General features: G+C 36.4%; 4 protein-coding genes and 1 pseudogene across 5 annotated transcripts; 1 reads left to right on the forward strand and 4 right to left on the reverse strand.

Moving 5' to 3' along the window:
• Window positions 1–1,035: 1,035 nt before the first annotated feature.
• On the reverse strand, window positions 1,036–13,063 carry LOC135585952 (uncharacterized; annotated as a pseudogene).
• Window positions 13,064–16,859: 3,796 nt separating this feature from the next.
• LOC135677929 (zinc finger CCCH domain-containing protein 2-like) lies at window positions 16,860–17,789 on the forward strand. Its single transcript, XM_065190335.1, has one exon. The coding sequence runs from the start codon at window positions 16,860–16,862 to the stop codon at window positions 17,787–17,789; it is 930 nt and encodes a 309-aa protein (XP_065046407.1).
• Window positions 17,790–18,870: 1,081 nt separating this feature from the next.
• On the reverse strand, window positions 18,871–38,035 carry LOC108953203 (pre-mRNA-splicing factor ATP-dependent RNA helicase DEAH7-like). Of its 2 annotated transcripts, XM_065185851.1 has the most exons (18): window positions 37,850–38,035; window positions 37,089–37,138; window positions 36,788–36,920; window positions 36,444–36,659; window positions 35,479–35,555; window positions 32,517–32,697; window positions 32,251–32,430; window positions 32,002–32,126; window positions 28,826–28,923; window positions 28,464–28,572; window positions 26,387–26,564; window positions 24,751–24,980; window positions 24,490–24,669; window positions 23,248–23,319; window positions 22,986–23,162; window positions 22,433–22,494; window positions 20,691–20,843; window positions 18,871–20,589 (listed from the first exon to the last, which is right to left on the reverse strand). In XM_065185851.1, exons 2-18 carry the CDS (start codon window positions 37,092–37,094, stop codon window positions 18,999–19,001), a joined length of 3,768 nt encoding a protein of 1,255 aa, XP_065041923.1. In that variant the 5' UTR covers window positions 37,095–37,138; window positions 37,850–38,035; the 3' UTR covers window positions 18,871–18,998. The 2 variants fall into 2 exon arrangements, with proteins under 2 accessions (XP_065041923.1, XP_065041925.1); XM_065185853.1 differs by lacking the exons at window positions 35,479–35,555; window positions 36,444–36,659; window positions 36,788–36,920 and having other exon boundaries at window positions 37,850–38,034.
• On the reverse strand, window positions 37,435–41,437 carry LOC135677930 (uncharacterized). The gene is made up of 2 exons (XM_065190336.1): window positions 41,251–41,437; window positions 37,435–37,787 (listed from the first exon to the last, which is right to left on the reverse strand). The coding sequence occupies exons 1-2, from the start codon at window positions 41,435–41,437 to the stop codon at window positions 37,435–37,437; spliced, it is 540 nt and encodes a 179-aa protein (XP_065046408.1).
• A 718-nt stretch (window positions 41,438–42,155) lies between these two features.
• On the reverse strand, window positions 42,156–59,104 carry LOC135675572 (pre-mRNA-splicing factor ATP-dependent RNA helicase DEAH7-like). Its single transcript, XM_065185854.1, has 15 exons — window positions 58,897–59,104; window positions 58,136–58,185; window positions 56,246–56,426; window positions 55,980–56,159; window positions 55,731–55,855; window positions 52,137–52,234; window positions 51,775–51,883; window positions 50,106–50,283; window positions 48,228–48,457; window positions 47,967–48,146; window positions 46,705–46,776; window positions 46,443–46,619; window positions 45,889–45,950; window positions 44,145–44,297; window positions 42,156–44,043 (listed from the first exon to the last, which is right to left on the reverse strand). Exons 2-15 carry the CDS (start codon window positions 58,139–58,141, stop codon window positions 42,453–42,455), a joined length of 3,342 nt encoding a protein of 1,113 aa, XP_065041926.1. The 5' UTR covers window positions 58,142–58,185; window positions 58,897–59,104; the 3' UTR covers window positions 42,156–42,452.
• Between the last annotated feature and the right edge of the window lie 1,329 nt (window positions 59,105–60,433).

A 60,433-nucleotide genomic window follows, 5' to 3' on the forward strand; every position in this document is an offset into this window, starting at 1 on the left:
ATGTAATTTATTTTTCCCGGTGATACCGACGTAAGCCTGGTATATCGGTACTGCATAATTCAGACCAGTTACGAAAACCCGATTGGCCCAAAAATTCATCCCAAACCAGATTTCTGCCCCTACAGCCCCAGTTAGGGTTTGCATCTGCCACCGTGCCTACCATTTGAATGCTAACTCTTTAATCTGGAAAGCCTAACAAAAAGCTAACATAGCAAAGATAAATCCTTGGTCCAAGAGTTCATCCCAAACCATATTTCTGCCCTGCAACCCCAGTTAGGGTTTGCATCTGCCACCGTGCCTACCAATTTGAACGCTAAGACAGGCCAAGGAGCAGTAATTAAGAAGAAGAAGAAACGAATTCGTAACACACTTAGGAAAAGTATAATATAAACTTTAATAGGAAAGATAACAGATCGGTAAAAGAACAAACCATCTTGGTCTGGTTCAGATAAATAAGCGCTTCCCACCTGCATCGCCGCCTCTTCCTCCTCCCCAAAGTCACCATCGCCTTTCCTCTCTTGGGCATCCCCAACTGCTACAGTGGCGACGACGACGGACGAAACGACGACAATGTTGAGGCGAAGGCAACAAGATGATTTTAACAGGACTTGAACAGCTTGCCCTTTCGTTTGGAGGAGTTTAATTTTTGTTTTTTCGCTTTTAGGTGAAAATTTATGAGAGCGGAAGTCGGACAGCAGAATGTAAAAAGTAATTGTTTTAGAAAATTAGATGAATTAAAATTCGAAGATGTCGCTTAATAATATAAAAAACTGCATCAAGCTGCTGCACCCTCTCATTCATCGCAATAGCAAGCGGAAGGAGTAAATTGTTATCATGTCGATCGAGTGAATTGGATCGATCCACCGTGCGATCCCGAGCTCATCATTTGAACATCTCGTGCAAAATGCGTCCTCGACGATTTGCTCGTACAACTTCAACCAAGACATTAATTGATGAAGAAAGTTGTTGATGGCCCGTCGTTACCTCACAGCTTATCCGCTGCTTAAGGTACGTACGTACCTCGATGCACCAACCTCAGCTCTAATGAAGTTTATAATACAGAAAATATACAAATATAACATGGTTGATGATGCTTAAAGAGGATAATTTAGCATGGTTAGCTCCAAAAGAGAAGGGTTAACCATCAACACAGAGATAAACCATTTACAATAAGTCCAAAAACTGGAGAACAGCAACTTCCATCCAACCTACCGACTGGATCAGCACTACATTACTGGGAACAGCGGAAGATGCAGTCTCTGGCAGATATCTTGACATCGATACTTGTATACTCCGACGAGTGTCACTTACCACAAGGCAGCAGATTTCCATGAGTCAGTATGTACTTGTTTTAGTTAAGATCAAGTACCATGCATGTAAAATAGCCCATCAGGTGATCCCAACCATGTCCCCCAGCTATGGGTAGGAAAATATGAATACTCAGAGCAGCACTCTAATTGCTTACGTGATTTTTGTTTCCCTGCGATAAAAAAAGATTATAGCTGTAAACAAGCACATATCATATATATTAGAAACAAAAATTTTACAAGGTGGTGGGAGAACAACCATCAAACTCATTTCCAGTTTTTGGCCAGCAAACCGTTGTGAGTATCGAGTCCGAGACTTTCTCCCCAAATATAAGCTCACCGTTCTTGATGCACCATATGCGCAAAAAGCAGTCCTCCCCACCTGCCATGAAGTTGTTGGAAGTTGACCTCTACTTGAATGGCTAATAATCCAATACCAACCAAAAGACAATGTACCCGATATAAGAAATGTTTCAGATGGGTTCACTCCAAGTTGCAAACGGGTGTGTGAATTCACATGTCCTGCGTAAGATTGGACTGATCCTCTTTGAAGAAGACGGCAGTCAAAGAGTTTGATCTGCATCAATACCAAGTCAAATGACCTTTTAAAATTAACAGCTTCACTAACAACATTGTTAACACATGGATGAACGGAAAGTAGATGTGCAGTCTGAACACAAAATAAGATAGATTGCTAAGATAAATAGTGTCCAAGAAAAAGCCAATTAAAAGCAACCCAAAGAATCAGTCATGATATAAGCCTTTCAGTGAACATAAAGGTAGAAATGCCAATGGATGTTAGAAAAGTCTGTACTTAATAAAGCTATCTAAAGATGTTCAAGAGCTTCTCTATTCCGTATCTTCCTAAATTAGCCATCCAAAGGGAAAAGGGGGGTTTTCCCTAATAGCAGAAGCCAAAAAAATTTCTCTTTCCCTTTTGGGCAAAGGGAGGCACTGTTGCCCTTTTTCCACACATGACTTTAGGAGGTGCAGGACTTGGGAGTAAGGGACAGATGCAGAACAAGGGGCTGATATGTCGTAACAAATGTAAAATCAGGTGTTTCATTTCTATCTTGAGTCTAAAAAAATGTTTTCTATTGCATAATAGAACTTCATTTAACCTAATATTTCTTAAGAGTAATTTCCTGGGTAGGTGCATACTGCTGCACTGCTCCACCCCCTTTTTTTATTCAACCCCCTTAGGATCTGATTTGGCAGTCACCTCATGGTTCTGGCGATGCTGTCAAGCCTCTATACCCATCCATCCAATATGTACCTATCTTTCTACATATCAAGTTGAACTTGTCAGTACACCCTTAACAATGGTGTTTTGCCATTCCAATCCCCGAGCAGATCAGGATGTGTAACCCAAGGATGAGATTAATATGGAAAGTGGGAGTGTGCAATTACTAATGGGTATACTACGAATGGTGGCTAGGAAAAAGTCAGCATATGCAGTTGCTTCCGCTTTCCAGTAAATCCCATAAAACGAAATCCAAAATGGTGCATTCTAAATTTTATTATTTTGGCAAACAGTTATATGACATGAACAGAACAAAATGATTATTTCAAATTACACAACAAATTACCTAAAGTAACTCAGAATATGGACATCACTAATACATACTTTTTATACAAAGTAGTGAAAAGAACTCACAGATCCATCCATGGAGCTAGCTAAAAAATAGTTATCATCTGATTGAAGTGCTACCAAACTGCAGAACACGATTGGTTTAATTTAGCAAATATCCAACTGAACATGCAAAGAACCTGTACATTAAAGAAAGACAGTACCTGCAAACAGCCGAAGACATGAAGACAGCATCAGATGAATTCAAATTTCTACCAAGCTGTAAGCAAACACTGTTCATTTTAATGGTTTTTTACACAAAAGCAACCTCTGTAAAACAATAGCTAAAAAGGATTCAAGAAACCAATCCCATATCTTTGTCTATATCAGATTAGTAGGAAAAAGTCTTAACACTGAGTACAACAAAAACAAAACTTGGTGGCACTATGTGATGCTTCTAACTCCCAGCTTAGTAATTTTAGGGATAAATACCATGATATTCTTTGTGATCTCTTTAACCCTTATTTATGTTTAAGATACGCTTATCTGAAGTACCTTATGCCTTGATTGTTTTTGCCGAATATCAACTGATATAACTGCTCCATTTCTTTGCCCACATAGAACAACATTTCCCTATATCATGTAAATGAAAGGACATTAAATAATTGTCAATATGGCGTGATACTTGAGAGATGTAAGATAAGGATTAGGCTTAATGGGTGCAAAAATCATATAACTCCATGAACAGAACTCTTGCATACACAATTAATAGAATCCAATTTAAAATACTGGCTTCTGGGTTAGCAATTCAAATTCAAAATAAGAAAATTTTATGCACTTTATAATTTCTAGGGGAGAGAGAGCATAAAGAGGACCACTAGAAACTATATCCAGCTGCTGAACTTGGGTGTTTGAATATGTCAGTTTTATATGAAGCTTTCTTTCACAATGTCAAGCAGTAAAGTATAAGTTTGTTAACAAAGAGTTCGGATAAAGTGTGTTGTCGAACATTAGCTGAAGAAAGAACAATAGTAGCTATAAATAATATATAATTATGCACTTAATACTTGTATGATTTTAGAGCATATCTATATATCTATGTTGTGTGCTTGAGCATATGCTTGCATGTAGGATGCATATGAAGTCTTCAAACAGAACATTTAATTAGAAACTGACTAAAAAACAAGAAGTTGTAGTGGTCTGGGTAATAATGAAACTGAAATGACAATAAATAAGTTATTTTAATCTTTCTGCATCCAATTTAAATGTTTTGATTCTAGATCCAACTTTCAACTAAAATGACTAAATCTGTGCCATTTTATTTATTCAGTCCGTTGTCCAGTATAGTTACAATGGACAAAATGGAGCTACTACCGAACCTTAAGCATCTCTTGCAATAGATCACATGTTCTTTGATGAGTTGACACTACCTCATTACATCACTCAAAATAAATTCTAAACCATTTACCACGATTATGCAGGCACCTATAAGAAAGATCTTAATACAAGCATAACTGTGAAGCAAACCATTGGTAAGAAATTATTATCTCCATAATAAAATCAAAGTTGAAACTATACTTTTTGTGAACTTGTGCAAATTATTTTTTATTTAACAAATGACTCGAGAGGAAAAAGAAAAAGATTCACTAAAGCAACAGATCTTGATACCGAATGAATAAACTGTTGCGAAAAGACATCACTTCTACTACGGTAGAACCATGACACCTCTTCGGTTTCTAAGTTTATCAAAGTAGCTCCAAGATTAGTACCTAGGCAAAGAAACGATAGAAAGATGAGACATAATTTGGGGAAACTATATGTGCATCCAAAGAATCAAGCAATAACAATGCAAATTTATAAGATAAAAGTACATATTATCTCCTACAAAAAAGAATCGAGCAATAGACAATACAAATTTATAGAATAAAAGTACATGTTATCTCCTACAAAAAGGAATGAAGGATACCTCAAATAAATAATGGATGGGCAAAAGGAGTGAACTGTTTCATCATGATTAATAAATCTAGTATTTAGAACTGAGGGAAGATCCTGATGGATTTATTGAATAACAATGTCTAATAGATGAATGGAATCACCAAACCATGAGAGCACTGGTAAAGTAGGATTTCCATTTTATTACAGCATTTGTTTAAATTAACTTACATATGGTGCTTGATTTCACATTGCTAATTTGACTTAGGCATCTATATTCATGGATGTTTCATACACATAATATGACTCCACATAGTCACCATGGACTATACTCTCTCATAACCACCAAGCACACATAAAAGCTTTAATCACTCTCTTGACTAGACTATCATTCCCAAAAATCTCGTACCTTCTTTTTAACCAGTACAACAAAATATGATTCTCCATTCCTTTCTTTGTATTGACAAGGATCAATACCAGGTTACGATGGAATTAACATACCTAGAAAAATCTTAATCAAAAGATTTACAGCTTTATACAGGAATATATGAAAATTACAAACTGTATAATAATAAAGGACAAAAAGATAAATTATATGATTATCTTAATGGTGAATGAATCTAATAAACCCATTTCTGAATCAGAACAGTTCTCAATCTGCAAAAAGTCACCTATAAACAAAAGGAAATTATGATACATAGAACTTTTTGAGAAAGCTGGATAATAATCTGAATGACATGCTAAAAGTTAGTTTCAAGTTTCTATAACATACAGCAAAACCTAGATTGATGATATCAGATGCCACAGAAAACGAGGCAGAAATCTAGATTTGCTTTCTTTTTGTCTCCTTATCTCCCAACCAAGTAGCACCAAATATAGTCATTTTTTCATATTCCTTAATAAGGAGGTTAAATGGATTAGCTTGTAGCTGGAATCTTAAGTAGGTCATGGATTATCGTATGAGCAGGTTGAACTGACTTGTTATGACTTGTTCTCTGGCATAAATTTTAATTGATATATCATCACAATTAGCACTCAAAGGCTTGTCCACTTGCTCTGGCAAGGTATAGAGTAAGAAGGTCACGTTTTATGACCCTTTATATAGAAGACGATAATTAAAAATTACAAATATAAATTCTTTTAGGATACCTATACACCAGTTACCATTTCCATACATAGTACTGCAAGGGTTTTAGTTCCACCCAATCCTGCAATTGACCCCATTTTCTGCACATGTTGTACCAGACTAACCAGAACGTATATATAAAAAAAACTTGCTTCACCAGCAGAATTCTGCAAAATATTTGTTGTGAAATTCTGGAACTTCGATAGATTGGACCTCTGACTTTCACCATTCTTTTTATGCGATGCATTAATCATTCTACAGCCTTATTGGTCATAGTTTAGCAAAACAGAGGCCAATGTACTTTAGATCCACTGTCTTGGACAAAAACTCATGTCTAAAATGTCAAAATAGGGTTTCTATTAGTAAAAACAACACTTCTCCCGCAACTATCATTTACTACTGGTGTCAAAAGCAAGCTATTTGGAGTGTAGCACAAACAAAATTGGGTGCACTGCTAAATTCAAATCATCTTTTGTAATAGGCTTTTGTTATCCCTGGTTTTACCACCATCAAACTGGATCTAATGAAGGGGAAAAAAGATTGTGGATATATTTTATGTTTCAACATACTAATTTGCTAGACAGTATTCTGAAGTCTGGTCTTTCACACACATGCATACATATTCAAATTCATCAAAAGATATTCCTATTAATTTTATCTGACATACCAAAAAGTTAAAGTGTGAAACATGGTTATTATTATGTTTTACATAATGTAGAACCTGTAACTCAATATAACTCAAATATATAATAATGCATAACAATGAGGAGAGACAAACTCACCAATCACTGCTTGTGTCCCATGTGAATTACAATCAGCAGTCCATATTGTGCGATCGAATGATGCAATCTTTGAAATATGGCTAAAAAGGCTGCCAGAACTTAAAATTAAATCTAGAGGTTCATGTAGATTCAGGATATAGACAGAACCACCAGCTGCTCCTGATCCAAAAGTGGTCATCATGTGCAGTGTCAAGGAACACAAATGTGATCATAGTTAACAATTTTGGGTAGGGAAAAAAAGGACACCAGATAAGACAAACAGAATGCGATAAATAGAAAAGTTGGTTTGGATACAAAGCATGGCGAAAGGAAGAACCATCCTGAGTGGTATCAGAAAAATTCCCACTAAACTTCTTTATGCAGGAAATACTGGATGAAAAACCTGGAAGAGACTCTGCCAAGCACCATATACCAGCAATTCCAGAATCATCACATGTTTTGGGATTTCTCATAGACCAAATGGGCTTTGGTATGCACTCAAACCGATAATCAAAATATTGGCTGACTGTTGCAACTTCATACAGACTGTAAAAGGAAAAAAAACAACGATAAAAAGAATCCATTGAGACATACTTAGAAATGGGGACAACTCAAAGTAACAAAAATTGTGATGCTAGTAGCATTTAGGACCAAAATTGTCACATCCCAGATTTATAAAAATTTAAATTATTATTTCAATATTCATAATTTACAGAAGACTTTTTGTTTTAATTTTTAATTCAAATTCTTATCTTTACAACAACAAACATTTTTTTTTACAAAAAAAATGACCACATCTTCTCGATAGGACCACAAGTGATGAAAAAATCTCTTCCACCTAAGCCTCATATCTACTACAAAGTAGCAGGTTACTTTGAAAATAAATATAAGATAAAAACACAACAACAACCAAACATGTTGGTAGGAACCTCCAAAAAATCATAAAAATAATTTTAATATTTGTGAAACATATACAAATATCAATAATTTAATATAAAATGATAACATATCAACTTATGTATCAGAAAAATAATTATAATCTTATGCAGTAAACAAAATCATACATTAGTTGCATGCAATATATCTTGATGACATTCATAACAATTAATTAACAAATGCGTACATCATACCCAATGGTGCGCTCTCCCAACAACAGATGAAAAAACATACTCCACAAGATGAATTCCTCCCAACGACGGTTGGAGATAACCCATATCGCATTCCCAACAGCGGATGGAATGATATCTTTTACCTGCCCAAGTGGAAACACGTTCCTCCTAGCAACAAATGGAGGAATCGTCTAACCGTCACGTCTAATGACTTGCTATTCCCCGAAAGGAATCGCCTTACTTGCCCTCAACAGGGATACATAAACAACCATGATCATTCATTTACATTCATTCATTCACGCATGCATCCAAGAAAATATTATGAGGAATTATACTTGATGTATGATCTGTTAGACCATGTTCATTGATGGCTCCATACTGTGATGGACCCGTAGTTCCTTTCACAAGTTGCACTTCCAATATGGACCACTGGTATAGTCACATATACTACATGGTAACAATGACATCAATATCATAAAATTAAAAAAATAGAAAATCAATAATCATTTTCAAATAATACCTTTAGATGAAACTTTTGAGTTTATCAAATTATAAAGATATGTGGTATCGGTCTTTCAATAGTCATCAATTAACTAGAACCCTAATTGAAATAGTTCAATTGACTTGAACCAAATTTAATTCAATTAGGAACTAACGGAACCTAAAGGGAGAGGAAATTAGACTGTCATATAAGGTACAATAGGCGAGATAGAGATACGACAATATGTCTAACGTCAGTCACATGGCTGGGCGAGCCTAGCATCGCGGGTTGGGTCGTGCATAAACATATAAGTCGGGTCATGCCTGACCACATAGACTGAGTCGTACTTGGCAAAATGGGCTAGATCATGTCTAGCAACATAGGTTGGGCCCTACATTGCCACATGAGTTGACACCTACCTGGCCACATGGGCTAGGTCGTACATGATCACATGGGCTAGGCCATGCCTGGTCATATGGGATGGGTCGTACATTACCACATGGGCTGTATCATACTTGACCACCTAGGTTGGGTTGTACTTAACCACAAGGGTTGGGTCGCCCAACTCTGATAAATCAACTTGACTCGGGTCAGACACTAGTTAGACTCCTCTTATTAAATTAAATTTTAATATTTTAAATTATTAGAAAGTAACTCAAATCAATCAATTAAACAATTTAAATTCATGGTATTAAATTTAAAACTAATTAAATAATAAAAATGTACATATAATTCTTGAAACATAGATAATATCTAATTAAATGAATTAAAACTATTATATTAATATAAAAATAAGAATTTTAATAATTAAATCAATCTTGAAATTCATTTAAGCTTAAGAGACCATTACAAGTCAAATAATCATTGTAACATCACAAATCAATTGTCATTATTTATTAATCATAAAATTTTGAAATTAAAACATTATTGTACATCATTAAATTATAACAATCCTAATATCAAATATCCTAAAACATGAATCAAAACTGATTAAAAAATAATAGAATCATTTCCTTAAAGATCATCTCCTCGAAGAATCCTCTCCTCAATCCTCCCACTGTCAGATTCAATGAAGAATGAGGGAGGAGAAACCCCTTTATATAGGAGAAGATAAGATCTCCCCGAAAAGTAAGCAATAATTTACTTTTTATTTTTAATTTATTTTTATTTTACTTTCATATATAAAGATAGAAATATAATATTTATTTCTTATGGTTCACATACAAAAATGAAATTTGAATTATTTACTATTTATAAATCACATCACTCATTAGGAAATAAAACAATTAATAATTTAATTGATTGGCAAAATTCTTAGCTTGTCCACATAATTAAAGAAATCATAATCATTTCCTTAATCATATTACACAAACAAGAAAGTTAATAATTTAGATAAAGTAATATATTATTTATGGTAATTAATTTATATTAAGGGAAAAATTTATTGGTGATTGCAAAAATAGAAACTGAAAAAAAAGATGTAAAATCCAATTCAACAAATATGTCACAGTATTTTTTCCTAACAAAATATGTCATGATTTAACTTAAGGAGGTTCATATTCAAGTACATTCTAGAGAAGGAATATACTTGATCATACGATTGAGTTGCATGGCATATTAAAAGAAGGAACTTTCCTCTTGAGTGTTGAACATGTCACAACACAATCACAAATTTCATTATTAATGTCATGGACTGGTATTTGCTAGTGACAACATAACATGGAGGAAGTTAATTAATATAGATTGGTCTGACATATTTTTCAATCCAATAATGCTCCTATGGGAACATAAAAAATGTATCTAATCAACTCATCTTGATAAATAAATTGACTGCAATTCCAATATATTGTAATGGGTGAACTAAGTCATAGGTGCTTCAATAGATTTTGTTATTCAGGAAGCCACTAACAGAAGCAATAATAACAATTATAAAAAGTAATAAATTGGTAAGATGGAAAAAGAATCTTTTAATGACAACTAATCGTTTACGGTTTGTTTCCTTAAACCAAAAAAGAATGAGAAAGAAAAAAACACAAGGATTAAGGTCATCAATAGGATGTGTTACATAATGAGTCATGATAAACAATAACAGAAATAATAAACACAACAAAAAGGTCTATGAAGTTGTTCAATATAACACAACATGAATGAATGTTTAGACAACATCTGTACGTAATGAAACCTATGAAGAAAGTTGGCTACAGTCAAAATCTGGTAGAACAGGAAGCTCGTTTTAAGATTACATGGTCCTGCTTCCTATCCTTGCCTTAGCAAGTCAATTTCCAGAATAATTCACTTACCAAACTTCCATAGTAGAATAATTCAATTAACACAAAAAATAAAATAAAATGGAAGCAAGACTCATGCAACATCCCAAAAGCTTAACCGTAAGCGTTTTTCAGCTTCCAAAGTATTCTTACCTGATGTAACCAGTCATACTACCCATTGTCAAAATTTTTTGCAACTGCAAACCTTTGGGTGTTTGAACAATACCATGTAGTTGCTCCAATGCACCATCGGATACACCAACCGTGTTTTGATATTTCCACACCTGTTGTATTTCTCAAAACAAACAAACTAATATCAATAGAGGAAAAAATAAATAAATAGCAACAAGAACAGCAAAAACAAACAAATGCATAAACATATAACAGTTATATTGTGGCAACAAACTAAACAAACTTCATTGCAACCAAATAAAAATCATGCACAAGAATGATGAACAATTTTGCAGTAGCTATAAACTTTATGAATCAAGGATTGACATTGATGTGCACAATGACATGCTGAGACCTCTTGATAGAGTATGGCATTATGTCAATCTTCATGCTCCTATGCTTATCAACAAACCAAAAATTGCTTAGTCTTATGCCAATGCCTATGGAAAGAATTGGCAACATGTTTTTTTTTATTTTTTTTGACATGGTACATCGTGCCCCATGTCCCATGCTAATCGGAACACAACATGGAAAAGTTGAACAGAATATGATGAAATAAAAATTGCCAAACAGCATTCTGAAATGTGCTAGCTTCATTGGCATCTCACATCTTGATGGGAAATTTTGTGCCAGTTTCCATCTAACATTGAGTGTGCTAGCAACAACTGTCCAAAAGATTGTTGACACTCACCATTAACATGGAATAAGACACGATGTAAATTTATCTTGGCCTCTTGGGTGAGTGCTGTGAATTCAAATGATAAGGGGCATGTGATTTAAAGGCATGATTAATTGAACAAAATTCATTCAGGTAGGTTTGCTAACTATACATTATGCTACATAAATTCTTCCATCTTTCATTAAGAAAGATGTAATCACAGAGAAAAGAAAAAATTTTAATAGGTTCACATCCAGAAACATTCTAGATTGTTTGCATCAGGTATTAGACAACAGTAGAATCTATCCAGAAGTGTTTGCAATATCCATATTAAATGCCTAACAACCTATCGAGCTGTCTTTTCTCTAAATGTCAACATGTTCATTAACTGCCTGAACAACATGAATAACAAGTCAAACATGACACAATCAGCATAGTATTGTGCCAGTCGCTTCCCTAAGATGACCCATGAGCTAAAAAATGTTGCTGCTAGCAATGGGTAAAACCTTTCTGTAAAGCACACTCAGCAATTTATTTATCAGCCACCAACCTTAGCCCCATGCACATACAAGACTTCAAACAGTTGCATCCATATCATAAAAATTTTCTTTGATCAGGCAACCTTCACCAATATACCTAGCCATTTCTAGGAGAAAGCAAGCTATGGTTATGTTTTTCATTAGATTTCTGAGGATGATGCCTGTAAATTGAATATTGATTTGAAAAAAATAAATAGAAGTTGCTAAAAAAAAAAGAGGTAAAACAGAATTGCATAAATGGTTGGGAAAAGAAGAAACAGTAAGTGTCCAAATTACCATGGGATAAGAAGCTTGCAGCTTTTGATACTCTTGTTCAAAATTACATCTGTATTTATTTGAAACAATAGATCTACCATGTATCTCCCTAATTTGAAGCAGCTCAGAAGATTTTAACAGCTTTCTTCGGCTCGCTTGGTGCATTTGATGATCCTGGAGATCATTAAAAATTCATTACTTCATTCCATGTCTCACACTATCTTCTAAACAAAACCACATTATTTAAATCTAAAATAAAAAAATCAACAAAACCATGGATGTAACTGTAAAAATATCATAAATATAAATTACAAAACTAGGAGATGTAATTCTTGGATAAATTTATTTACATTTCGTAATCATATCAGCCAAGTAACAAGTATATCCTACTTGTTTCCTTGAACGGAGACGAATACCACACATTTATGTGGTATAAACTACCTCATTTGATCCAAGAAAAAGAAAACGCAATCAACCTGATATGGATTGGAGAACTCCCCATTAGTAGCCCGTTTTGATGAAGAACACGAAACCGAGGAGGAAACCAGCGGACGCTTCGAGCCAGGAATGGGACCTTTGATAGGGAAGTAGCGATTCTTCTCCACGTCGTAATAGAAGCCGGGAAGATCTAAAACCAGCGCCTCATATCAGCGAGTAAAGATGGAGCGAGAAGCATGGTTAGGGATGGAGTAAGGGTTCGTCCTTTTACCTTTCGGGGGCATGGCGCTATCGAGAAGCTGACGACTCCGTGGGAGATTGGTATGCGCAGCCTGCTAGAGGAGGAGAAGGCGGCAGGTCTTTCTCCCACCGCCGTGCCCTTCGACGAACCGTGCGGCGGTCGATTCCGTCTGGACACGGAGGCTCACCCTTTCGGGATTACTGCTTTCGCGTTTCTATCCCCATCTTTTATTTTAATGGCATCTTTGCCCTACAAATTTAAAAGAAAAACTCAAGTTAATGAGTAATGTTAAAATTTATAATAAAAAATTTAAATACTTCGATTTTCCTTTATAGAATGATTTTTTTAATATATATATACCCTTTTAACTTTAAAAATAACATGTTTGTTCCTCCAAATTTTAACAAATATTTTTAGATATAAAAATCTTTTATATATGCCATTGATATTAATACTTGTTCTATAGAATTTAATTAATACTACCAATCATAATTATCATTGATTTTGGAAAAACATTAAATATCTAAATTTTTTTATTACTTTCATCTTGTGCATTGCAATGCTTTTATGGTCATATGAATTTTAAAATAATATTTTTAATATATAAGACATTTTATTACTTTTACTTTCCAACTTAATTTCATTAAATTTTAATATATCTTTTAAATATTCAAAAATTTTATATATGTCACTATCCCTTTCTACCGTGTGAACTATCATTTTTTTAATTAGTAATAATGTTAACTTATGTTTAAATTTACTATGCTAATAATTAAGTATTAATAATGTTAATTTAAGTTTTGACACTATTACCCTAACAATCATGGGCAATTCATCCCAAAAAAACATTTCATAATCATCTTTTGTCATAAAACGACTCTCTATTAAAAAAAAAAAAACTACATGACACTTTTTTGTCCTCCGGATACATGTACTGTAATTATCGATAATTTCTTTTCTCCCTTAACATAAATAAAATTATCTTAAATAATATATCATTTTATTTAAATTATTAAGTTTTTTGTATAGTATGATTAAGTAAATGATTAAAATTAATTTCCTTAATCATGTGGATAGATTAAAAATTTTATCAATCAATTAAATTATTAAATTATTTATTTCCTAATGAGTCATAGGTTTTAGAAAATAATAGTTCAAAGTCTATTTCTTTATATGAGTCATAATAAATAAATATTATAATTGTATCTTTATGTGTGAAAGTAAAATAAAAATAAATTAAAAATAAAAATTATATTATTGTTTATCTTTTGAGGAGAGCTCATCCTCCTGTATAAAAAGGGCTAAGCTCTCTAGTTCTTAACCGAGTCTCCTAATGAGATGATTAAGGAGAAGATTTTTCGAGAAGATGATTCAAAAAGAGGTAGGATGCTTTATTATTTTATTATCTAATTTTTATTTATATATTAAAATATGTGATATTAGAATTATTATAATTTGTGTGATTCATAATAATATTTTATTTTTTTAAATTTTTATGATTAATAAATAATTATTATCAAATTATGATGTTAAAGTGATTAGTTAATTTTATAGTAATTCTAATTCATTTAACTAGACATATTTATATTTCTAAGAATTATGTGTGAATTTTTATTACATAATTATTTTTAAATTTAGAATCATAAATCTAAATTAGTTAATTCATGAAAAGAATGGATTTGAGGTTTTTTATTTTTTTATAATATTTTAAAAAAATTTAAAATATTAAAATCTAATTTAATAAGATACATCAAATTGGGGTTAAAGTTAAGTTGATTGATCGTACTAATTCATATGGCTAGGTACAACCTAGCATATATGGTCAAATAAGTCATGTATAATCCAACTCATATAATTTAGCATGATTCAAACCATGTGGTTAAACATGACTTAGCTCATGTGGTCAAGTACAACTTAGCTCATGTGATCAGATATGACCTAGATCATGTGATTAGATATGATACAACTTATATAGTCAAGATTCAACTCATGTGATTAAGCATGATTCAACACATGTGATTAGACATGACTCAACTTATATGATCAAGCATGACACAACTTATATGACCAAGCACAATCCAACCCGTGAGCCAAGCATAACCCAGTTCAATGATAAGGCTTAGCCTAAATCGATAATAAGGTTCAACCCATCTTATGAAGTTAGACTCATCCAATTATACGACTATAATTAGACATAACAATATCACCAATTTATCCAACCCACTATATCTCAGCCCAACTTGCTACTTAGGACAGGCATGTGTAGCACATAGGACTTGTATAAGGCTTAGGTAGGTCAATCTGGTATAAACTAGCATCATGTGACATTGTCTATTTTTTTCTATCTTTTTTTGTTTAAGCTCATTAGTTGACTCAATCAAAAATGTATAATCAGTTCAAGCCAGTGATTCCAAACCAATGTGATAAATTTAAACTTATTTGACATAATTGAAACTAATCAATTCAAATTAAACCAATCTAAGGATTTGTTCTATAAGGATTTAAGGTTGGTTATGTTAGATCATAATTAAATTGAATTTAATTTAAATGAATTGGGATGTTTGGTTCTAGTTGATTAAAGATTATTGAAAGATTGATGTCTTATGTTTTTATGATTTAATGAACTGAAAAATGTATCATTTACAAATGATTAGTGATTTTCTCTTTTTTTATTAAATTGATAATAATGATCTGACTATTATCATATATAGTATATGTGATTATCTTGATGGTCAATATTAGAAATATAACCTATAAAGGAAATTACAGATCTATCCTTATGCAAAGTCACTAATGGACATAGTCTATCGGATCATATATTTAGCATAATCACTCATAATATTTTGTAATACTATTTGTTGAATGCATAAATGAATCGATTAGTTAATATAAATGAATGATCATAATTGACTATGTATCATTGCTGAGAACAAATAAGATAATTCCCGTTGGAGATTAATGAGGCGTCAAACGTGATGATTAGAACGTAGCACTATTTAGATAAGTAAGAGATACCACTCCTTCCGATATTGGAAGTGAGATATAGGTTTTCTCTATCTATTTTCGGAAGGAATCCATATCATAAAATATGACTCTTCATTCATTATTGGAATAATACAATATCGAGTATGATATATACGTCTTTGTTATTTTGTCATCGAGGTGTATTGCATATAATTGAAACATAATTTGTTTACTGCATAAGGATTATCATTATTTTTCTAATATAAAATCGATATGTTATCATTTTTATATCAAATTATTGATATTTATATATGTTTTACAAATATTAAAAAACATTTTTATCATTTTCACACACACACACATGATTGTTCATCGTGGCTTCGGTGAGGTAAAACCCGACACAGCTGTTTCTTATTTTGGTTTGATTTCGATTGGAATGAATGGAATGTAATGGCTCCAATCGTTGGTAATGTCTGTGGTTAACTCCTTTTCCTAATTTTTCTTAGAGATTAATTAGGCTAATCGATTGATCCAGAAACCGCACGTAATCAGCAGCTAGTTACTGTGGATCACATCCAATCTGCATACTCCGTCAACGCACCGTTAGCCAACCTTCCTGACTTTTCTCAATCCTCCCGATATTTCACCGCCATTTTCTTTTCTCACCTCGTCCCCGTGCATGCATGCGCACATCGACGCATCATTACGTGCGTACGCCCCTGCACACGCCCTTGCACCATGCAACAGTTAGTGATAGCAGCACCAAGCTCTCACGCCAAGTGGTGGCCTCCTCCCCGAACCGCCCGCCATTTGTACGGCCTCCGCACGCAAACTTCGCCGCCCACCTACTCTTCCCTCCTCTCCTCAAATACTGCTGGAAGCCCAAACTCGGAGGCAGAACATATATCATATGTGGTCAGGCTCGCAGGCACTCGCCTTCCACGTTGTCACCTTGCATGGAAGCCGAAACCCTTTCACCTCCGCTACTAGTACCCTCCCCTGCAAAGTAAACCGTCCGATTCGCTGAAGCGACTTTGAGTATGGCCAACATCGTCTGTGCGGAACGGCACCGCCTGTGCTGCGAGAAAAGAGCTCTGTTGAATCTGGACCTGCCTCCCAGGAGGCTGCTGCAGCGCCCAGGCCTCTCTGTCGTCCTGCCAGAGGATGAGGACGAGGAGGAGGACGGCGGCGAGGGGTCGGTGGATGAGGAGGTGGACGTGTACTCGAGCGACGAGTTCCGGATGTACGAGTTCAAGGTCCGGCGGTGCATGCGTGGCCGGAGCCACGACTGGACCGATTGCCCCTTCGCCCACCCGGGTGAGAAGGCGCGACGCCGCGATCCCCGGCGGTACCACTACTCGGGCGTCGTCTGCCCCGACTTCCGCCGCTGCGGCTCGTGCTCCCGGGGGGACGACTGCGAGCTCGCCCATGGTGTCTTCGAGTGCTGGCTCCACCCGGCGAGGTACCGCACCATGCCCTGCAAGGATGGTCGGCGCTGCCGCCGCAAGGTCTGTTTCTTTGCTCACTTTCCCCGGCAGCTTCGTGTCCTCCCCTCCCACAGCAATAATGACGAGAAGCCCTCAGCACCCTGTTATGGTTTCTGGTCTGCAAACGATAACTCCGTCGCCGCCGCTGCCTTCTCTCCGACGTCGACGTTGATGAGTTTTTCTCCGCCAATTTCACCGTCGGTGGGGGAACTGCAACTCTCCGGCAATGATATAAAGCAGAGGAATATGAGAGGTATCAATAGAAATAACAACCCCAGTGGTGCGATGGATTATGACGGTCTGTGTGAAGAGTTGACGAACTCATTGGAAGCCATGGAACTTTCAGCGTCACCAGTGACGAGTTCTGCTGCTGATGCTGCTCCCAAGGAGGTGAGGAGTCTGGGGTTGGAGAGTAACAACAGCGGCGGCAGCAGCAGTATGTGTTGGCCAGATCTGGACTGGGTGAACGAGCTGCTGATGTAGCTGGATGATCTGATACCAGCCGTCGAATCAAGTGGTGTTTAGATGTAGCAGTCCCTAAAGTTTTCTCTCTCTCTCTCTCTCTCTCTCTCTCTCTCTCTCTTTCTCTCTCTTTTTGATTTGTTGTTGCAGCTTTTATTTGTTGTGAAGGATTGAGATTGTTCGATCATGATGTTTCTTTTTATTTCTTGATTTGGATTCTGTAGGCAGAGATGGGAGAATCCCAGTCTGATATGCCGCTGCTCTTTATCCTTGCGCTTAGTGTTCTTGTATCTGTTGAGAGAAACAAGTATGTACCCACTTTGTTCTACCTAACTAACCGATCAAGGTAAGATCGCTAAAGGTTCTTGCGGTAACATTTGATGCATTCTACACGTAGAGCAAGTTAATTGGTGCCTGGCCACTGTTATGAGACATGAGGTGCGCTGAGCTGAGTGCATCATCGTGTTCGCGCATCTATCTATGTTTACTGCTCACAATTCCGATTCCGATACTGGAGGAGTGTGGAAGTGTTATAGGTTATATCTTGGGACCCGAGAGTGAACTTTAAAGTTACATGGATGGCAGTACGATTGCATGCATGGCATTGTGATGTGATGAGATGAGATGAAAGTAGATGAAAACCGGGGGGAGGTTGAGATAATGTAGGAAGGTTAGCCGGCCATGCTTTGACCGAGTGTGGAGTTTGGATGTGATCCACGGTAGTTTCTGCGTGATCATTCAGGTACGGTGGGAAACGAAACGAAACGACGGGAGAAAGACATTGATTGATCTAAGAAGAAGAAGAAGAAGAAGAAGAAACAAAACAAAAGAAGAAAAGAGTGGCTTCATCACCGGCACTTGGATCACGTGATTGATCTGCACGTCAGATAAATAATGCAATTTTGGGTACAGTAAACTAACTAGATGTGTGTAAAAATGATCAAACATCCATCATCTCATTGACACCGACGGTCAATAAGATCTTTGGGGTGGGATGAGAGTCTCGGAAGGAATCTCTATAAGGAAAAGATTGGGAGGTACTTGGAAGGTGAAACAAACAAATCGGTCGAAGAAAACAACTTGGAATGGGAAAGAGAAGTCGTTCGGAGAAAAGACATCCACTTTTGTGGATATTCATTCTGATTAGTAATTCTTATGGTACAACGGATTCAATTCAAAGAAAACACAAGTCGCTAGCTCTGGAAATTTTAGCTCGATTCACAAAAAACCTTATTTATTGGGTTTGAGATACGTCCTTGGGCCCTTCCGCACACCTACCATGATGACTTGCTGCTGCTGTTTGGCCCTTTTCTCCCGTTCCCTCGACTTGTTCAGCTTATCTGCTTCGGCTTGCTCTTTTCTCAGATTCTCCATCTCCTCCTCCATTGCAGTCTTCTCTTCCTTCTGCTTCTTCTTGTGTTCAAGCATAGATGTGTCGGACTCTTTAACAGAGAAAAACATTGGTCCCAGCTCAGCCAGCCAATGTGGCTCGACTGCAGTCACACATTGCATATACTCCTTTGTGGTCAGTACAAGTTCATGGTAAACCACGTAATCTGGAGTGTATCCAAGCCCATACAGTGCACTGCTGGGATGCAGGTGGCAGGGCATTCCATTCCGGCAATTCACATATTCACCCACACCTTTCAATCTGGCAGCATTGTGGAAATAAGCAGAACAGATTGCTTTCCTGACCACATCCCACTCCATCCCACAAGAAGTCAGGGGAATCTTCAAGGACTTGAGTATGTCTAACAGCTGGGATCTGACTTCCCTTGCCTTCCTAAGGCCCTTCACATGCAAGAAGTGGTCATTGCACCAGTCCCCACGGTATTGGTTTGCTTTCCATTGTTGGTATACATTGAGAAGTGTCAAGTGATCAGATTCTGGAACAAAGAATTTTTCCCTTGCCGCATCGCTCTCCTCTGCCCGATCCTTTGGTCGGAAGAAAACTGAAGGCACTGAAAGCATAGACACGATTGTTAAAACCTCATTTATGCACTCTAGCTGCTCCCCCATCAACAACATTTTCGCAAGCGGTGGATCCAAGGGAAATTCCACCATCTTCCACCCAATCTCAGTGAGGCTTCCAACATTGTTCAAGGCGCCCAACACCCACAGCTGGTACATTGAATTGAGAATATTTTCCTGCGGGGGCGGATCCATGAAGTCAAAATCCAAAAGATTTTCAATCTTTAAGGATTTAAGCAGCAAAACCACATTGCCCAGATTTGTTCTCTGGATCTCTGGAACAGGGTTAGGAAGCAGCTCATTTTGATACGCAGACTCTGTAAATAACCGATAGCAAGTGCCAGGACCAGTTCTGCCAGCACGCCCAGCCCGTTGGTCAGCTGCTGCTCGGCTAACTGGAAACACTTGTAGAGCATCCATGCCCATTCTAGGATTGTAAACCTTCATTTTACCATATCCTGTGTCTATGACATAAAAGATACCATCTACTGTAAGGGATGTCTCTGCAATGTTGGTTGCAACAATGCATTTCCGAGCACCATCTTCAGCTTTCTGGAAGATCTTTGCTTGCAGATCAGCTGGCAACTGAGAATAGATAGGCAATATCAAGAGCTTTGGGACTGCTTTGCTTGTGGATGCGATGAGCTGTTCCATACGCTCAGCAAGAGCATAGCAGGCAGCTTCAATCTCATCCTGCCCTGTCATAAAGATGAGAATGTCACCAGGAGCGCTTGTAATGTGAATAGTCATCGCCTGCTTAACAGCAGCTTCAACATAGTCTTCACACGGTGTTTTGCTGTACAGGATATTTACATGGAATGTCCTTCCAGGGATTTGAAAAGTCGGAACACTGGAACATAGAGAGAAAAAGGTTAGGTTGGCCAGGAGTGCAGAGAGTAAATAAATGGGTCATCAGTAAAGGTATTAGCTTACAAAGCTGACTCATCTTACCCTCCAAAGAAGTCGGAAAATTTTTTAGCATTCAGCGTCGCAGACGTTACAATAAGCTTGAAGTCGCGTCGCCTAGCAACTACCTTCTTCAGTATACCAAATAAAACATCGGTACTCAGTGATCTCTCGTGTGCTTCATCCATGATAATTACTCTGGGAAAAAGAAGTATTTCTCAGGATACACAAAGTTCAAAAACAGTTCATGTTATGAAAGCAAAGTTCTATGTGATTTCCTAACAATTTTGTGCCTCAAAAAACAAAGCATAAAAATTAAGTTTGAGAAAACAAGCAAAAGACATTCAAAGAATCTTTCCCTCTTAACACTTCGAAGATCATAACTACCTAAAGTCTGTTATGTATATAGTAACTAGAAGCAATATTTGTTTTATTGCCAATATCAACATTAGCAAACAGTGAAGTTTTTCAAGCTAAGACAACATAACATCACTTAGTTTAAATCAATGCATAACTCAAAGCCCTTGTACATAACGAGACTCTATCCTCTTCGATTCGTCGGACAGGAAGAGCAGAAAAACAATGAGATCATGAATAGAAATAGCTTTATGGGTCAATTTACACTATCTACCATGCAGCAAAGGAGAAAACAAAACTATCTGATAGCATAAGCTTTAGACATAGAAAAGAACACCAAGAACTAATCCATCCAAGCTTGCAGTTAGTATGTCCAGGAAAAAGAAAAAATCCACCACGAAGTAAATCTCTGGATGATCCAATGGAGAACAAGGACAAGCAGTCCTGGTTAACCAGTAGGTGACCACCGCAAAAACAAAAAAGGTAGCTGAACAAGAAACCTCGATGATATCGGTTTGATGAAGGTAGCTGAACAAGAGATCAAATGACTTGAATTTCCACAGTTAGAAAGAATGACTTTTTGGAACAACTGTGAGCATAAGATTACAGCGGTACAGCATATAAAGGGGAGTGACATGGTGAAGAATGCAACAGTAAGAATTTATAACTACAATTATCATTTGTTGATTGTATGTTCCGACAGGTTATTTGCGTATCTTCCAAAAGTAGATACCCAATGATCTAATTTAATAGTCAACATTTAATCAAAAACCCATCTCTAAATCTGCTGCGAGAAAGCATAAATCTAAGATCTTTAATCCCCTCAAGCTAAATATTAGGAAAGATATTATATGAAAAAGAATGGCACCTCATCTTCCAAAACCCCGCCCATCTCTACATCTTCTGTCAGAAAGCATAGTTCTAATATCCTTTTTCCCCTCAAGCTAAATATTAGGAAAGATCATATAAAAAAGGAGTAAGAAACTCTAAAATGTTCCTCCAATATGCTTTGGAAAAGCATAGTTCTATTTCCAACTTCTCCTAAAAGTAAATAACAAGAAAAAGTCCTTTACTAAACAGTGATGGAAGAGTGTTGTGAAAGATAATTCTCAGCAATGAGTCTTAGTTTACCAGGTAATAGGTTAGTTTTATGTTCTCCTTGACTTTTTAATACTGTCACATATAGACAACCTCTTTTCATCTTCTAGCAGTGCACTTGACAATTTACTTATTGATCTGATGGACGTGAACAAAGGAAGTAAATTTTAAGAATATCCAAACATCATGGCAGAAACAAATAATCCTGCAAGCTAAAGATAATTTTCTATGGAATTTCATATCATAGAATAAGAACAACCGATTCTAAAAAGTGTGGAAAATAAGTCTTCTTAAAACAAAAATAGAAACAAAAAAAAGGACAATAAGCATACCGGTATTTGTCAAGATCAGAGTCCTTCAATGTTTCACGCAGAAGTACCCCATCCGTCATGTACTACACAAATAAAATATAACATTCTGGTGAGTATACTTCAATCTAAGATAAATGATACAATTAAGTTTATCACCAGAAATTACTAGAAGATCCTAAATAGTAGGCCAATTAGTCCAATGCATAAGTGAATTAATCAAGAGAAGAATATAGCTAGAACTTAAGTAGGAGAAATCCTAATAAGATTCCATAGCAGTTGCTAAACCAATTCATAATAGTTAACATTTTGAAATAAACCTACTGTATATACAGTGGAATGCAATCAAGGAGTGAATTTTGTCATGGAACTAAAGATATCAAAGACAATAATAAAATGAACTAAATACTTCCAATACTGTAATAAAATGAACTAAATATGTCAAATACCGTAATAAAATGGACTAAAGATGCCCATGGAACAAAAATTAACATCGGAAGTTCTAGACTTTGAAGTAAGCATAAAAAAAATAGTAAGAACATGAAGTAAAGAAATTCCAAATAAGGTAAAAAAAAACCTTTATTATAGTATTTGGACCAGTGACATCTTCAAATCTTATGGCGTAACCAACTTTATCACCCAACTCTGTTTCCATCTCCTCGCTGACTCGTTTTGCAACACTCATGGCTGCCACACGTCTTGGTTGTGTACAACCAATAATACTACTATTTGTATATCCATCTTCATGAAGATACTGTCAGGTAGCTTTATCATCAGCTTAACAATAAACGGCTTATATGTTGAATAAAATCAAAGAGAGTTTTGGAAGTGGGTGTTACCTGTGTCAATTGAGTTGTCTTCCCAGAACCAGTCTCTCCAACTACAACTATTACCTGATTTTCACGAACAACCTAATGTAGAGCAAGCAGAAGAATTAAGCACAGTGATAAGCAATTGCATAGGAAATCATGAACATATAAAAAACAACAATGATATCACCAACACGAGGAAAATTTTTAATGGTGTTACAACTAACATGTAATGTCTCAAATTTAATAATACGTAGCACAGTTACTAAGGATATCAAATGTACCGGGCCATGCTACAAGTGCAGGGTATCTTAGCCTCATTCATGATATGTGTAATATGGGAGTAGTTGAATTGTTATTTGGTAATCACTCATTTAAATAACTGGTGGTCCTAGAAATCAACTATGCATCTAACAACAATGCTAGAAAATATTTTAAAAACTGGTCTGATATTGATTTTGGTAATCTACGGGACCGGTACAGTACCATTTTGTCAATGGACTTATACCTTTGGTATCTTTGTATAAAATAAAAAATTAATTTCATGTGTACCATTATAAAGCTAAACATTTTAATGAGAAACAAAGAACGAGAGGAAGTATGGGAGAGAAACTGAGAGAAAGGTGTGAGGGAAAATAAGAAAGTGAGAGAAAAGGGAGAGAAGCTAGAACAGAGAAGGGAAAGACAATTTGTGACAGAAACAAAGGGTTGTTGAGCACCATTGCAGTCGAATGTTGTCAGTAGCTGACAGAGAAAGGATTACAAAAGAGGCAGGGAAAGGGCAAGAATGTGAAATCGGTATTCAACTTCAGCGGTGCAACACAATGGTGAGTAGTAATTTGAGTGAAGAGGGAGAAAAAACAGAGGGGAGAGAGAGAGAGATCAAATGAGAAGTGTGTTACGAATCATAGAGATAGCATGTGTTGAGTTAGTAGGTCACACTCCGTCCATGTTGGTCGCAGGAACAGAATGAGAAAAGACAAATAGAGTGTGAGGAGAGGGAAAAGCATTTGCATGGCTACTTTGAATACTGATAGCAAAGAGCAGCAATCTAGGTTCGGATGGATGACTATGGTTGTGAGAGGTGGCGAAGGGGATTAGAGTTGTTAACTTTTCGTGTCAACTTGTTTTCCTAGGAAAGCCTATCATTAATTTCATTCAACATATAACAGAAAACACAAAATATGATATGACGTTTAAAGAGAACCAAACAAAGCATGCATTATAGAGTGCAAAATGAATATGTTGACCAATATGTTTATAGATATTAACCTTCAACAGTTCCTCACGAACAGAATATATTGGAAGATACTGCCTTTGTTGTGAAATGGACTTCGACTTGGCAAACTCACTTACTGCTTCACCTTTCTCTTTCATATGCCTTGCAAACTTGGCTTCCTCTTTAAAATCCACTTCGCCTTCTTCTCCTACCACTGCGGTATCTGCATCAATCTGATATTTGAAGCAGAGAAAGTTGAGTTATTCAAAGGAGATGGACAAGAAAATTAATCAGCTAAGATCACAAATACTAACCTGCTCAGCTGTCTTCTGGACCCCTAGAATGTCACCAAGTTTTGATCCTGCCAGCTCCCAAAACCGTTGGCGTGACTTATTCATACTCTGCTTTTCATGAATTTCCCTAACCAGAGCAGAACCTTTACGAGCAATTATGGCCATATCTGATGTGGGATCTTTAATAGGCATTACAGGTTCAGCCTGTTTTGTGAATACCACCCTACCATCCAGGAAAGGGGGCTTTGTATCTGCAAAAAGTTGGAACAGGTGCTCAGTAACTTCAGCCACTTGGTAATACAATTCATAAGGACCAAACAAGCACCATCTTTGTTGCAACTTCATATTGTCATGCCTATCAACTAGAACAGTAAGATAAGGGTAACATAAAATGGGTGAAAATGGCAAACTGTCTAACCATGTTTTGCCAGAACATGTCAATTAACACACATATCAGTATGTGCACAGAGGAAGTTTTGAGCAAAAAGCACAAGCAGCCTTTTGCAAAAATAGAACTTCAGTCTAGAGGATTCATCACTAAGAGTTTTTTTTTTTACTTCATCAAAGATAAGTTAGGATTCCTCCAAACAAACTTGGTATTTATATAAAATTTGACTCACTCAAAACAGTGGAAACAAACAACATCTCTCTGAAAGACCAGCATTTTTTCATGACGCATGGATATTTATCATAGATAATGGAATATCAGATAAGTCTAACGCAGGACAATTTCTATTATTCAAGTCTTTTATCTTGTCTATCAATGATGGCCCTTCAGAATCTCTCAAGAAACTGCTTGTACTTACAACACTTCCCAGTAGACTTCTTAAACAAAAGGGTAGCTTGCTTCTGGCATAGGTATTGTATACTTTAAAGAATGCAAATGACATTCAAAATATCTTAGAAACAAGTGACATTTCTCTTCTATAAGCTCTCAAACAGCTAGTTACGTTTATCACAGAAACAAATTGCACATTTCACCACATAAATCCTTTTGGAAATTTATTTATCTTACAGATACTTGCTGGACAAATTTGAGAAATGATTTTTTTCTATTTTCTAGGTATTACAAAATTATTTTCATTAAAATGTATAGAAATGATTTTTTGACCATATTTCGATATATTTAGGTTATATTATGATTATAATGTTATCCTTACTTTTTATAAGATATGCGATACCAAATCTTGGTAAATAATCCTCCTTTTTTAATAGATTTGGGTATCTTTAAATTAGATTAGGATTCTAATATTATCTTAATTTTTGGTAAGATATGTGATAACAAATCTTGGTACATAATCCACAGGTTTGTTATGCCAAAATAATCACCACAGTTGAACAGGAAAAATGTGCAATAATAGAAAATTATCGGACTTGATATATAAGAAATTTTTCTTTAATTTATGCAAAATCCTTTTGTAAGCACAAATATGAGTCTGATTATAATGTGATTACCGTAGACACCACACTAGAACTTGTGGCCCAAAATCTATAGCATGAACAACAAACATCACCCTAAGAGTTCATTATCAACTTCATATTCCTCCTTCATGACAGAATAGGACACCGAGGTACTCACTGGAACATAGCATCAATGGTAATGATAAAGACATTACAGAGTAATACTGTAGAACAATTAGATCTAACTTCACCATACCATGAACTAAAAGGATGACTTTGCGCTCATCCTCATCCTCAAAGTCAATCTGCACCTCTGTTCCTCTAACAGCCCCCGATCTCAATAGCTGTCGGTCTTCCCACTGAGCATTATCAGCAGTCAATTGTGATAACTTCTTACTTTGGGCAAGGGTCATCAATGTTCCATCCTTACGAGTCTGCAGCATTACACATATATAAGAAAAAAAGTGGTATATGTAAATGAATTTATTTTTTCTACTATGACTTGCAATAATATTAGTACAATCTCCAAGTTGTACCAAGGATAAAGATCCAGCAGGTGATAATGACTTTGGGTTAACAAAGTCTAGATAAGTCAGGAATCTAATAAGCCAAGCTTTCCAACCGCTAAAGACAAATTTAATTAACTAGCCTTACCTCTTGAATACATCCAATATATTTCAGATGATGTTCCATACATGATAACTTAACAGGCTACATATCAAACTTTCCAGAGGTGCCATTCACTATTTTATTTATTCTGTCTAGACATTCATTTCAAAAGCCTTAAGCTGCTCCTACCATTTCAAATATTCTTCTCGGCTACTCAACATAGTGGCAGACAAAACATAGCTGCTCTTATAAATAATTTTCTTTTAATCTGAAGGGTTACTGCTGGTTCAAAAAAACATGTTCATATCAAGCCTAATACTAATGTCCTGCATCATGAGAGAGTACATGTCTTGTACAAGATGGGTCATACGACCACCGCAATATCAAAATCAGAAACATGAAACTGCATGGGGAGCATTCTAGAACCTTCCACTTCATATCAGTAATATCAAAATCCAAAAAAGCTTCAGTCAAATTATTATGAGTGAAGCAAGCACAGATGTAAGAGGTGTATAAAACAGAGCGAATGTGAACAAGGTAAAAGGCCAGATCAGAAACAAGATGAATCTTATAAGCAGGGAAAAAGGATGACCATGTCATACTTTAGGGAAAACTTATATATTAATTTCATAACTCGATACAACATACATTTCTCCTAAGTAGTATAATAAAAATTAAATCTCGATATAGATCAGAAAGACAATAAAGATTACAATTGACTGCTTGTATTTCTTATTTTCTTCTTTCTCCCAAGCCATAATCTTTAATACTGTCATATCAAAGGCTGATATGATGTATTATTGCTACATCCATCAAGTATAAGTTTGATGCTTATTTTGGATAACAATTAATTAGTTACACATACCAAAAGCTGCACTTCAAATATTTCACCAGAAACCAAGGTTAGAATCCTAAAATAACTAAAATAGTCTCAATCCCTTTTCACAACAAATACTAATAAATTAAAAATGAAAATTCTGAAAGACAGAAAAAAAATAACTTGACACAATTAATTAGGACCCAACCTCATCCATAGACTAAATCTAAATTTACCTGGACTTGAGATAGACTTGAACTCAAACGCACTTTCAACAAAAAAGCCAACCAAAAGGCTACTATACCAGGTCGTGAAGGAGAGCCAAGTAAAACAATTGCTTTTTAACTTGTAACAAATGCAACTCCAATGTGACCAACAAACTTCATCATGAAAATACAACAGGTAATGACCTTCATCAAGGAAAATAAAAATCATTTAACCTCCCAAGCAAAAAGAAAAGCCAGGTCCCAGAGGAGAGCCAAGTAAAAAAAATTTGCATGTTAAACTCATGACAAATTGCAAATCCAATGTGACCAACAAACTCCACAGTGAAAATGCAAAAGGTAATCTTTCTCAGAAAAAAACCATTTAAACCATCCAAGCAAAAATAAAAGAAAAACCTGGCTTCATTTTGTGAAGTTTATAATTGCATTAGTGGTATTAACTGAAGATCCAAAATGCAAGTATCACCATGCTACCCAGGAGTATGTGCTACTAGCCTCACTTTTACCAAAACTAATTGGCTGAACTCACATTGAAGTACTTCCAACAAAAATCATTTGTGCTTCTAATTGCAAGCTAACATAAAGAGATATAAATATATAGAGCAAAAAAAATATGGAAGCTTATATTGCTAAAACTACATTATTTCGGTATCAGGAAAGGAAGAGGCAATGATATATTATACCAGTTTCTTTGCCAGTGATGCTTCTTTCTTTTTATATGAAGCATCATCCCCACCAAACAATGACGAACTATCACCATCAAACATTGTGTTCTGTTCATCTCTGTCGTACCTACAAAAAAAACATCAAGGGACTTAGAGCGCAATTGATACTTTCATGACATAACATTCATTAAGCCCCAAAGGATTATGTACAAGAAGCAATACGTCAAATTTATAGAAAATAAAAGGTGCTCAATCCTTGTTTTCAGTAAAAATTTTAGAAAAGATAAGTTGATTAAATTGAATGTCAGAGTAACATTTTCAAGACAAGTTTATAGCACTTTGATTTCAGTCAAAAGAAAGGTTCATAAACAAGCAGCTACCATGCTCGGTCAGCATTGTAATCCATCTCTTGGCGCATTTCCTCTGTGATCTCATAAGGCTTAAATGTGGTTAAGGTGCTTTCAGCTGCTTCAATTTCCTGGTATGGCAGATAAACCAATGAACAAACAAGCGCAGATAAGCCTTTGAATTCATTAAAAAATAACTAAGAATCAAAGAATACTAAAAACAAAGCACATAGAAGAATGAAGCAGAAGCTAGAAGGTCATAATAATGAAGACAAATGGTATGGTTTTCTCACCATGTATAAATGAGGCTACATTAACTTAATAAATAATGATATGGCAACCAAAAATGGACAATATTCCCTTGGGAGTAATTAGGCATGAATTAGTAACAGAGCCAGTGAAATGCATAGCAAACAACATTACCAGATTTCAACTTGGTATCGCTGAACCTATTAGACGATGCAACAATCAAGTATTTAACGCTAAAATCTGCGATGCCAAGCTGGTTGACATGTCCCTTTCACAAAGAATTATATAAAAATATGGTAACAATGTTCGTCTCAAGGCACAGCTTTAACTTAGTTGCTAATCGTCTGAAGCTTGTTGCCTTGTACAGGAGTCATGAAAAGAAAAATAACCATGGGGGTGTTATTTGTTCAAAATTCTTTTCTCGAAAGGTTTTTTATGGTAAGCCATTTTCTTTTTATTGGAAAACCTTTCTTGTGCCTAAACGGAACCAAAGGATGTGACTTGTAACAGCATGTTGTCAGGATGGCAACAGCACAATGCAAGTTAAAACATCATGCCAACAAGTTGACAGTATGCAACTAATAGAACCACAAAATCCATTATACATATCCACCCACAAGCTATATTTATCCGAACACCTAACCAGGATACGAAGAATCTATTCCACCAACCTCATAGTACAGATTCATCTCCAAGGTATCATTGTTGCATAAAAACCATTCATGTCATGCCATAACTAGCCACCGAATAAGAAAAATTTTGAAAGGGAAATGTATATCTCACTGGATTATCCTAGTTGTAATTACTGACCAATAAAGCATGCAGCAATAGATCTAGCATATCTTAAAACCGCATGGTTGGTCAGTGCTCTATAGTGTTTTTCTTCAGGTGGCTCAAAGGTGTTTTGTATTAATTACAACAATGTTCCTTGATGAAATAAATCTGATACACGATCTCAATTCTCAATTGCTTTTCATGAAATTAACAGCCTGGTGAAACTATGATGCGTGGCATTTGCTTATACTAGAACAGGCGAAGTGGAGATCTGCAACACAAATAAATTGGAACTCAATCAAGAACCAACCATTTGTTCCAGCAGAGAGGGAGTCGCAATGTTCCAACGGAGTAGTCATGATGCCCCTTTTAGTTTCTGATATCTACTTTAGATGGTTCTTTTTGTTGCATAACACCACCATTCTGTTCTTTCCAAATTGACAATTTGGCAAACAGCTAGAAAATGATGCAAGAGAACCCACTGGATGATTTTAAGAAAACTAAAGACTTATAACAGATTCCTATATATTAAAGACCTATTTCAGAAGAAAGTCCTCATAACGTATTTGCGCTACTCATTTGCAATAATCATATTCATTCCTCTAAATCGCATGTGCTCTTCTAATGCATGCAACTCTTTCTACCAGATAATTCTGAAGCTTTATATCAAAACATAGGTCATAAATCAGAATCAGTATGTGGATCAGTCAATTGCAAAAACATAGCATTGGTTGGACCAGTCATATAAGAGAAATCAGAATTGAGAAACAAAAAAATCTCTAAATTTCAAATTTTATAAAATAAGGATAATGAGAGGAATTGGAAAAAATAGACCAAAGACATCATAAAGATAATGTTGCATATCATATATTAATTTGTAATGAAGTTACTCTAAATTACTATATTTCATATGAAAATACAGCATGACAAATAACAAATTAGGTGATGCATCTTATTTATAGTTAATATATGAATATAATATCCAATGAAACACAATGTGCCGTGTGTTATATTATTCATTACCTTTAAATTACTGATAAATCCTGAAGGGGTTTTGTTTTCCTAAAAACTGAAAATGTTTTGCAAATATAAATTTTATTAAACAAGTTAATAAAGAAAATAATATAAATAGAAAATTATGAAAATGTTGAAACAATATTGCAAAAACTAAAAATAAAAAATTAATATTTAAAAGTATTATATCATTGTAAAATATTTAAAAGATATGTTAAAAATTATTCCAGCAATACTATGTAAAAATAAAAAATAAATTAAAATCAAAATAAGATTGAAATCTTTGTAGCAATTAATTACTACTAAATTCTTTAAATGTGAATTGGCACTTTGTAACGCTTGACTTCAGAAAATGCAATATAACATACAACAATTACTATTATACTCACTGTGTTAACAGGTCCAGTTAAATTATGTCATCATCATAACGATAGTAGTAGGTAACATGTAGACACTGGAGTCTAATCCATTCTCTGTGGAATGTAAACAGCATGTTGAATCTGGTCTAAATCCAAAAATCCAATCAATAATCAAAGATACAAAAATTTAAGTGAGATTCCTAAATCTGTCAGTCTTTCCAGTTTTGGGGCCCAAAAGGGAGGGGCACTCTTTCTCCTCCCTCTATTGCGCTAAGTCTGCCTCCCTCTTTCTTGTCTTGTATTCCTGAACAAAAGACATTCATCTGGACATCACAGTCAATATAAGACTGCCCTCAGGTCTATAAGGTTATACAATCATCAAATAACAAAACTAACCACATACAAATTGGAATTCAGAGATAAATATGCATACAGAGCAAACTAATGCAAGGAAATAGCTGGCATCTCATTCGTCAAAATTCAAGTTAGTCTCTTCCATTTATATTAATCATAGTCTAGAGCTTAATGGCCATGGTTAAACAAGCAACTAGAGACAAGAAGCATTTATCATGATTGGCCGCATTAATATTAAAAGCTTGATTGAGGTGCTACTTCTAGCTTTAAATGTTTTGGGCATTTATCAATATGTGCAACTCTACCTTAATTTCCCAAAGTTCTGTTTTTGATGCTAATATATTCTAGGAAAAAAAACCCATCATATAGGCACATGCAAAACTGAGAACACAATGCCAGGAACCATATAGCACTGTACTTATTAGAATTAAATAGAAAATAGAAACTCTATACAGGTACCTCTGAATCAGCTGCAACAGTAAAATGTAGCCGATGTTTTCCACTCTGAGACGAATCAGATCTTTTTGAGGAGCCTGTGGCACGTATTGGTGTTGGAGAGGGAGCTACACTATCCCATGGAGAACCTGTAGTCCCAATGGTCATTTTTATCATCAAAGCTTCTAGTGATAGTACAAATAAAGGTAAAAGAAAGAGATTTTCAAGTAAATGATATAATAACTAAAATCTGACTTATTTTGTCATACTTGCCTGCAGAACGAGGTGTATTACCGCCCAGCCACGGGGACACAAGCCGTGCATCAGGTGAGGCACCTGCCAACATTGGAGAGGGTGAAGGTCGATATCTGTGAGACACAGAATAGTTGTCCCTAGAACCTCGACGTGGAGTATCTTCCCATTCCCACCTCCCGTCATCCCAGCCTGACCTAGCTGGGAATTATAGGTCTCATTAGCTCAAATAAAAAAACCATGTAGACAACTGAATAAACCACATTCAATCAAAAGATCAAACTTACAAGGAGTGTTTGAAGTCTGTTCGTGCCGACTCCTCTTCCTGCTATAATCCGTAGTATATCTGGATCTCCCGTGTTCATCTCTTCTGCCATATTCAACACTGCGATACCTTTGTTTCTCACTCCTCTCGTAATTATCTGAACTGCGAGAATGAATGCTCCTAGAGCTTCTAGACGAAGAGACCTTTCGAACATATTAAGATAGTGCATGTTAATATATACTAAAAATAGAACAGATCATCACAATATACCAAAGCTTATTTCATTTTTAACATCAAATAATCATTAATCAACAATTTGATTAGAAAATGTTAGTTACATGGTGATGACGATAAAGACGATATTTATCTGAGTTACCTTTGGAATTTTGGTCCTAGAGACTTAGTAATTTGTAATATCTAATCATCTCATTCTCTTCTGCTTTTCTAATATAACGAGATATAAAATATGTGCAGAAAAATGAAAAAAGAACAGTAAAGTGGTACAAATGATGCTCCCAATCACTGATCTTCACTACAAAAGCACTTAAAGAAACTCAACCCAACCAGCATCTTGTTAATAAGGTCTATCATAGACCACCCATCGTCATTGCAGACTTACTAGCCCACGAGGAATTACTTGCTTACGGTGGGCCTCGAATGGTGTAGATCCCAAAAGGCACCTTTGAGAGAGGAGCAGCCTTCAGCTTTGTCCTAGGCATTGGCTCTCCAACTCTTCAACTAATATGGAACTAAATGTGGCCTCATCACAGCTACAGATACTGTGGCCCGCAAAGATATGTCGGCTCTACGGTAAACCTTGCACAATTTTGACCTTTTAAGGTGGACCCCAAAGGAGATCTCCGAGAGCAGGTGGCTTTTGGCTCTCTTTATTAGGCATTCTTGCCAACTCGACTAGATGTGGCTCATCACTTGCAAAATAGAACATTATATAATTCTTAAGAAGGTTGAAGGCTTGAGGCTATATTTCTACACAAGAGATATAGTTGATATAACATGGTTAAACAGAACTATGCAAGTATAATATTTAGGATGGCCATCCATGCTTACTTAAGCGCACATCAAAAAGAACATAAAAAACTAACAATTTGCATTTACCCATTTTGATATGCACAGAATTCATATAAGCCGGCATGATAAGATTTTGGTGCTAACATGCACACCCTAAACCCAAAAAAATACCTAGTTTTAACAGCGAGCACGGTAACAACTTTTTTCTACGAAGATAGATTAGGCCTGCTACTTATTTCTAGTATGACATGATATATGCCTGAACCAGCAAAGGAAATGCATGGCAAGACATTGTACCATACCAACCAGACAACAAGCAATTCCTTCATACTTTCTTCCGTCATCGAGTCCCAATCTTAGCATACATACTGTTCTCACTTTTTCAGCCACCACATACATGTCGCTAATCTCGGCTTTGGTTTTAGTAAAAATGCATTATTCCTAAACAAAAACCAAATGAAACAAACTCTATAGAAGCAAACCAATACAAGTAAAGAACTACATGCACATGATCCCCAAAAGAATATTCTCGAAAAAGCTGCATACAATTTTGATCTTGCATAGTATCATTTAAACCAACATTATCATGTTGTTCTACTTTATTCAGCCCCAAGAGCCTCCACACTTCCTGACCACATCCACGGTCTAGCAGGATAACAAACTCTATTTTCCCACATAGTTTTAAACGACTTAATTGTAGGTGGGCTAAAGCTAATTTCTTGATATGCTTTCTATATCAGAAAAGTTACCTAAGTCCATCCCCAGTTCTTAAGGTATAATGGGCCAAAATCCTTGGATGTAGATGTCCATGTTGCACAAACTAAACATGTGGCTATGTAATAACCAAGATGGTATGATTTTCTTTATTTCATGCTTCTTGAGAGATTTAGAAGTGTGACACTCAATTAAATTTAATTAGAAAAACAAAGGTTGAGAAATAATCACTTCATTTTAATTAAAAAAAGAGACAGGGCTGCTGTTTCATCTCTAATGTCAGGTGTCAATTCTCGAACTCCTCCATCCAAATAACAAATTCATCCAACACTTTTAAAATCATTGCACCATCTTCTTTCATGTGGCAACAAATCCTCCTTCCACCTCACTCAAATTATGTAAAGTGTCTTAACTTCTACCAATTAAACTTACTATTTTTGGAGTCTACTAGGAGCCAGGCCCAGTAAATACCAAGTAAAGAATCTTATAAATGTCTGGGGCATATACCTGAACGTTAGAGTGTGATTCAGTCAACATTGTTCTACATCATTAATAAAAGAAATTACATTTCTGCAGATGAAATAGAAAAAAAATCTTCAGTTGAAGGCATAGCAGACCTAGTTTCTAACAGTCAATCATTCACTTAAAATTACTGCTAAAGTGATTTACTTGTACATTTTGCATTAATATCGTGAGGACTTAATGTAACATAAAGACCATGTTTATAATCTGATCAAAAACATTCAATCATATACACAAAACAAAGCTATGGGACCCTTTTAAAACAATTTCATAAATGGAAATGATAAACTGACTGCTGAATCTAAACTATTTTAAGACTCATCTAGTCTTTAAATAAATCACAGTGCATCAAATTAAGATGGTTAGAATGTTCCAATTTCTCATCTCTCATATGTTTCCTAGCCTTGGGGTTTTTTGATATCAATATGTTGTTCAACATGCATGCCAAGAAATGCACTTGTCCACGATGCGATGAGTTTCATTGTATTTTTCAAAGCCAAAGTTATTGGAAAAGCAGAATCTCTGATGAATTCTCGGATAATAAATTAAGTCAATGTACAGGTACAATTCTTATTTAGGGATGACTAGGGAATAGTTAAAATAATGTTCCATCAAATGCCACAAAATTTTCAGTATAAAATGAAAAATAAACTAAATATTCAATACCTAATGAAGTTAAAATTGAGTTAAGCTTGGCCTTCTCATGCAAAATAATGTACCTCAAGACGTGGGGTTTCATTTGTGCGTCGTGAGTGAGAGGTTTGGCTGCCTGCACCATCAGATGTTATGGTAGATTCTGAAAGTTCAAAAGGCATATCAAGTTAGTCATAAACAAAGTCAAATAACTGGCAAAACGTACTCATGCAATCTAATGCCTCCATTCTAAAAGTATGTTTTAAAGGGTTACAAAGACATGTGGAAGACACCCTATTAAGGAATGAGCAAGCATAATGTTCAAATATGAAATACTTATGCATATTCATTTCTCGACAGTGTATATATTCAGATAATCATCTCATTCATCACATCAAACTTTAAAGAAGTATTATCCAACAATTGTTAGCACTTAGCACTACCTAACCTCCATAAATTATTTCTCAAGTTCCACAGTTTCTCCCACCATCAAACAATCAATTTATTCTGATCCCCGCCTTCTAATTAACATTTTATTTCCAATCATGCATATATCGATCCACAGCTTTGCTTGGTGAAAACATGCAAAAATAAAACATGATATGCACAATAGCACAGCAAACAATTTCCTTACCAGTATTGATCACCAAAATAAAAATTTTCAAGAGACATCGTAGCAAGTTGTATCAACCACAGGTTAAAATCAACAAAAATCATAAACATTAATTTTAAATGTTCTTTCCCAAGTGTATATAACAACACATGTATAGAAAGAAAAAATTCTCCAATCAACCTACAGAAACCTATACAGCTGTCAGCATATTCCTCATATTATACCACAAACTATAGAGAAGAAATGAACATCTCAATGAGCTTCCTGCTGTTGCTAGGTAACTGATAGTTTCGAGCCTGATGTCATTAGAAGATCTCTATCATAGTAGATGACAAGTACTTCATAGACATTTTTATCACCATTTAGCAGAAAATTAAACTATAAATAAAGAGTTACTTCTTAGTATAAATTATATTTCACATAGAAGTGGCACCTGACCTTGAAGTGAATTTTCTTCAACAAAAGATGCACGGTACTGCCTAAATGTGTGTCCCCGAAAACCACGGGGTGAATCATCTCTTGATTCTTCAATCCCAGAAGGGTCGCATTTCTCATCTTCGTCAAAAGAGTCAAAGGTCATAACTTTTTTTGGAGCAGGTGCTTTAAATCTCATATCCCCCTTCTCTTTTTTTGTACTAGCAAGAACATCCAAACCTGTTGACAGCATTATCAATAGTTCCAAAGTGTTAATGAACATTACTGTGTAGGACATGCATTATTCTCAATTTCTCACCTTCCAGCATGAAGGCGATGATAACATTAAAAGAGATAGACATACATACCCAAAATCGATTTTCTCTCTGGGGGTCTATACATTACTCTTTCCTGTTGTGGCATGTACAAACCTCCCCTGATGCTTGTTTCAGGTTCCAAGATAGTGGTTGTTGAGTTTATATCGATAACCTTTTTCACTTCCTACATTGATCAAATGGTGCACATGCAAATGCAAATGAAGTTGTCTAGTCAGAAGTATACCGATAAAAAACACAAGATCATAGGAGAATGTATGTTAAACCATGAAAAGAAATGGACTGGATAATTAATAACAGTTTAATAAAAGCTGAATATTAATTTAAAGCTCACCTCCATAATAGTTCTTCCACACGCTACTTGTGATGTGAAACGGATACTATCTGCATATAATTATGATACAATAGCATTCAATTAGAAAGCAGAAAGAACCATAAATGTTAAGTAACAACAAATTATCAAAAAATAAATAAATTTTCAAACGAGTAAAGAGAAATATTCTATATTCTTATGAATGACCCCTTCAAAAAATCCAACCAAGTTTTTTTTTTCCCTCAAAATCACTCAAGAACAAAAGATGATATCATAAAATCTTAACCCTCTCAAAATCTCCATGCATCACGATAGTTCGTCTGAGGGGTATTTTCGAAATTTGGACAAAGGATAGAACCGAAATTTCTCAAATTTCGAAGGGTAAAACTGTCTTTTGCCCAGAAAACCCTAACCCTCTCCCCTTCTGTTTCTGTGTTGCCGGCGGCGGCCACTGCAGGGGCCGGGGGGCGGGGGGCGGCGCCGCCCCTGCAGGTGGGCGCCACCGCGGGCGCGGCACCCGCAGGAGCCGCTGCCTCGCGGCGCCTCTGCCCACGGGCGGCGCCGCACCAGCTGGCCAGCGCCGCCCGCTAGGGCTCGCTGCCGCCGCTGCTAGCGGCTCGCGTGCAGGCCCAGCGTCCGCAGGCGACGCCCTTGCGCGCGGGCGCAGTGCCCGCGCGCAGGTGGCCGCCGTGCCTGCGGGCGCCGCTGCAGGCGGCCTGCCTGCACGCAGATGGCAGCGCTGCCCCGTAAGCTTAGAAAAAGTACTAGCCCCGTATGCTTACTTCTTTCTTGATTTCTTCTTTGATTGAGCGCGGTTCTGCAGGGGCGATCTAAGGCCTCTTTCTTCTTGTAGGTGCCTTCGCAGCAGTCCGTCGTTTATTGAGAATCGGACGTTGCTCGCTCAAAGATCCTATTCCAATCATAAGCCGCTGCAACAGTAATGAAGCCTACACCGCGGAGCGTAGCTTCCTGCCTTCCTTTAAGCCTATAAATAAGGGCAGCAGTTTACTCATCTCTTTTGAGTCTTGTCGGTTCTGTATCGATTGTGGCAGAAGGTTCGCCGAAACATAAAATAAATATTTTAAAATCAATCTATTGTACGAATAATCTGACTCTCATATCAATCGTTGAAAATTCTTCAAGCCGAAATCACATGCGTAACGAAAGAATAAAAAATAAAATCATTAATTCCTCGTATGTTTGTTCGTTGTCGTGCGAAGATTTATGCGTAAAAATTCGTAAAACTTAAAATTACATATATAATAGATAGATTGTATATCCTGATGTCTCTGTAAATCTTTAGGAGAGGGTGAAGGAGGATCAAGCGCCCTCCTCTCTAGTAGTGATTCACACAGCAAAATTACGACGCTCCTCAAAACTCCAAACTAAATAGAAGTCCTTATCAAACCCTAATTAATCCTCCCCTATTGAGTATTGGATCTGCATCTAATTACTCAAACCTTTTTAGATTAGTAGATCTATATATTTAATAATCTATCATGGGCTTTTATTAGATCTCATCCATAAGATCCAATAATTCATGAGCTTATTAGATATCCAATAAGATAGATGCTCCCTCTAGGTCCAATATCGAGCTGGTCGTGAGTCATACATGTTAGAACTCCTTCTAGCTTAATGAATTATTATTTCCATAATAATTCATTCGACTCATCGACTATGGATATACTAGACCACTATACCGCAGTCCCCAGACAATACAGAAGAATCCAATTCATTGGACCTGATCACGTGATCTACACGTATAAATAATGCAATTTTGAGTACAGTCAACTAACTAGATGTGTGTAAAAATGATCAAACATCCATCATCTTATTGACATCGACGGTCACCAGACTCTGAATCGACGCTTCCGATTCACATGGAGCATTGGAAAATGATCCCCACTCGACGTCTTATTAATTCCACGATGGCTGGTGACGTCTTATTAATTCCACGGTGGCTGGTGACGTCTTATTAATTCCACGGTGGCTGGTGCAGAAGGTCCGAAGACCTGGTGGTACGGTTACCCTCCTCCAATTGCAGATTAAGAGGACGAAAAATATACTAAAACCGTGAAAAGTGGTTCGATCCCCATTTATCTTACTATCATATTCTGTTAACAGATACCAACTGCCAGCAGACTCCTTGTCGTAACCTTACTCTCTCCGACTCGTCCAAAAACTCTTTAGCCTATCCATTGATATTCATTTTCAACCACTCGCTCGTAGGTCATAGATGATGTCAGCCAATTACATTGAATGCTTATTAGATGATGCTTCATGTCTAAGCTGGCTACACCACTTAGAGTTATTTTCTTATTAGACTTTCATAATCATAAGATGTTTTATTATGATCGATTCGATTATATCATTGTCATAAGAAGTTTCATGGCCGATTTGATCATTTTGTCAATTCGATCTCATTATTGTGTCGTAAGATGCTTGATGGTTGATTGTTGTCATCACATGTTAGTTCATGACTGATTGATTGCATCATTAATGTATGATGCATCAATTGTGCTATCATGGTAGAATGCTTCATGGACGATTCAATCACATTATTGTTAGAAGATACATCTTTGGATATTTCGATCGTGTTGATACAGGGATCGCCTCTTCATGTGGTTTTGGCGTGATTCTTCATTGCTTGTGTTATGCGTGTTATTCAATTTTCTCGCTTTGAATTTCGATTGCATAACGAATACTGTTTCGTGTGCAAAGTTTGTTAGTGCCTAGCCAAGATTTGATCGGTTGTGTTATGCATGTAATTTTAACACTGAAAAATTAGCATCCATCCTAGTTAAACAATGCATTTATGTTGAAGCGACTCTATTAAAGCAAAGATTTGGGTCTTAATCCATCAAATAAAATCGATCTTGAAGGTTGCAAACCGAAACCATTTCTACAAGCTCAATGCAATGTATCTTTTGCTCATAAAACATCGACTGCTGACTATCGCAAAAAAAAGACTTAAAAGAGCAATGAATAAAGAATAAAGAAAAATACCGTTTCCAAATGAACAGAACCAGCGCAATAATCAACATCAAGAAACCAAAATACCAACAATTACAAGAGTTTCGATATAAAAAAATATTAAATAAAAAAACAAACATGAAATACGAAAATTGGATCCAACATTTACCCTTGAAACACATCGGCCAAGGATCCCCTGATTATGAGCTCTAGACAATTGAATCGGGCTTCGACGGTCGCAACCATAGCTACGGAATCCGACATACAGAGGGCCGAACGATTCCCACAAATAAACCTTGCTTCTCGTGCTGCAAGCCTGATCTTTGGGGCAGCCCTAACCCAGGCATTGCTCCTCGCTTCGATTCAAAGCAAAGGGTGGGATGAGAGTCTCAGAAAGGATCTCTATAAGGTAAAGATTGGGAGGTATTTGGAAGGTGAAACAAATCGGTCGAAGAAAAGAACTTGGAATGGGAAAGAGACATCGTTCGAAGAAAAGACACCCCCTTTTGTGCTCGTTGACCCATAATTACCGCTCATTAACGAGCAAGGCTATATAAGTAATATCGTTAGTCATCAGTTCTTTTGTAATATTTAATTTAAGACATATTACGTATAATTGATCGCATATAACTCGTGCATTATATCTTCTGCTTACCAAACCGAAGGCACATTGTTTCATCGGTCAAGAATGTTAATATAGCATGCCTTGTTAAAATGTCCAGGTCGAAGATACGAGCAAAATATATGAAGCAAGCAGATAAATCAAGACATAATAAATCTGAAACGTAATTTTGACTGACATAATAATGCTATTTTACGGTATCTTGTCCCCTTCAAAATGTGAGCATCTTCCGCCCAACAAGAACGTGCTATGTCAGCTGATAAGCTAAAAAGATTTCATTGCACATGAAAACCTCTTGAATCAAAGAATATAAAGAATACAGCATATATTCTTTCACCAAGTTTATGTACACATGCTCTTTAATCTTTGGATAGTAATGGCCAGTGATATAACAAAGCTTAAGTAATATGGGGTAACTTCATAAAAAATATGGTTCTCTGAGTGTTGATATTCATTCTGATTAGTAATTCTTATGGTACAACAGATACGTTTCAAAGAAAACACAAGTCGCTAGCTCTAGAAATTTTAGCTCGATTCACAAACTTTATTTATTGGGTCTGAGATACGTCCTTGGGCCCTTCCGCACACCTACCATGATGACTTGCTGTTGCTGTTTTGCCTTTTTCTCCCGTTCCCTATCCTCGTTCAACTTATCTGCTTCCGCTTGCTCTTTTCTCATATTCTCCATCTCCTCCTCCATTGCAGTCTTCTCTTCCTTCTGCTTCTTCTTGTGTTCAAGCATAGATGTATCCGACTCTTTAACAGAGAAAAACATTGGTCCCAGCTCAGCCAGCCAATGTGGCTCGATTATCCTAGTTGTAATTACTGACCAATAAAGCATGCAGCAATAGATCTAGCATATCTTAAAACCGCATGGTTGGTCAGTGCTCTATAGTGTTTTTCTTCAGGTGGCTCAAAGGTGTTTTGTATTAATTACAACAATGTTCCTTGATGAAATAAATCTGATACACGATCTCAATTCTCAATTGCTTTTCATGAAATTAACAGCCTGGTGAAACTATGATGCGTGGCATTTGCTTATACTAGAACAGGCGAAGTGGAGATCTGCAACACAAATAAATTGGAACTCAATCAAGAACCAACCATTTGTTCCAGCAGACAGGGAGTCGCAATGTTCCAACGGAGTAGTCATGATGCCCCTTTTAGTTTCTGATATCTACTTTAGATGGTTCTTTTTGTTGCATAACACCACCATTCTGTTCTTTCCAAATTGACAATTTGGCAAACAGCTAGAAAATGATGCAAGAGAACCCACTGGATGATTTTAAGAAAACTAAAGACTTATAACAGATTCCTATATATTAAAGACCTATTTCAGAAGAAAGTCCTCATAACGTATTTGCGCTACTCATTTGCAATAATCATATTCATTCCTCTAAATCGCATGTGCTCTTCTAATGCATGCAACTCTTTCTACCAGATAATTCTGAAGCTTTATATCAAAACATAGGTCATAAATCAGAATCAGTATGTGGATCAGTCAATTGCAAAAACATAGCATTGGTTGGACCAGTCATATAAGAGAAATCAGAATCGAGAAACAAAAAAATCACTAAATTTCAAATTTTATAAAATAAGGATAATGAAAAAGAAAAGCTGTAAATGAGATGACCCCCGCTTTCCATTATTGCTAGAGGCGAGGGGCAACAACTAGTCCGGTTCGACTGATGAGGTAAAGCAGAGGCTTTCAGCACCTTGCTCTCAAAGAGAAATCTGTTGCGGGCCTGACAAAAACAAGAGACCAGCACTGAGAGTAATTCTCAGGCCTCTTATTTATTCGGTCTGAGATACGTCCTTGGGCCCTTCCGCACACCTACCATGATGACTTGCTGCTGCTGTTTTGCCTTTTTCTCCCGTTCCCTCGCCTCGTTCAACTTATCTGCTTCCGCTTGCTCTTTTCTCAGATTCTCTATCTCCTCCTCCATTGCAGTCTTCTCTTCCTTCTGCTTCTTCTTGTGTTCAAGCATAGATGTATCCGACTCTTTAACAGAGAAAAACATTGGTCCCAGCTCAGCCAGCCAATGTGGCTCGACTGCAGTCACACATTGCATATACTCCTTTGTGGTCAGTACAAGTTCATGGTAAACCACGTAATCTGGAGTGTATCCAAGCCCATACAGTGCACTGCTGGGATGCAGGTGGCAGGGCATTCCATTCCGGCAATTCACATATTCACCCACACCTTTCAATCTGGCAGCATTGTGGAAATAAGCAGAACAGATTGCTTTCCTGACCACATCCCACTCCATCCCACATGAAGTCAGGGGAATCTTCAAGGACTTGAGTATGTCTAACAGCTGGGATCTGACTTCCCTTGCCTTCCTAAGGCCCTTCACATGCAAGAAGTGGTCATTGCACCAGTCCCCACGGTATTGGTTTGCTTTCCATTGTTGGTATACATTGAGAAGTGTCAAGTGATCAGATTCTGGAACAAAGAATTTTTCCCTTGCCGCATCGCTCTCCTCTGCCCGATCCTTTGGTCGGAAGAAAACTGAAGGCACTGAAAGCATAGACACGATTGTTAAAACCTCATTTATGCACTCTAGCTGCTCCCCCATCAACAACATTTTCGCAAGCGGTGGATCCAAGGGAAATTCCACCATCTTCCACCCAATCTCAGTGAGGCTTCCAACATTGTTCAAGGCGCCCAACACCCACAGCTGGTACATTGAATTGAGAATATTTTCCTGCGGGGGCGGATCCATGAAGTCAAAATCCAAAAGATTTTCAATCTTTAAGGATTTAAGCAGCAAAACCACATTGCCCAGATTTGTTCTCTGGATCTCTGGAACAGGGTTAGGAAGCAGCTCATTTTGATACGCAGACTCTGTAAATAACCGATAGCAAGTGCCAGGACCAGTTCTGCCAGCACGCCCAGCCCGTTGGTCAGCTGCTGCTCGGCTAACTGGAAACACTTGTAGAGCATCCATGCCCATTCTAGGATTGTAAACCTTCATTTTACCATATCCTGTGTCTATGACATAAAAGATACCATCTACTGTAAGGGATGTCTCTGCAATGTTGGTTGCAACAATGCATTTCCGAGCACCATCTTCAGCTTTCTGGAAGATCTTTGCTTGCAGATCAGCTGGCAACTGAGAATAGATAGGCAATATCAAGAGCTTTGGGACTGCTTTGCTTGTGGATGCGATGAGCTGTTCCATACGCTCAGCAAGAGCATAGCAGGCAGCTTCAATCTCATCCTGCCCTGTCATAAAGATGAGAATGTCACCAGGAGCGCTTGTAATGTGAATAGTCATCGCCTGCTTAACAGCAGCTTCAACATAGTCTTCACACGGTGTTTTGCTGTACAGGATATTTACATGGAATGTCCTTCCAGGGATTTGAAAAGTCGGAACACTGGAACATAGAGAGAAAAAGGTTAGGTTGGCCAGGAGTGCAGAGAGTAAATAAATGGGTCATCAGTAAAGGTATTAGCTTACAAAGCTGACTCATCTTACCCTCCAAAGAAGTCGGAAAATTTTTTAGCATTCAGCGTCGCAGACGTTACAATAAGCTTGAAGTCGCGTCGCCTAGCAACTACCTTCTTCAGTATACCAAATAAAACATCGGTACTCAGTGATCTCTCGTGTGCTTCATCCATGATAATTACTCTGGGAAAAAGAAGTATTTCTCAGGATAAACAAAGTTCAAAAACAGTTCATGTTATGAAAGCAAAGTTCTATGTGATTTCCTAACAATTTTGTGCCTCAAAAAACAAAGCATAAAAATTAAGTTTGAGAAAACAAGCAAAAGACATTCAAAGAATCTTTCCCTCTTAACAATTCGAAGATCATAACTACCTAAAGTCTGTTATGTATATAGTAACTAGAAACAATATTTGTTTTATTGCCAATATCAACATTAGCAAACAGTGAAGTTTTTCAAGCTAAGACAACATAACATCACTTAGTTTAAATCAATGCATAACTCAAAGCCCTTGTACATAACGAGACTCTATCCTCTTCGATTCGTCGGACAGGAAGAGCATAAAAACAATGAGATCATGAATAGAAATAGCTTTATGGGTCAATTTACACTATCTACCATGCAGCAAAGGAGAAAACAAAACTATCTGATAGCATAAGCTTTAGACATAGAAAAGAACACCAAGAACTAATCCATCCAAGCTTGCAGTTAGTATGTCCAGGAAAAAGAAAAAATCCACCACGAAGTAAATCTCTGGATGATCCAATGGAGAACAAGGACAAGCAATCCTGGTTGACCAGTAGGTGACCACCGCAAAAACAAAAAAGGTAGCTGAACAAGAAACCTCGATGATATCTGTTTGATGAAGGTAGCTGAACAAGAGATCAAATGACTTGAATTTCCACAGTTAGAAAGAATGACTTTCTGGAACAACTGTGAGCATAAGATTACAGCGGTACAGCATATAAAGGGGAGTGACATGGTGAAGGATGCAACAGTAAGAATTTATAACTACAATTATCATTTGTTGATTGTATGTTCCGACAGGTTATTTGCGTATCTTCCAAAAGTAGATACCCAATGATCTAATTTAATAGTCAACATTTAATCAAAAACCCATCTCTAAATCTGCTGCGAGAAAGCATAAATCTAAGATCTTTAATCCCCTCAAGCTAAATATTAGGAAAGATATTCTATGAAAAAGAATGGCACCTCATCTTCCAAAACCCCGCCCATCTCTACATCTTCTGTCAGAAAGCATAGTTCTAATATCCTTTTTCCCCTCAAGCTAAATATTAGGAAAGATCATATAAAAAAGAAGTAAGAAACTCTAAAATGTTCCTCCAATATGCTTTGGAAAAGCATAGTTCTATTTCCAACTTCTCCTAAAAGTAAATAACAAGAAAAAGTCCTTTACTAAACAGTGATGGAAGAGTGTTGTGAAAGATAATTCTCAGCAATGAGTCTTAGTTTACCAGGTAATAGGTTAGTTTTATGTTCTCCTTGACTTTTTAATACTGTCACATATAGACATAACCTCTTTTCATCTTCTACCAGTGCACTTGACAATTTACTTATTGATCTGATGGACGTGAACAAAGGAAGTAAATTTTAAGAATATCCAAACATCATGGCAGAAACAAATAATCCTGCAAGCTAAAGATAATTTTCTATGGAATTTCATATCATAGAATAAGAACAACCGATTCTAAAAAGTGTGGAAAATAAGTCTTCTTAAAACAAAAATAGAAACAAAAAAAAGGACAATAAGCATACCGGTATTTGTCAAGATCAGAGTCCTTCAATGTTTCACGCAGAAGTACCCCATCCGTCATGTACTACACAAATAAAATATAACATTCTGGTGAGTATACTTCAATCTAAGATAAATGATACAATTAAGTTTATCACCAGAAATTACTAGAAGATCCTAAATAGTAGGCCAATTAGTCCAATGCATAAGTGAATTAATCAAGAGAAGAATATAGCTAGAACTTAAGTAGGAGAAATCCTAATAAGATTCCATAGCAGTTGCTAAACCAATTCATAATAGTTAACATTTTGAAATAAACCTACTGTATATACAGTGGAATGCAATCAAGGAGTGAATTTTGTCATGGAACTAAAGATATCAAAGACAATAATAAAATGATCTAAATACTTCAAATACTGTAATAAAATGAACTAAATATGTCAAATACCATAATAAAATGGACTAAAGATGCCCATGGAACAAAAATTAACATCGGAAGTTCTAGACTTTGAAGTAAGCATAAAAATAATAGTAAGAACATGAAGTAAAGAAATTCCAAATAAGGTAAAAAAAAAACCTTTATTATAGTATTTGGACCAGTGACATCTTCAAATCTTATGGCATAACCAACTTTATCACCCAACTCTGTTTCCATCTCCTCGCTGACTCGTTTAGCAACACTCATGGCAGCCACACGTCTTGGTTGTGTACAACCAATAATACTACCATTTGTATATCCATCTTCATGAAGATACTGTCAGGTAGCTTTATCATCAGCATAACAATAAACGGCTTATATGTTGAATAAAATCAAAGAGAGTATTGGAAGTGGGTGTTACCTGTGTCAATTGAGTTGTCTTCCCAGAACCAGTCTCTCCAACTACAACTATTACCTGATTTTCACGAACAACCTAATGTAGAGCAAGCAGAAGAATTAAGCACAGTGATAAAAAATTGCATAGGAAATCATGAACATATCAAAAACAACAATGATATCGCCAACACGAGGAAAATTTTTAATGGTGTTACAACTAACATGTAATGTCTCAAATTTAATAATACATAGCACAGTTACTAAGGATATCAAATGTACTGGGCCATGCTACAAGTGCAGGGTATCTTAGCCTCATTCATGATATGTGTAATATGGGAGTAGTTGAATTGTTATTTGGGAATCACTCATTTAAATAACTGGTGGTCCTAGAAATCAACTATGCATCTAACAACAATGCTAGAAAATATTTTAAAAACTGGTCTGATATTGATTTTGGTAATCTACGGGACCGGTACAGTACCATTTTGTCAATGGACTTATACCTTTGGTATCCTTGTATAAAATAAAAAATTAATTTCATGTGTACCATTATAAAGCTAAACATTTTAATGAGAAACAAAGAACGAGAGGAAGAATGGGAGAGAAACTGAGAGAAAGGTGTGAGGGAAAATAAGAAAGTGAGAGAAAAGGGAGAGAAGCTAGAACAGAGAAGGGAAAGACAATTTGTGACAGAAACAAAGGGTTGTTGAGCACCATTGCAGTCGAATGTTGTCAGTAGCTGACAGAGAAAGGATTACAAAAGAGGCAGGGAAAGGGCAAGAATGTGAAATCGGTATTCAACTTCAGCGGTGCAACGCAATGGTGAGTAGTAGTTTGAGTGAAGAGGGAGAAAAGACAGAGGGGAGAGAGAGAGAGAGAGAGAGAGAGAGAGAGATCAAATGAGAAGTGTGTTAGGAATCATAGAGATAGCATGTGTTGAGTTAGTAGGTCACACTCCGTCCGTGTTTATCGCAGGAACAGAATGAGAAAAGACAAATAGAGTGTAAGGAGAGGGAAAAGCATTTGCATGGCTGCTTTGAATACTGATAGCAAAGAGCAGCAATCTAGGTTCGGATGGATGACTATGGTTGTGAGAGGTGGCGAGGGGGATGAGAGTTGTTAACTTTTGGTGTTAACTTGTTTTCCTAGGAAAGCCTTAATCATTAATTTCATTCAACATATAACAGAAAACACAAAATAAGATATGACGTTTAAAGAGAACCAAACAAAGCATGCATTACAGAGTGCAAAGTGAATATGTTGACCAATACGTTTATAGATATTGACCTTCAACAGTTCCTCACGAACAGAATATATTGGAAGATACTGCCTTTGTTGTGAAATGGACTTCGACTTGGCGAACTCACTTACTGCTTCACCTTTCTCTTTCATATGCCTTGCAAACTTGGCTTCCTCTTTAAAATCCACTTCGCCTTCTTCTCCTACCACTGCAGTATCTGCATCAATCTGATATTTGAGGCAGAGAAAGTTGAGTTATTCAAAGGAGATGGACAAGAAAATTAATCAGCTAAGATCACAAATACTAACCTGCTCAGCTGTCTTCTGGACCCCTAGAATGTCACCAAGTTTTGATCCTGCCAGCTCCCAAAACCGTTGGCGTGACTTATTCATACTCTGCTTTTCATGAATTTCCCTAACCAGAGCAGAACCTTTACGAGCAATTATGGCCATATCTGATGTGGGATCTTTAATAGGCATTACAGGTTCAGCCTGTTTTGTGAATACCACCCTACCATCCAGGAAAGGGGGCTTTGTATCTGCAAAAAGTTGGAACAGGTGCTCAGTAACTTCAGCCACTTGGTAATACAATTCATTAGGACCAAACAACACACATATCAGTATAACCATGTTTTGCCAGAACATGTCAATTAACACACATATCAGTATGTGCACGGAGGAAGTTGTGAGCAAAAAGCACAAGCAGCCTTTTGCAAAAATAGAACTTCAGTCTAGAGGATTCATCACTAAGAGTTTTTTTTTCTTTTTTTTTTTTACTTCATCAAAGATAAGTTAGGATTCCTCCAAACAAACATGGTATTTAAATAAAATTTGACTCACTCAAAACAGTGGAAACAAACAACATCTCTCTGAAAGACCAGCATTTTTTCATGACGCATGGATATTTATCATAGATGATGGAATATCAGATAAGTCTAACGCAGGACAATTTCTATTATTCAAGTCTTTTATCTTTTTTATCAATGATGGCCCTTCAGGATCTCTCAAGAAACTGCTTATATTTACAAGACTTCCCAGTAGACTTCTTAAACAAAAGGGTAGCTTGCTTCTGGCATAGGTATTGTATACTATAAAGAATGCAAATGACATTCAAAATATCTTAGAAACAAGTGACATTTCTCTTCCATAAGCTCTCAAACAGCTAGTTACGTTTATTACAGAAACAAATTGCACATTTCACAACATAAATCCTTTTGGAAACATAGTAAGGAATTGAAATTCTTAAAACACAAATAGTGAATGTTAATCATTAGCACGTTAATTCTCACAATTGTAACCCAACTCTTTCCGAGTATTAATTAGCACAAGAAGCATCAACCTTAGGTTTCTGTAACAAAATGTATAGTGCATTGCACATCCGCATAATTTACAATAGAACTGAAGATGTTAACAAAATGTGAAATTGTAATAAAAAATGAGGAAGAACAATTTGAGCCCAAAGCCAAATTGCACTTAGTCAGGTCTCCATTGAGTCTAGATATGTCAGGGTTAATCTTCCTATTTTTTGTAAATTTATTTATCTTACAGATATTTTCTGGTCAAATTTGAGAAATGATTTTTTTCTATTTTCTAGGTATTACAAAATTATTTTCATTAAAATGTATAGAAATGATTTTTTACCATATTTGGATATATTTAGGTTATATTATGATTCTAATGTTATCCTTACTTTTTATATGATATGCAATACCAAATCTTGGTAAATAATCCTCCATTTTTTATAGATTTGGGTATCTTTAAATTAGATTAGGATTCTAATATTATCTTAATTTTTGGTAAGATATGTGATAACAAATCTTGGTACATAATCCTCAGGTTTGTTATGCCAAAATAATCACCAAAGTTGAACAGGAAAAATGTGCAATAATAGAAAAATATCGGACTTGATATATAAGAATTTTTTCTTTAATTTATGCAAAATCCTTTTGTAAGCACTAATATGAATCTGATTATAATGTGATTACCGTAGACACCTCACTAGAACTTGTGAACCAAAATCTATAGCATGAACAACAAACATCATCCTAAGAGTTCATTATCAACTTCATATTCCTCCTTCATGACAGAATAGGACACCGAGGTACTCACAGGAACATAGCATCAATGGTAATGATAAAGACATTACAGAGTAATACTGTAGAACAATTAGATCTAACTTCACCATACCATGAACTAAAAGGATGACTTTGCGCTCATCCTCATCCTCAAAGTTAATCTGCACCTCTGTTCCTCTAACAGCCCCCGATCTCAATAGCTGTCGGTCTTCCCACTGAGCATTATCAGCAGTCAATTGTGATAACTTCTTACTTTGGGCAAGGGTCATCAATGTTCCATCCTTACGAGTCTGCAGCATTACACATATATAAGAAAAAAAGTGGTATATGTAAATGAATTTATTTTTTCTACTATGACTTGCAATAATATTAGTACAATCTCCAAGTTGTATCAAGGATAAAGATCCAGCAGGTGATAATGACTTTGGGTTAACAAAGTCTAGATAAGTCAGGAATCTAATAAGCCAAGCTTTTCAACCGCTAAAGACAAATTTAATTAACTAGCCTTACCTCTTGAATACATCCAATATATTTCAGATGATGTTCCATACATGATAACTTAACAGGCTACATATCAAACTTTCCAGAGGTGCCATTCACTATTTTATTTATTCTGTCTAGACATTCATTTCAAAAGCCTTAAGCTGCTCCTACCATTTCAAATATTCTTCTCGGCTACTCAACATAGTGGCAGACAAAACATAGCTGCTCTTATAAATAATTTTCTTTTAATCTGAAGGGTTACTGCTGGTTCAAAAAAACATGTTCATATCAAGCCTAATACTAATGTCCTGCATCATGAGAGAGTACATGTCTTGTACAAGATGGGTCATACGACCACCGCAATATCAAAATCAGAAACATGAAACTGCATGGGGAGCATTCTAGAACCTTCCACTTCATATCAGTAATATCAAAATCCAAAAAAGCTTCAGTCAAATTATTATGAGTGAAGCAAGCACAGATGTAAGAGGTGTATAAAACAGAGCGAATGTGAACAAGGTAAAAGGCCAGATCAGAAACAAGATGAATCTTATAAGCAGGGAAAAAGGATGACCATGTCATACTTTAGGGAAAACTTATATATTAATTTCATAACTCGATACAACATACATTTCTCCTAAGTAGTATAATAAAAATTAAATCTCGATATAGATCAGAAAGACAATAAAGATTACAATTGACTGCTTGTATTTCTTATTTTCTTCTTTCTCCCAAGCCATAATCTTTAATACTGTCATATCAAAGGCTGATATGATGTATTATTGCTACATCCATCAAGTATAAGTTTGATGCTTATTTTGGATAACAATTAATTAGTTACACATACCAAAAGCTGCACTTCAAATATTTCACCAGAAACCAAGGTTAGAATCCTAAAATAACTAAAATAGTCTCAATCCCTTTTCACAACAAATACTAATAAATTAAAAATGAAAATTCTGAAAGACAGAAAAAAAATAACTTGACACAATTAATTAGGACCCAACCTCATCCATAGACTAAATCTAAATTTATAATTGCATTAGTGGTATTAACTGAAGATCCAAAATGCAAGTATCACCATGCTACCCAGGAGTATGTGCTACTAGCCTCACTTTTACCAAAACTAATTGGCTGAACTCACATTGAAGTACTTCCAACAAAAATCATTTGTGCTTCTAATTGCAAGCTAACATGAAGAGATATAAATTTATAGAGCAAAAATAATATGGAAGCTTATATTGCTAAAACTACATTATTTCGGTATCAGGAATGGAAGAGGCAATGATATATTATACCAGTTTCTTTGCCAGTGATGCTTCTTTCTTTTTATAAGAAGCATCATCCCCACCAAACAATGACGAGCTATCACCATCAAACATTGTGTTATGTTCATCTCTGTCGTACCTACAAAAAAAACATCAAGGGACTTAGAGCGCAATTGATACTTTCATGACATACCATTCATTAAGCCCCAAAGGATTATGTACAAGAAGCAATACGTCAAAATTATAGAAAATAAAAGGTGCTCAATCCTTGTTTTCAGTAAAAATCTTAGAAAAGATAAGTTGATTAAATTGAATGTCGGAGTAACATTTTCAAGACAAGTTTATAACACTTTGATTTCAGTCAAAAGAAAGGTTCATAAACAAGCACCTACCATGCTCGGTCAGCATTGTAATCCATCTCTTGGCGCATTTCCTCTGTGATCTCATAAGGCTTAAATGTGGTTAAGGTGCTTTCAGCTGCTTCATTTTCCTGGTATGGCAGATAAACCAATGAACAAACAAGCGCAGATAAGCCTTTGAATTCATTAAAAAATAACTAAGAATCAAAGAATACTAAAAACAAAGCACATAGGAGAATGAAGCAGAAGCTAGAAGGTCATAATAATGAAGACAAATGGTATGGTTTTCTCACCATGTATAAATGAGGCTACATTAACTTAATAAATAATGATATGGCAACCAAAAATGGACAATATTCCCTTGGGAGTAATTAGGCATGAATTAGTAACAGAGCCAGTGAAATGCATAGCAAACAACATTACCAGATTTCAACTTGGTATCGCTGAACCTATTAGACGATGCAACAATCAAGTATTTAACGCTAAAATCTGCGATGCCAAGCTGGTTGACATGTCCCTTTCACAAAGAATTATATAAAAATATGGTAACAATGTTCGTCTCAAGGCACAGCTTTAACTTAGTTGCTAATCGTCTGAAGCTTGTTGCCTTGTACAGGAGTCATGAAAAGAAAAATAACCATGGGGGTGTTATTTGTTCAAAATTCTTTTCTCGAAAGGTTTTTTATGGTAAGCCATTTTCTTTTTATTGGAAAACCTTTCTTGTGCCTAAACGGAACCAAAGGATGTGACTTGTAACAGCATGTTGTCAGGATGGCAACAGCACAATGCAAGTTAAAACATCATGCCAACAAGTTGACAGTATGCAACTAATAGAACCACAAAATCCATTATACATATCCACCCACAAGCTATATTTATCCGAACACCTAACCAGGATACGAAGAATCTATTCCACCAACCTCATAGTACAGATTCATCTCCAAGGTATCATTGTTGCATAAAAACCATTCATGTCATGCCATAACTAGCCACCGAATAAGAAAAATTTTGAAAGGGAAATGTATATCTCACTGGATTATCCTAGTTGTAATTACTGACCAATAAAGCATGCAGCAATAGATCTAGCATATCTTAAAACCGCATGGTTGGTCAGTGCTCTATAGTGTTTTTCTTCAGGTGGCTCAAAGGTGTTTTGTATTAATTACAACAATGTTCCTTGATGAAATAAATCTGACACACGATCTCAATTCTCAATTGCTTTTCATGAAATTAACAGCCTGGTGAGACCCACCTGGTGAAACTATGATGCGTGGCATTTGCTTATACTAGAACAGGCGAAGTGGAGATCTGCAACACAAATAAATTGGAACTCAATCAAGAACCAACCATTTGTTCCAGCAGAGAGGGAGTCGCAATGTTCCAACGGAGTAGTCATGATGCCCCTTTTAGTTTCTGATATCTACTTTAGATGGTTCTTTTTGTTGCATAACACCACCATTCTGTTCTTTCCAAATTGACAATTTGGCAAACAGCTAGAAAATGATGCAAGAGAACCCACTGGATGATTTTAAGAAAACTAAAGACTTATAACAGATTCCTATATATTAAAGACCTATTTCAGAAGAAAGTCCTCATAACGTATTTGCGCTACTCATTTGCAATAATCATATTCATTCCTCTAAATCGCATGTGCTCTTCTAATGCATGCAACTCTTTCTACCAGATAATTCTGAAGCTTTATATCAAAACATAGGTCATAAATCAGAATCAGTATGTGGATCAGTCAATTGCAAAAACATAGCATTGGTTGGACCAGTCATATAAGAGAAATCAGAATCGAGAAACAAAAAAATCTCTAAATTTCAAATTTTATAAAATAAGGAAAATGAGAGGAATTAGAAAAAATAGACCAAAGACATCATAAAAATAATGTTGCATATCATATATTAATTTGTAATGAAGTTACTCTAAATTACTATATTTCATAAGAAAATACAGCATGACAAATAACAAATTAGCTGATGCATCTTATTTATAGTTAATATATGAATATAATATCCAAAGAAACACAAAGTGCCGTGTGTTATATTATTCATTACCTTTAAATTACTGATAAATCCTGAAGGGGTTTTGTTTTCCTAAAAACTGAAAATGTTTTGCAAATATAAATTTTATTAAACAAGTTAATAAAGAAAATAATATAAATAGAAAATGTTGAAAATGTTGAAACAATATTGCAAAAACTAAAAATAAAAAATTAATATTTAAAAGTTTTATATCATTTTAAAATATTTAAAAGATATGTTAAAAATTATTCCAGCAATACTATGTAAAAATAAAAAATAAATTAAAATCAAAATAAGATTGAAATCTTTGTAGCAATTAATTACTACTAAATTCTTTAAATGTGAATTGGCACTTTGTAACGCTTAACTTCAGAAAATGCAATATAACATACAACAATTACTATTATACTCACTGTTGTTAACAGGTCCAGTTAAATTATGTCATCATCATAACGATAGTAGTAGGTAACATGTAGACACTGGAGTCTAATCCATTCTCTGTGGAATATAAACAGCATGTTGAATCTGGTCTAAATCCAAAAATCCAATCAATAATCCAAGATACAAAAATTTAAGTGAGATTCCTAAATCTGTCAGTCTTTCCAGTTTTGGGGCCCAAAAGGGAGGGGCACTCTTTCTCCTCCCTCTATTGCGCTAAGTCTGCCTCCCTCTTTCTTGTCTTGTATTCCTCTGCAAAATTTCTTCTTCTAGGTGCCCTCTCTTCCCTCACAATCTCCCCTCCCTTTTCCCTCTCTTCTTCCTCGTCTCAGTTATATTCTCTCATTCTCTCGGTCAAATGGCAAGATTCCAAGACTTAATGGGTTGGGATGTGCTAGGATAAACCAATAATGGAAATGTCTGATCCCAGTCAATTTATCTAAATACCCAATTTCTCGGAATAAATCAGATCACCCTCAGCCAATATTGATCCAATTATCCAACTATCCTACAACACAAAACCTAGTCCTGCTCCTAATTTGTAAGACATTATGTAATCTGCACAATTACATACAATAAAGATTGACACAAAACGTAGTTAATTGCATCATGAATAAGAGTCTCTACTGTTTATAGTGCATGAACCAAGCTACAAGAACAAAAGACATTCATCTGGACATCACAGTCAATATAAGACTGCCCTCAGGTCTATAAGGTTATACAATCATCAAATAACAAAACTAACCACATACAAATTGGAATTCAGAGATAAATATGCATACAGAGCAAACTAATGCAAGGAAATAGCTGGCATCTCATTCGTCAAAATTCAAGTTAGTCTCTTCCATTTATATTAATCATAGTCTAGAGCTTAATGGCCATGGTTAAACAAGCAACTAGAGACAAGAAGCATTTATCATGATTGGCCGGATTAATATTAAAAGCTTGATTGAGGTGCTACTTCTAGCTTTAAATGTTTTGGGCATTTATCAATATGTGCAACTCTACCTTAATTTCCCAAAGTTCTGTTTTTGATGCTAATATATTCTAGGAAAAAAAACCCATCATACAGGCACATGCAAAACTGAGAACACAATGCCAGGAACCATATAGCACTGTACTTATTAGAATTAAATAGAAAATAGAAACCCTATACAGGTACCTCTGAATCAGCTGCAACAGTAAAATGTAGCCGATGTTTTCCACTCTGAGACGAATCAGATCTTTTTGAGGAGCCTGTGGCACGTATTGGTGTTGGAGAGGGAGCTACACTATCCCATGGAGAACCTGTAGTCCCAATGGTCATTTTTATCATCAAAGCTTCTAGTGATAGTACAAATAAAGGTAAAAGAAAGAGATTTTCAAGTAAATGATATAATAACTAAAATCTGACTTATTTTGTCATACTTGCCTGCAGGACGAGGTGTATTACCGCCCAGCCACGGGGACACAAGCCATGCATCAGGTGAGGCACCTGCCAACATTGGAGAGGGTGAAGGTCGATATCTGTGAGACACAGAATAGTTGTCCCTAGAACCTCGACGTGGAGTATCTTCCCATTCCCACCTCCCGTCATCCCAGCCTGACCTAGCTGGGAATTATAGGTCTCATTAGCTCAAATAAAAAAACCATGTAGACAACTGAATAAACCACATTCAATCAAAAGATCAAACTTACAAGGAGTGTTTGAAGTCTGTTCGTGCCGACTCCTCTTCCTGCTATAATCCGTAGTATATCTGGATCTCCCGTGTTCATCTCTTCTGCCATATTCAACACTGCGATACCTTTGTTTCTCACTCCTCTCGTAATTATCTGAACTGCGAGAATGAATGCTCCTAGAGCTTCTAGACGAAGAGACCTTTCGAACATATTAAGATAGTGCATGTTAATATATACTAAAAATAGAACAGATCATCACAATATACCAAAGCTTATTTCATTTTTAACATCAAATAATCATTAATCAACAATTTGATTAGAAAATGTTAGTTACATGGTGATGACGATAAAGACGATATTTATCTGAGTTACCTTTGGAATTTTGGTCCTAGAGACTTAGTAATTTGTAATATCTAATCATCTCATTCTCTTCTGCTTTTCTAATATAACGAGATATAAAATATGTGCAGAAAAATGAAAAAGAACAGTAAAGTGGTACAAATGATGCTCCCAATCACTGATCTTCACTACAAAAGCACTTAAAGAAACTCAACCCAACCAGCATCTTGTTAATAAGGTCTATCATAGACCACCCATCGTCTTTGCAGACTTACTAGCCCACGAGGAATTACTTGCTTACGGTGGGCCTCGAATGGTGTAGATCCCAAAAGGCACCTTTGAGAGAGGAGCAGCCTTCAGCTTTGTCCTAGGCATTGGCTCTCCAACTCTTCAACTAATATGGAACTAAATGTGGCCTCATCACAGCTACAGATACTGTGGCCCGCAAAGATATGTCGGCTCTACGGTAAACCTTGCACAATTTTGACCTTTTAAGGTGGACCCCAAAGGAGATCTCCGAGAGCAGGTGGCTTTTGGCTCTCTTTATTAGGCATTCTTGCCAACTCGACTAGATGTGGCTCATCACTTGCAAAATAGAACATTATATAATTCTTAAGAAGGTTGAAGGCTTGAGGCTATATTTCTACACAAGAGATATAGTTGATATAACATGGTTAAACAGAACTATGCAAGTATAATATTTAGGATGGCCATCCATGCTTACTTAAGCGCACATCAAAAAGAACATAAAAAACTAACAATTTGCATTTACCCATTTTGATATGCACAGAATTCATATAAGCCGGCATGATAAGATTTTGGTGCTAACATGCACACCCTAAACCCAAAAAAATACCTAGTTTTAACAGCGAGCACGGTAACAACTTTTTTCTACGAAGATAGATTAGGCCTGCTACTTATTTCTAGTATGACATGATATATGCCTGAACCAGCAAAGGAAATGCATGGCAAGACATTGTACCATACCAACCAGACAACAAGCAATTCCTTCATACTTTCTTCCGTCATCGAGTCCCAATCTTAGCATACATACTGTTCTCACTTTCCAGCCACCACATACATGTCGCTAATCTCGGCTTTGGTTTTAGTAAAAATGCATTATTCCTAAACAAAAACCAACTGAAACAAACTCTATAGAAGCAACCCAATACAAGTAAAGAACTACATGCACATGATCCCCAAAAGAATATTCTCGAAAAAGCTGCATACAATTTTGATCTTACATAGTATCATTTAAACCAACATTATCATGTTGTTCTACTTTATTCAGCCCCAAGAGCCTCCACACTTCCTGACCACATCCACGGTCTAGCAGGATAACAAACTCTATTTTTCCAAGATAGTGGTTGTTGAGTTTATATCGATAACCTTTTTCACTTCCTACATTGATCAAATGGTGCACATGCAAATGCAAATGAAGTTGTCTAGTCAGAAGTATACCGATAAAAAACACAAGATCATAGGAGAATGTATGTTAAACCATGAAAAGAAATGGACTGGATAATTAATAACAGTTTAATAAAAGCTGAATATTAATTTAAAGCTCACCTCCATAATAGTTCTTCCACACGCTACTTGTGATGTGAAACGGATACTATCTGCATATAATTATGATACAATAGCATTCAATTAGAAAGCAGAAAGAACCATAAATGTTATGTAACAACAAATTATCAAAAAATAAATAAATTTTCAAACGAGTAAAGAGAAATATTCTATATTCTTATGAATGACCCCTTCAAACAAATCCAACCAAGTTTTTTTTTTCCTCAAAATCACTCAAGAACAAAAGATGATATCATAAAAACTTAACCCTCTCAAAATCTACATGCATCACGATAGTTCGTCTGAGGGGTATTTTCGTAATTTGGACAAAGGATAGAACCGAAATTTTTCAAATTTCGAAGGGTAAAACTGTCTTTTGCCCAGAAAACCCTAACCCTCTCCCCTTCTGTGTTGCCGGCGGCGGCCACTGCAGGGGCCGGGGGGCGGGGGGCGGGGGCGGCGCCGCCCCTGCAGGTGGGCGCCACCGCGGGCGCGGCACCCGCAGGAGCCGCTGCCTCGCGGCGCCTCTGCCCACGGGCGGCGCCGCACCAGCTGGCCAGCGCCGCCCGCTAGGGCTCGCTGCCGCCGCTGCTAGCGGCTCGCGTGCAGGCCCAGCGCCGGCAGGCGACGCCCTTGCGCGCGGGCGCAGTGCCCGCGCGCAGGTGGCCGCCGTGCCTGCGGGCGCCGCTGCAGGCGACCTGCCTGCACGCAGATGGCAGCGCTGCCCCGTAAGCTTAGAAAAAGTACTAGCCCCGTATGCTTACTTCTTTCTTGATTTCTTCTTTGATTGAGCGCGGTTCTGCAGGGGCGATCTAAGGCCTCTTTCTTCTTGTAGGTGCCTTCGCAGCAGTCCGTCGTTTCTTGAGAATCGGACGTTGCTCGCTCAAAGATCCTATTCCAATCATAAGCCGCTGCAACAGTAATGTAGCCTACACCGCGGAGCGTAGCTTCCGGCCTTCCTTTAAGCCTATAAATAAGGGCAGCAGTTTACTCATCTCTTTTGAGTCTTGTCGGTTCTGTATCGATTGTGGCAGAAGGTTCGCCGAAACATAAAATAAATATTTTAAAATCAATCTATCGTACGAATAATATATCATTGTTGAAAAATCTTTAAGGTGAAATTACATACGTAACGAAAGAATAAAAAATAAAATCGTTAATTCCCCGTATGTTTGTTCGTTGTCGTGCGAAGATTGATACGCAAAAAATCGTAAAACTTAAAATTACATATATAATAGATAGATTGTATATCCCGATGCCTCTGTAAATTTTTACGAGAGGGTGAAAAGGGTCAAGCGCCCTCCTCTCCAGCAGTGATTCACACGGCAAAATTGCGACGCTCCTCAAAACTCCAAACTAAATAGAAGTCCCTATCAAACCCTAATGAATCCTCCCCTATTGAGTATTGGATCTGTATCCAATTACCCAAACCTTTTTAGATTAGTAGATCTATATATTTAATAATCTATAATTGGCTTTTATTAGATCTCATCCATAGGATCTAATAATTCATGGGCTTATTGGATATCCAATAAGATATATGCTCCCTCTAGGTCCAATATCGAGCTGGTCGTGAGTCATACCTGTCAGAACTCCTTCTAGCTTAGTGTATTATTATCTCCATAATAATTCATTCGACTCATCGACTATGGATATACTAGACCACTATGCCGCAGTCCCCAGATAATACAGAAGAATCCAATTAATTGGACCTGATCACGTGATCTACACGTATAAATAATGCAATTTTGAGTACAGTCAACTAACTAGATGTGTGTAAAAATGATCAAACATCCATCATCTTATTGACACCGACGGTCACCAGACTCTGAATCGACGCTTTCGATTCACATGGAGCATTGGAAAATGATCCCCACTCGACGTCTTATTAATTCCACGATGGCTGGTGACGTCTTATTAATTCTACGGTGGCTGGGGACGTCTTATTAATTCCACGGTGGCTGGTGCAGAAGGTCCGAAGACCTGGTGGTACGGTTACCCTCCTCCAATTGCAGATTAAGAGGACGAAAAATATACTAAAACCGTGAAAAGTGGATCGATCCCCATTTATCTTACTATCATATTCTGTTAACAGATGCCAACTGCCAGCAGACTCCTTGTCATAACCTTACTCTCTCCGACTCGTCCAAAAACTCTTTAGCCTATCCATTGATATTCATTTTCAACCACTCGCTCGTAGGTCATAGATGATGTCAGCCAATTACATTGAATGCTTATTAGATGATGCTTCATGTCTAAGCTGGCTACACCACTTAGAGTTATTTTCTTATTAGACTTTCA

The sequence above is a fragment of the Musa acuminata genome, chromosome BXJ1-6 (assembly GCF_036884655.1).
Source record: "Musa acuminata AAA Group cultivar baxijiao chromosome BXJ1-6, Cavendish_Baxijiao_AAA, whole genome shotgun sequence".
Taxonomy (NCBI): domain Eukaryota; kingdom Viridiplantae; phylum Streptophyta; class Magnoliopsida; order Zingiberales; family Musaceae; genus Musa; species Musa acuminata.

Excerpts from the sequence above, each read along its gene's own strand:
- LOC108953203 (XM_065185851.1), bottom strand. Across the intron at positions 26,565-28,463 it reads CATCACTGGCAAAGAAACTG|ACTCGTAAGGATGGAACATT; the intron begins GTATAATATATC and ends GTAATGCTGCAG. Across the intron at positions 20,590-20,690 it reads TTTTCCGACTTCTTTGGAGG|TGTTCCGACTTTTCAAATCC; the intron begins GTAAGATGAGTC and ends TCTATGTTCCAG.
- LOC135675572 (XM_065185854.1), bottom strand. Across the intron at positions 56,160-56,245 it reads ACAGACTTCAAACACTCCTT|CTAGGTCAGGCTGGGATGAC; the intron begins GTAAGTTTGATC and ends TATAATTCCCAG. Across the intron at positions 51,884-52,136 it reads TACAATGCTGACCGAGCATG|GTACGACAGAGATGAACATA; the intron begins GTAGGTGCTTGT and ends TTTTTTTTGTAG.
- LOC135677930 (XM_065190336.1), bottom strand. The coding sequence starts at position 41,437 with ATGTTTTTCTCTGTTAAAGAGTCGGATACATCTATGCTTGAACACAAG. Across the intron at positions 37,788-41,250 it reads ACAGCAAGTCATCATGGTAG|GCAGGCCGCCTGCAGCGGCG; the intron begins GTGTGCGGAAGG and ends ATCTGCGTGCAG.
- LOC135677929 (XM_065190335.1), top strand. The coding sequence starts at position 16,860 with ATGGCCAACATCGTCTGTGCGGAACGGCACCGCCTGTGCTGCGAGAAA.